General features: G+C 52.4%; 4 protein-coding genes and 1 long non-coding RNA gene across 16 annotated transcripts; 2 read left to right on the top strand and 3 right to left on the bottom strand.

Moving 5' to 3' along the window:
- The first annotated feature begins 4,636 nt into the window (after nucleotides 1–4,636).
- On the top strand, nucleotides 4,637–6,109 carry LOC128779327 (uncharacterized). Its single transcript, XR_008425226.1, has 3 exons — nucleotides 4,637–4,743; nucleotides 4,858–4,971; nucleotides 5,623–6,109. It is a non-coding gene; the product is annotated as an uncharacterized lncRNA (long non-coding RNA).
- A 665-nt stretch (nucleotides 6,110–6,774) lies between these two features.
- Nucleotides 6,775–13,834, bottom strand: EBI3 (Epstein-Barr virus induced 3). 2 transcript variants are annotated; one of them, XM_045202716.3, is made up of 5 exons: nucleotides 12,930–13,834; nucleotides 12,192–12,312; nucleotides 10,621–10,799; nucleotides 9,616–9,773; nucleotides 6,775–7,234 (listed from the first exon to the last, which is right to left on the bottom strand). In XM_045202716.3, the coding sequence occupies exons 1-5, from the start codon at nucleotides 12,994–12,996 to the stop codon at nucleotides 7,082–7,084; spliced, it is 678 nt and encodes a 225-aa protein (XP_045058651.1). In that variant the 5' UTR covers nucleotides 12,997–13,834; the 3' UTR covers nucleotides 6,775–7,081. The 2 variants fall into 2 exon arrangements, with proteins under 2 accessions (XP_045058651.1, XP_045058650.1); XM_045202715.3 differs by having other exon boundaries at nucleotides 6,777–7,234; nucleotides 12,192–12,315; nucleotides 12,930–13,833.
- Nucleotides 13,835–14,263: 429 nt separating this feature from the next.
- On the bottom strand, nucleotides 14,264–38,928 carry ANKRD24 (ankyrin repeat domain 24). 4 transcript variants are annotated; one of them, XM_053912058.1, is made up of 22 exons: nucleotides 38,000–38,928; nucleotides 36,124–36,195; nucleotides 28,761–28,847; nucleotides 28,525–28,655; nucleotides 28,359–28,447; nucleotides 27,339–27,403; nucleotides 26,783–26,840; nucleotides 25,386–25,456; nucleotides 25,093–25,199; nucleotides 24,733–24,920; nucleotides 24,220–24,248; nucleotides 23,519–23,599; nucleotides 23,275–23,382; nucleotides 22,279–22,323; nucleotides 22,096–22,194; nucleotides 21,197–21,269; nucleotides 20,840–20,982; nucleotides 19,167–20,666; nucleotides 16,816–16,983; nucleotides 14,949–15,074; nucleotides 14,662–14,727; nucleotides 14,264–14,553 (listed from the first exon to the last, which is right to left on the bottom strand). In XM_053912058.1, exons 2-22 carry the CDS (start codon nucleotides 36,166–36,168, stop codon nucleotides 14,476–14,478), a joined length of 3,357 nt encoding a protein of 1,118 aa, XP_053768033.1. In that variant the 5' UTR covers nucleotides 36,169–36,195; nucleotides 38,000–38,928; the 3' UTR covers nucleotides 14,264–14,475. The 4 variants fall into 4 exon arrangements, with proteins under 4 accessions (XP_053768033.1, XP_053768034.1, XP_053768035.1 ...); XM_053912059.1 differs by lacking the exons at nucleotides 36,124–36,195; nucleotides 38,000–38,928 and adding an exon at nucleotides 29,685–29,821; XM_053912060.1 differs by lacking the exons at nucleotides 28,761–28,847; nucleotides 36,124–36,195; nucleotides 38,000–38,928 and adding an exon at nucleotides 29,685–29,821.
- Nucleotides 38,929–39,174: 246 nt separating this feature from the next.
- Nucleotides 39,175–48,820, top strand: SIRT6 (sirtuin 6). 3 transcript variants are annotated; one of them, XM_024569237.3, is made up of 8 exons: nucleotides 39,175–39,311; nucleotides 41,598–41,725; nucleotides 42,988–43,170; nucleotides 45,170–45,229; nucleotides 46,963–47,058; nucleotides 47,143–47,223; nucleotides 47,720–47,843; nucleotides 47,929–48,820. In XM_024569237.3, exons 1-8 carry the CDS (start codon nucleotides 39,246–39,248, stop codon nucleotides 48,268–48,270), a joined length of 1,080 nt encoding a protein of 359 aa, XP_024425005.2. In that variant the 5' UTR covers nucleotides 39,175–39,245; the 3' UTR covers nucleotides 48,271–48,820. The 3 variants fall into 3 exon arrangements, with proteins under 3 accessions (XP_024425005.2, XP_053767851.1, XP_071075281.1); XM_053911876.2 differs by lacking the exon at nucleotides 39,175–39,311 and adding an exon at nucleotides 39,380–39,575; XM_071219180.1 differs by lacking the exons at nucleotides 39,175–39,311; nucleotides 41,598–41,725 and adding an exon at nucleotides 42,631–42,746.
- Nucleotides 48,821–49,465: 645 nt separating this feature from the next.
- Nucleotides 49,466–59,701, bottom strand: CREB3L3 (cAMP responsive element binding protein 3 like 3). Of its 6 annotated transcripts, none has more exons than XM_045202803.2 (12): nucleotides 59,549–59,701; nucleotides 58,730–58,858; nucleotides 58,030–58,330; nucleotides 57,044–57,156; nucleotides 54,721–54,858; nucleotides 54,079–54,185; nucleotides 53,400–53,504; nucleotides 52,242–52,310; nucleotides 51,464–51,613; nucleotides 50,783–50,867; nucleotides 50,467–50,563; nucleotides 49,466–50,273 (listed from the first exon to the last, which is right to left on the bottom strand). In XM_045202803.2, exons 1-12 carry the CDS (start codon nucleotides 59,573–59,575, stop codon nucleotides 49,948–49,950), a joined length of 1,647 nt encoding a protein of 548 aa, XP_045058738.2. In that variant the 5' UTR covers nucleotides 59,576–59,701; the 3' UTR covers nucleotides 49,466–49,947. The 6 variants fall into 6 exon arrangements, with proteins under 6 accessions (XP_045058738.2, XP_045058739.2, XP_045058741.2 ...); XM_045202804.2 differs by having other exon boundaries at nucleotides 58,030–58,327; XM_045202806.2 differs by lacking the exon at nucleotides 51,464–51,613.
- Between the last annotated feature and the right edge of the window lie 1,247 nt (nucleotides 59,702–60,948).

Below are 60,948 nucleotides of genomic sequence, written 5' to 3'. Positions count from 1 at the left end.
CCGATTTTCCAGCATTAATCCTGCAGCATCGTTTGAGTCCTGTTTTTGCCGCATGCGCAAGTGTGCATGTGTGTGTGTATATAAAATAAATGGCTTTACTAACTGCCTCTCCTGAAATTCTTCACCAGAAAGGCCAATTTATAATATTTTGCCAAAGTTCATCCAGTCATTAAAATCTAAATACATACATAACTTTACAATCCAGGTAAAAAAAAAATCATTTTCTGGTAAGAACCCAAATGCGCATCAAGAGAAGAGTGGATAAACAACACGTGGTCCAGCCACACATTGGAATATTACTCAGCCATGAAGATGAGGCAAGCTCTGACACAGGCCACCACGTGGATGGACCTTGAAAACACGACTCTCAGCAAGAGAAGCAGACACAAAAGGCCAACTGGGTATGTTCCATCTATGTGACGTGTCCAGACAATCCCCAGACACAGAAAGTGGGTCACCAGTTGACAAGGGCTGGAGGAGAAGGGTGGGGAGTGACTGCTAGTAGGGATATAGGGCCTGTGTTTTAGGTGATGAAAATGTTCTGGAATTAGGTAGAGGTGGTAGTTTAGTACATTGCAAATACACTAAAAACCACTGAATTGTACACTTTAAAAGGGCAAACTGGATGTTATGTAGACACATCTCAATAAAGCTGTTGTTAAAATGGTAAATAACCAAAAGATACAATTTTTCACTGTGTTTTTATTTATTTTTTAAAGATTATTTATTTCTTCTTAGAGAGAGAAGAAGGGAGGGAGAAAGAAAGGGAGAAAAACATCAATGTGTGGTTGCCTCCCACACATCCCCTACTGGCAACCCAGGCATGTGCCTTGACTGGGAATCAAACCGGTGACCCTTTGGTTCGCAGGCCCACGCTCAGTCCACTGAGCCACACCAGCCAGGGCTTTTCTATTTATTTTAATCAAATCTAATTTTTTAAAAAGATTGTATTTATTTATTTATTTATTTAAGAGAGAGGAGAAGGGGGGAGAAAGAGAGGGTGAGAAACATTCATATATGAGAGAAACATCAATTGGTTGCCTCTCACATGCCCCTGACCGGGGACCTGGCCCACAACCCAGGCATGTGTCCCGACCAGGAATCAAATAGGTGACCTTTGAGTTTGTGGGATGACATCCAACGCACTGAGCCATACCAGTCAGGGTTCAAATCTGATTTTCTAATCAAAGGAAAAAAGCTCCTAGCAAAAATATGCTTAAATAGTACAGAAGTATGCAAAGAAATTATAAGCTCTCCTTGTCCTTCCCCCAAATCCTTAATACCATACTGGGGCAACAATTCAAGTAAAAATGTGACTGTTACTGGCTATATCATATTCCACTGTACAGTAGCTTTGTTCATCAAGTCCCCTATCATTCATTGTACATCTAGTTTGCTTCATGTTTTTTTGTTTTTTGTCTTTATAAATAATGCTGCTACAAGCACCCCCCCCCAAAAAAAAACCCTTTGTTTCCCAGGGGCAAGGTGAAATGGAGCTCCTAGACTTCATGAGGGAAGGTCACACAAAGAAGAAAGCCACAGGGGACAACGAGGCAGAGCTCCTGACATCTGTTCTGCCTCAGCCCCTCCTGTTTAACCCTGAGCTCCCCGCCCCAGCACGTCAGCCTCCTGGCTGTCCCTATAAACAGGCCCAGTTTGGTTCTACCTCTGGGCCTTCATCCTTGCTGTTCCCACAGCCCAGGACACCCTTCATCCTCAGACTCAAGCTCCACTGGCATTTCTTCTGACGTTTCCTGGACCACCCTGGCTAAGCACCCTCTCTTCTCTGCGGCCTGTCCAGTCAGTCTCTCGTGACTGATTTCCATGTCCCATGTACGCTTATTGTGAGTGTGCCTGAGTACTTCTTTATTATCTCCTTTCTCCACCGCAGTGTGGGCTGCACGGAGTCAGAGACTTTGCCAGTCTTGATCCCTACAACATCCCTGGCACCCAGCCTACTCCTTGGCACATAGCAAGTGCCTAATAAATGACCGTTGAATGAAAAAGAATGAGGGAAGGAGAGAGAAAATGAACAGATCAACAGTATGTAAACATGCACTGAATTTCACTGAACAAAGGTATCTTTTATTATCATGTATTTCTGATTTCAAATTATGCTGAAATGTGAAAAACTATGAAGCTTGGAACTGGTAAGATTGGGTCATTCATTCAAAAGTGGTATGAAGGATGAGATAAGAGCACTGTGAAGGGGAATAATGGATGGGTTAGATGGGGGACCAGGAAGAACTCTCTGAGGGGGTGAGATTTAATACAAGACCCCAAAGGTGAAGAAGAGCCAGCCATATGAGAGCAAAAGAAGAGTGTTCTGGGCAGAGGGGACCGCTTATGCAAAGGCCCGGAGGCAGGAACAATCGTGGCTGCTGGAAGGGGGAACGTACATGTGCAGGGCCCCCCTCTCTGGGCTCACTCTTTTACTACCAATGGTCAGGGTCTCCAGGCAGGCACTGACCGGAGCTCTGAGAGGGCGGGGAGATTAATACTGAATGGTGAGAAGTGAGGCCTGCAGCAGTCACTTGCTCACTGGGTCAATGTCTGAGCCAATGCCGGCTGTAAACCACTCTCTGTGGACTCCGGGCATCAGGTCTGTCTGTCACAATTGGTGTGGGAAGCCACATGGGGACACTTGCCTCATGTTGAAAGGGACCACCAATGGCACATGTACTGCCTGCTGGTCTTTGGGGAGCCTGAACTTGGAATCTTTGATGGGTCAAAGTGGGGCGGGCAGCATTTCTGTGGGGAGGACCAAAGTGTCAGGGAGCTGCTTTCGGATGCAAGGGTAGGCCACAGGTAGAGGGATGGGACTTTGGGAGCTGTGTCGGGGTCACCAAGACTACCCATGGGTTCAGTGATTTGGTAGGAGGACTTCTGGGGCTCAGTACATAGTCATACTCAGGGCTCCTATCTATTACAGCAATAAGTTACAGAGAAAAATCAGAAAAGGGAAAAGGCCCCTGGGGCAGGTCCAGGAAGACCAGGTACAAGCTTCCAGAGTCTTCTCCCAATGGAGTCATACGGGACGTGCTCTCAATTCCCCCAGCAATAAGTTGTTACAGGTGTGAAATGTTGTCTCCTAGAGAAGTTCATGGAGACCTAGTACCCAGAGTTCTCACTGGGGGCTGGTCATGCAGGCGCCTCTGTCCAGCACAGACCGAGATTCCAGACTCCAGGAGGAGGGCAGGTGCTCAGCATGAACCACACTGTTTGTACAAACAGTTTAAGCTCTCCGGGAGGGGCGGGGGGTGCATCCTGAAGTTCAAGTTCCCAGATGCCAGCCAAGGTCCAACTTTGTGAGCCGGCCTTTCTAAGGATGGCAGCCCCAGACCTGCTGCATTAAAGCTTTCTGCACAGGAGCCTGAAATGGGACACATAGGGAAGGTGGGTTTGGATCATGAAAAATAATTCCATTAGATAATTAGAAAATAAAGCACTTAGTGTTTTGAGCACCTACTGGGTGTCAGGCACCACATAGAACACTTTCTACTGCCTTCAAAATCTCTATGAGACGGAGTGATGTACCCATTCTACAGAGGAGGAAACTGAGTCCTGGCAGTTTCAGCTGCTCGGTCACACAGCGTGAGTACCAGAGCCAGGATTTGGACCTGGGGACACAACTCTGGGGAAACAGTGTAGTATAGCGATTAGGAGCATGGGTTACCAAGCCAGGAGCCTGGCCTCTTCCACACCCTGGCTATAACATACCCTCTCTGGGCCTCAGTTTCCTCATCTGAATGGATATTACCCGTCCACTTGTGAGGATTTTTATCAGCACGACACTTAGCGCAGAGCCTGGCACACAGAAATATCTACCAGTGCATTATGGAAATAGATGGTTCCCAGTGGGACTCTCAGGGCGAAAGGACCGTCAAGGACTTGAGGTCCAGCACCCTGTGCTCCAGTGTGAAAAGACTGGACTGCATTCCTAGCATAAGTGTTTCAAAGATGAGGGCACTGAGTCACACAGGAAAGGACATCAACTAGGCCTCAAACCCTGGGCCCCTGGAAGTCAATCCTAACATCTTGGACTCACACTCCCAGGCGTGGGAGCTCACATTTTTCTGTGGGGTGAGGATAGGCGCTCAGAATTCCAGAACTCCTTTCCAAACACTGAATCCTACGTTCCAAGACCCCCTCCACTCTAAGGCATTGGGTTTGCCCCAACACAGTTAGGAAGAGAAGCTGTGGGGCTCTGCGGACAAAGAACTTAAACCCCTCCTAGGAATGCGATTGGCTAGAAACCCCAGGGAGGGCGGGGCTTAGCAGAGTCCCACTCCCACTCCAGAAAGTGAAAAGTGTAACTAAGAATACAATATTTTAAAGAGAGCCCCCCCCCAACCATAGTGATTCTATAAAACCCAATTAGGGGAAGCTAATGAATAAATATTCCAAGCTCGCTCTACCTCCCCACCCCCGCCTGTGATTGGATATATCCAGGGGAAGGTTTAGTGAAAGCCCACCTTCCGCGGAAGGAGATTGGGGTGGAAGCCCCGCCCCGCGGAAGGCCGTAGGAGAGAAGATAAAAGGTTCCAATAGGACAGTCATCATTGGAAGACCACGTGGGTCAGAGCTCCAAAATAGGCCCTGGGTATAAAGCCCTAGACGTCCAACACTTACATTTAAAACTTTTCACTCCAACGTCTTTGCCGTCTGTTTTTCTCACAAATATGAGAAAACAGGTCAGGGTCGATATTTACCGAACTTCCGCGGCCGTCCCTTGTACTTCCGGTACTGTCACTTCCTTCAGCCTCCAGTATTGGCTGTGGCAAACACAGCTTGCTTTTGTCATTGGGTCCGATACCTGCCCTTTAAACTCTCAATCTGGTTGTCTTTTCTCCCCAGTTGCAACTGCGGTGGCTTGCAACAAAGCTTCCAGGGTCGTCAGGATTTTGAGTTCCGAGGAGGTGCAGTGCCCTTAGAAGTCAGAAGCCGCTTGTTAAAAGTTCGTGACACGAGGTAGCTGTTGGTCGCTCTACTCCCTGTTGTCCAGTCTTTTATTCAGCAAATAAAATGCTCAGTGTTGGGCTCTTACCCCTTGTGCTGGCCTCTGGGAACCCACACATCGTCCCTGTGTCGCTCCCGTGGGGACGGGGCATGGTTCCCACGGGCTACACATGTCGCGGGTGGGAGAGTACCCTGGTCGGCCCACCCCAAGTTTGTCTTGAATCACAGGCAAAGACTCAAGACCAGGCTGCAAACCCACCTCCCCCCTCCACACACACTAGCTTCCAAATGTCCCCCCATGCCTGGCTGCATTGTCCCTTCAAAAAGGAAGTCCTACCCCATTCCTTCCCCAGCCTCCTTCCTTCCTTTTATAGATGTTGTATGTCAGATATATGCTCAGTCACTGGGGACACATCAAACAACAAGGCATGATTTCCGCCCTCACAGGGATCACTGTCTGGTGGGACAGGTGGACAATGAACACACAAAAAGGACAATTAGGCTTGGTAAATGGTCTGAAGACAAAACAGGGCAACCATGGGAAGTGATTAAGAAGGGGCTGCTTGAAATGGTGTAGGAGTTTCCTATGACTGCTGTACCAAATTACCATAAGTTCAATATCTTTTTTAAAAAAAAGGTTCTTTATTTTATTTTTACAGAGAGAGGGAAGGAGAGAGAAAGAGAAGGAGAGAAAAATCAACGTGTGGTTGCCTCTAGCACACCCGCTACTGGGGACCTGGCCCACAACCCAGACATGGGCCCTGACTGGGAATCAAACTGGTGACTCCTTGGTTCACAGGTCAGCACTCAATCCACTGAGCCGCACCAGCCAGGGTCACAAGCTCAGTACCTTAACACTTATCTGTGAGAGTTCTGGAGGTCAGAAGTCTAATATGGTGGCAGGACAGGTTCCTTCTGGAGGCTCCAGGGGAGAATCTGTTAGCTTAATTTTGTCGGCTTCTAGCGGTGCCTGTAATACTTGGCTCACATCTCCCCATCGCCTGCTATCTCTCTCTCTCTGATCTCCTGCCTCCCTTATATAAAGATCCTTGTGATTTTCTTTGGGCCCCTCCTTCATGCTCATTAACTTAATGAAAGATCATTAAACTTTAAATTAAGGAGTCTCACCCTGGCTGGTATGGCTCAGTGAAATGAGTGCTGGCCTCCAGACCAAAGGGTCACTAGTTCGATTCCCAGTCAGGGCACATGCCTGCATTACTGGCTAGGGGGCACGCCAGAGGCAACCAGATATTGATGCTTTTCTCCCTCCTTTCCCCTCTGTCTAAAAATAAATAAATACTTTTTTAAAAAATTATTTTTAAATAAATTAATCAAGGAGTCTCACAATTCTTAATTTGATCATATCCACAAAGTCCCTTTTGCCATGTGAGGTACCATATTCACAGGTTCTGAAGGTTAGGATGTGGACATCTTTATGGGGGGCATTATTCTGCCCGCCATAGATGAGGTAGTCAGGGAAGGCTTCTAGAGGAGGTGACCTTTGAGATGAGACCTAAGTGAAATCCACAAACCAACCCATGAATTGAGAAAATCCTTCCGGCCTGACTGCTTTGCCCCCTCCTCAGGTAAATCTTCCCAAATAAACTCATGTCCCATTTGTGTCCACCCACATTGGGTCTCACACCTGGGCATCTTTTGAAATGATGGGTGAACCAAGCTGCTGAACTAAATGGATCCCACCATCCCATCACAGGCAGAACCCCTCCACACCCTCCCAACTCCTCCAGCCCTGTGTCTTCCTCTGGTCCAGCTGGGAACCCATCCACGGCGTGGTCATGTCCTCTCCGACTCCTCTCCAGGTCTGCTGAACAAAGGAAGGCAGAGTCCTAATTCTATTGAAAGTGGTTCTTATTTAATTAAACAATAAATAATATGTCACAATCACAGTTCTATAGTCAAAGGAGGGAGTACATCCCCATTTCACAGATTAGGACATTAAAAGTTAGAGAGGTGAAGTCACTTGTGCAAGGTTGCCCAGCAACTCAGCAGCGGCAAACCCAGGCTGGACAGGTTCCATCCACCTTGGAGTGGGTAGCAGCAGTGAGGGGCAGGGTGGGTGTCAAGGAACCAGCCCTTCTCCCACGGTGCTGGGGAGCCCTTGCTACTTGCCCAGGGTCACAGAGGCAGTGGCAGGGAGACTCCAGTTGCTTGACTCCCCGTAGTCAGTGAGGTCCTGAGCAGCCACCTGGATGCAATACCTGGCCCGGGGCCTCACAGCTCTGAGGGTGAAAGACGTGGCTTCAATGGGCCCCACCTGAGAACAGAAAGAGGGACGGCCAGTGGGGATGAGGAGGCCGGAAGGGCCCCTGTGCGCGCAGATCTGCATGAATGAGCCTTCGGTCCTTTTGTTCCATCCTAAACTGCACACCCTCCTCAGCCCCCGCCACAGCCCCTCCCAGTCTTTGGCCCTTCCTGGTCCTAACCTGTGTGGACTTCAGCACTGGTCCCAGAGCAAACTTGTTCAGGGGTCCTTCGTGCACCACACCATCTCCAGGGATGTCTCAGCGGTGAGAGCCCCCACGCCCCAGGCTCCCCTCCCCACCAACCCCATTCCTTCTCCAGGCCCTTAATCAGAGCTCCTATCATTGGCCTTGATGTCTCCTCCCCCTGGCCCCTGGTCCACTATAGTAACCGTGTTTTTAAATTTTTTATATCTTAGGATGATTTAACATCTTAAATATCTTGCTTGCGGGAAACAGACTGCCCTTCTTGAGGTCAGCCAATCATTAGAGAGGGCAAAGGGTCAGCGCCAGGAGCACACATCTCAGGTGCAAACCAACCAATCCTGAGCTGTACCCTCACCACCCCTTTCCTCCAATTTCCCACACGAGCCAGTGTTCCCCCTGCCTTCGATCAGTGCAGGGCCAGCCGCCAGGTGACTCAAGATCACCCATGCAGCACAGAGCCTGCCTGAATGATTCACACTTGCCAACCCCAGGCTTTCGCCCCCTCTCATCTTTCCTTTCCTGTGGAAACCCCAGCAGAAGCTCCACCTTGGCTCTCCTCTCGTTCCTGTTCCTGCCTCCTGCCGTCCTGATGTTGCCTGTGAGTCCCTGCATGGCTTGGTGAGTCCCCGTCTCTCAGGAAATGCCATCAATTTTCTCAGGCACCTCCATGGACTAAAATCCCAGGGACATGAATGAGACGCCCATCCACTCCTCCTTTCCTTCCCTGTCCCCACTGCTCCACCCTCTCCCTCCTTGCTCTGGCCCCCCTCCTTCCGAATCCCGCCTCCTCCTCACAGCTCCCCAACCCCAGGTCTGACTATCTCCCTCCCTTGCTCTACTTGAGTTGTCCCACATCGCAGGCCGATGTGGCGCTGTGAGGTTTAAATTTAGAGTAATGGTTGTACAACTTCGTGAGCACACTCAAAGCCACTGGCTTCAGCACTTTAAAATGGCGAGTTGTCTGGCATGTGAATTATATCTCAATTTAAAAACTGAAAAGATTTTTTAAAATTAAGTTAACAGCACTGACCAAGTAGCTCAGTTGGTTGGAGTGTCGTCCCGTGCACCAAAGGGTTGCGGGTTTGATTCCCAGTCAGGGGGCATACCTAGGGTGCGGGTTTGATCCCCGGTCGGGACCCTTATGGGAAACAACCAATGTTTCTCTCTCACATCGATGTTTCTCTCTCCCTTCCTCTCTCTCTCAAATCAATAAACATATCCTTGGGCAAGGATTAAAACAACTACATTAAGGAACACCGACAAAATTTAGAAGCCAGTACCTGGGCTACCTGCCACGTTGGAATGGCACAGCAGCACCACGTGGCTCGTGGCTGCGTCCTGAGAAGAGTGGGTGGAGAAGATCCCCACAGGCACTCGAAGGGCTGTAAAAGCCAGACTCCGCAAACACTCAGCTCAGCACAGTATCTGACGCTGACCCGGCCACCACTGACCTTCTCCAACGCTCATCGGACCCTGTCTTTATTTTTATTATTTATTTATTTATTTATAAAATATATTTTATTGATTATGCTATTTTTTATTTTTTAAGAAGTTAAAACAATATATGTTGTTTTCAACCAAGGTGAAATTCACATGGCCTAAAATTAGCCATTCTAAAGTGTACAATTCCAGTGTCATTTAGCACATTCACAAAGTTGTGCAACCAGTACCTCTAACTCTAGAACATTCCATCTCCACGAAAAGAAACCACATCCTCATCAGCAGTCACGCCCCATCCTTCCCCCCAGCCACTGGCAACCCTGAATCCACTTTCTGTCTCTGGGCCCCTGTTCGGGACTCTTCACATCTGGCTTCTCTCACTGAGCATCTTGTGCTCGAGGTCCTTCCCGCTGCAGCAGCTGTTGGTGCTTTCATGGCTGAGGAACATTCCAGTGTGTGGGCGGGCCATGTTTTGTGTGTCCTTCACCCACTCATGGACATTTGGGTATCTCCACCTTTCAGCTGCTGTGAATAGCACTGCTGGGGACATTTGTGTATAAGAATTTGTTTGAGTCCCTGTTTTCAATTCTTTTGGGCAGATACCCAGGAGGGGAGTGGCTGTGCTGCCTTCATTTCACACACCAGCCACGAGCAACCTCAATCCACATGGGAGGCCCTGGCGCACTTTGCACCTGCTGTTCCTTCTACCTGGGAATCACCCTTCCCAGCTACCTCTCATCTCCCTCACCTGGCGGAAGCGGGCAGTCCCATGACGCTTGTATCGGATCCAGTACTTGAGTGAGAAGATCTCCGGGAAGGGCCAGGACCTGGGAGGTTCCCACTGCACCCACAGCTGCTGCCCATGGAGGGGACTCAGGCGCACGCCTTCTGGAGGGTCCGGTTTGACTGATAGACAAACGAGAGACAGTCAGCAGAGCGTAGTTTCACTCATTCATTCTTCCTTCATTCATTCAAACAAGCAACAAATATTGACAATCTACTGAGTGTCCGGAACACGGCAGTGACCAGCAGGGCCCCAACTCCTGTCCTTTTGGAGCTCAATCCACAGGACGGAAGGCAAGAGACAAGGAGCGATCCACTGGTCACAGAGTAGGGAAGAAAGTTCAGGAGGGCAAGGAAGGGAGTGGTTTGCTGTGTTTTTTAAAGACATAATTCATAGGCCACAAAACTCACCCTTTCAAAGTATACAGTTGGGTGGTTTTCAGTACACTCACACTGTTGTGAATCACCACTATTTAATCAGAACATTTTCATCACCCAGGAAAGAAATTCCACATCCATGAGCAGTCGCCCTTCCCTCATTCCTGGCAGGGCCGGGGCCGGGCAGGGCCCTGTGGGTCATGGGGAAGACTTGGGCTTTTACCCCAAGGGAGGTGGGAGCTAGGGGCTGTGAGGAAAGGTGGGACAGAACCTGACTAGGGTGAGCACGAGTACCCTCTGGTGCTGGCTTCAGGGAAGGCGTCCTCTGGGGCTTCTGGGAAAAGAGGGTGGGAACCGCAAACCAGGGAGGACAGTGGTCCAGGTGGGTTGGGCCGGGTAATGAGCCTGGACCGGGTGGAGGTTGAGGAAGGGGGAGAATTGGGATAATTCTTGACTGACTGTGAAGGTGAAGCCCACAGGATCTGTGACAGAGGACGGGACTGGGTGGCGGACAGAAGGTGGGCTGGTGAGGGAGGAGGAAGAGCAGGACAAAGCCGATGGCCCCCGCACCCCCACCACGGCACCCACTCACTGATGTGCTCTGGAACAAAGGGCACAAAGCCGCTGCTGACGCCCCAGGCGTGGACGGCCGTGATGTTCAGCATGTAGGGCACCATGGAGAACATTCGGATGTCTGGGATGGTGCAGCTGGTGGCTTCTGGTGTCGGCTGGAGGCAGGGATGGCTCTCCCCATGGGCGGCCACGCCAAGCCTGGACATGGGGTGGGCACTATGATGGCCTCAGCACCTCCTGCTGGCTGGCCTTGTGCCTGAGACCCAGTGACCCCAAGTGGGGACAGCTGGCGAGGAGCCCAGGTCCGGGGTCCTGCTCGTGTCTGTGAGACCCTGGGGGAGGCATTCACCTGACATCATAGGGCACACAGTGACTCAGGGCTGGGGGTGAAAACCACAGGAGATGCTCGGGTCTAAGATTCTAAAAGTTTCTGGAATGTCAACATTCTGGCCTTAGAATTCCATCATTCTGAGGTCTACAGATTCACAGACTCTGGGATCTGAAAGAGTAGGATTCTGATTCTCTCCATTTCTGAGACCCCAAGATTTTTTATTTTTTAATTTTTTAAAAGATTTTATTTATTTTTAGTGAAAGGGGAAGTTGAGGGAGAGAATCATCAATCGGCTGCCTCTCACATGCCCCCAACTGGGACCCTGGCCTGCAACCCAGGCACATGCCCTGACCAGGAATCGAACTGGTAGCCTTTCAGTTTGCAGACCGGTGCTCAATCCACTGAGTCACACCGGCCAGGGCATGAGACACCCTCCCCTGCCAAGATGTTAGACGTTAGAGGCTTGAGCTCAGTGCCATCCATAGAACTTCCCACAACATTCCAAAGGCCGCGTCCACACTGTCAGCGCCAGCAGCCATTGGCTGCCTGTGGCTACCCAGCCCTTGAAAGGCAGCCAGCATGACTGGGTGTGACTCTGCCATTCAATTTACTTTATCTAATCTAAATGTAATGTTTCCAGTGACCAGGAAACTTGGAAAAGTTGTTCAGAACAAGTTGGGTACGTGAATTTACTGCCTCAACTGCAAGTTTTATGAAACCCAGTCAGAGATCTGGAATCTCTGATGAAAGCCTACTATCTGAACTGAGACACAGTACATGCATAGAGTCCGCGTGGGTTCGGAAGACTCAATATAACAATGAGTGAGAACGTAACATATCTGTTAACTTCTAAAGTAATGATTACATGTTGAAATAATATTCTAGCTATTCCTGTCAAATATTAGTTTCTATTCTAAATTTAAAAACATTGTATAATAAGCACATTCAATTACATTATGCTCAATCATATTAAATGATAAATATTTGGAGTATACATTTAAATAAAATATTAAAATTAATTTCACCTATTTCTTTTTGTTTTGTTTTGTTTTCCTTCTTCTCTTCTTACTTTTTAAATATGACGCCTAGAAAACTTTACACATGTGGCTTGAGGTAGGTATGATAGGAAGTACATTTCTACAGGACGCTGCCCCAGAACTCAGAGCGTTGCGGATTAGCATAAGTCTGCAGCTGTCCTGACCCTAGGGGTGGCAGGCCCAGCTGAGGAACCCCCAGGAAGCCCCTCCAGGTTCTCTGACCTGTACGTGGCAATGACGGATGTGGGCCTGGTGGAGTTTGCAGCAGCCAGCAGGGTCCAGAAGCAATCCACGGCAATCGGGTACCTAAAGGCCCAGCACCACACCCTGAGCTGGGAGGGGACTGCTGGGGGACAGAGAGAGGAGCGTGAGATTTTGATCTACCCAGGACTGCAACGCCCCACCATGGGTTTGTCCGACCTCATTGCCAGTCAGTGCCAGGCATACAGTAGGTGCCCAATAAAGGTCTGTGAAATGAATGAGTATACAGATGAAAGGTACTTATATCATTTCTCATCCCCATTACAACCTGCAAAGGAGGAATATTGGCTCATTTTCCAGATGGGGAAACTGAGGTTTAATAAGCCAGACAGAGAAGACCTGGGAAGTGCGGAACACTGATGGGAGTGAGAAATTTTACTGTATTCCCTGTTACAGCCTTGTTTCCAAGCACATGAAATGAATGTGTGCCGTTAACCCTCACCCCCACCCCACCCCACCCTGCGACACACACTCTCTCTCCCCTCCCACCCACAGCTGTGGCTGCCACTGCCTGGTGTCACTATGGGGTAGGACTCATGTTCTGTCTGACTCTCCTCATCTGTGCAGCAGGATGTGACCCTCTCCCACCAGCGGGCATACGTGCAGGAGGTATGTGAGCACCCCAGAATGTCCCACAGCAGACAAAGCCCAGTCCCCAGACTGGCCCTGGCCACCCAAACCCCCAGAGGTCCTACATACCTTCTCTCCCACTGCAGGGTGAGTAGCCAGCCCAGAGGGCAAGGGCCAGGAGGAGTCTTGGGGCCATGGCTCCGGTGGGCTCTGTTTTAGCAGGGAGCACCGCTGAGGTGGCAGGACACTCAGACCCACCTGGGGGAAACCGGCCCCTGTCAAGGCCCCCCACTTCCCCTTCTCCGGGGCTGACTCACTGGCAGGTCGTGGGCCGAGAAGAGTCAAGCAGGGACAGTAGAGGAGCCCTCGGTCCCTTTACCGGCCACCCTGGGACACAGTGCGGAAGGCTCTGAGGATGGGGGCAGGGAGAAGAGGCCTCGAAAGGGAGAAGTGGAGACCCTGTGGCCTTTCCCAGCACAGTCAGTCCTTCCTTCCGGCTGCAGTGAGGAGGGGCTGGGGAAACCCCAGGAGGGGGAGGATGACATGGAGAAAGACAGAGACAAGGACAGGAGGGGAGGGACAGAGGGAAACAGAGGGAGACTCAGGAGAGACACAGGAGAGAGGAGACAGAGAGATGGAGACAGAGAGACACAAATTAGGGAGGAGACAGAGAGAGACAAAGAGATAAGAGAACTAGACACAGACAAGAGAGACATAGACAGGGAGAGGTAAGAGAAATAGAGAGAAATAGACAAGACGCACAGAGATAGAGACAGAAAAAGAGAAAGAGACTGAGAGACAGAGGCAGGAACAGGAGCAGAAAGACAGAAGCAGAGACAAACATCTAGGAAAAAAGAAGACAGGGACCAGAGAGACCCAGGCATCTCCACAGGAGATGCCCATTCACTCACTGACCACAGCGATGGGGTCCCACACTTTCCAGCCACACTCCACACCTCGGGCCATAGAGAGACAGAAGCGCAGACCCGGGGGAGGCAGCCCTCACCCCGTCACGGACATTCTCCTAGCAATGGGGATGCCCAGGATCAGGCTGGATGCTGGGGGCATTCTCAGCCATAGTCATCCCCACTCCCTTAGCTGGAAAGAGCTGAGAACCCCCTGGGGATTTCAGGGAAGTTGCCCAGGGACAGGGAGGTTGAGGGTGGGACTCTCCCTCCCAGGGGCCGGGCTTTGGGTAAGGAAAGTGAGGTAAGTGCAGGCTTGGCTCCTTCACTTAACACCTGGGTGTTTCGTTCTTCGGGAACTTTTTGGCAGCCATTTTGACTTTTTCAAATGTTGCATCAACACGGTGTTCATCTTGGGGACTGAGATTTTGGTGCAGGAGGGCAGTGCCTCACTCTCCTCACCCTAATCTTTAAGATCTGCTCTGAGCACTCCCTCCCCTCCTTGCAGTGGGAGCCCAGCAATCAGGCCACACGCTTTTCTCTGCTCCATGAGTTTTATTCCTGGGGTGGCCATCTGGCGACAGGTGTAAGAGAGGGGACTCACAGATTCTCTGATGGGGGCGGGGCATGGTCAGGGCCTGAGTGATGAACAGCCAGCCAGGGACAGTCGGGAGGGGCAGGCCGATCTCCGAGTTCAGAAATCAGTGCCTGAGCCCCAGTGGCCCCGTCCCCCGTGCAGGGCCTGGCGGCAGGGGCCAGTGCTCCGAGGCTTAGCGCCCCTGAGCCTGGAGCCTTTGCATCTGTAGGATCTGGCTCAGAATCCGCTGCACGTCTTCATCCATCTGGCCCTGGGGTGGGGGGAGCAGAGGGAGACCTGGGTGCCCCGCCACTGTACAGATGGGGAAACAGAGGGCCGAGAGCAGCCAGTGGTACAGCCAGAGCCAGGGCTGACTCACCTGAATGGCATACAGGAGGTGGCTCCTATACAAGGCCACCACCGCGCTGTGGTCCCTGGCAGCTTCCTGTGTACACAGTGGAGGAGCACTCAGAGAAGCAACACCCCCCCAAGACGCCGAACTATCCCCTTTGCACCCTGAGCCCCTACTTTGATGGCATGGACCGGTGTGACAGTGCCGGCTGACAAAATATTGTAACATTTTCCTTCCACGCCTGGCACATTGGCCCCGGGGTCCTGTGCCCACCCCCCTCCGGGCTCTCTGTGTGCGCTCAGGGCAGCTCTCACCTCCAGCTGCCCCTGGAGAGCGTTCACCTGCCCACGGAGGGCCTCCACCTCGGGGCTGCCCGGGGCCGCTGGCTGGCGCTTCAGCGCTTCCTTAAGACTGAAGACCTCCTTGGAGAGCTCTGTGATCTGGGGTGGGAGTGGGAGGTGTCAGCGGCCCCCTGGTTGCCCTGAGCCCTGGGCTGGGATAGCAGCGGTAACAAAGGTGGGACAGAGGCTTGCAAGGGAACATCCTAGAGGCCAGCAAACTCTGGCCCGTGGCCTAATGGTTGGGGGATTAAAAGTCAAAAGGAGAATGTTATTTTGTGGAACGTGAAAATTAGATCAAATTCACATTTCCATGTTCATACATAAAATTTTGTTGGTGTGTGGCCACGCCCACTCGTGTTCTTTTTATGGGTGGCTCCTGCTGCAATGGCAGACCTGAGCTAATAACACTGCCTATTGGGGCCCTTCACAGTAAAAGCTGACCCTGCCACACGCCTCTCGGAGTCTCCGGAAAGGGAAGACTGATGGAACTGGGCGGGGGGCAGTCAGCCTGGTGGGGCTGTGTCAGAAAGCCTGGGTTTGGGTCCCTCTCTAGCCAGTTTCCTCATCTGTGAGGTAAGAAGAACCATGGTTCTCATAAGTTAACTGATTCTGAGTGGTGATTAAGTTTAAACTGCTTGGCACTCAATCAATACTGAGCTTTATTACTATTCCTGCAGATCAGAGGTTCTCAGTCACAGGCCATTCTGCCTCCAGAGGACACCCGGCAATGTGTGGGGGTGCTCCTGGAATCAAGTGGGTGGGGTCGGGGATGCTGTTCAACAACCCACGCCCCCCAGAGAGTGACTACCCTGAATGTCACTAGTGCTAAGAATGAGGAACCCTGCTACAAGTAAAGCATAACCCCTACCACAATTTTATCTTCACCTTACAGAGGTAGAAACGGGCGCTCAGAAAGGTCAAATGACTTATCCAAGGTCACACAGCAGGTTGTGTCTGGGTGACTCTTTGCACTAAAGCGCCTGGGGCTCTAAGGGTCACATCCACTGTCCAGTGACATGCTGTGGGACTTTGAGCTATTCACTTTGCCTCTCAGAGCCTCAATTTGCTCATCTACAAGGTGAGATACATATGCCTTCTGTTCTTTGGGTTGTGAGGTTAAAAGCGATGGTGAGTGAAAAAAATAGCTGAGTCAATACCCAGAGGCCTCTGTTATCATTATTCTTACTATTTAAGAAAAGAACTTGGGCCCTGGCTGGTGTGGCTCAGTGGATTAAGTGCTGGCCTGCGAACTAAAAGGTTGCCAGTTCGATTCCCAGTCAGGGCACGTGCCTGGTTTGTGGGTTAGGTCCCTGGTTAGGGGTGTGCGAGAGACAATGGATCGATGTATCTCTCACACATCGATGTTTCTCTCCCTCTCTTTCTCCTCCCTTCCCCTCTCTCTAGAAATAAATAAATAAAATCTTTAAAAAGAAAAGAACTTGGGAACTTGGGTTTGAACCCTGGAGGAACCACTGCATGGCTACATGACCTTGGGCAAGTGGCTTCACATCTCTGTGCCTCAGTTGCTTCAAATGGGGATAATAAAAGCACCAATTTAATTGGAACTTAATGTGAGGATTGAATGCATTACTCCAAGTTAAACGTACAGCGCAGGGCCCAGCATGCGATAAGCACTCAATAAATGTTACTATGGCAGTAATTAGTAATTGGAACAGCAGCCTGCCTACATGTCTGAGTTGACCCCTCCCTTTTCCTTGCCTCAGTCTCCTACCTGGAAAATGGGCTCATTTCCCAGTACCCTTTAGCTGGGACATTCTTAGATTCCCCATAACCTCTGTTGAGTGGGGGCCCTGACTAAGTATAGGAAAAGGGGACCCACCTTCTTGTCCTTCTCTTTGGCCCTGTCCAAGGCCTCCTGGGCGCGGCTCTGGGCCTGGCGTGCTTTCTCCGCCTCGGTGCGCAGTCCCCGTAGCTGCTGCTCTGCCGTGGCCAGCTGGGCCTCAGCTGCATGCCGTTCACTCTTCATGAATAGTGCCTCGCGCTGCACCTGTGGCCCAAGCCAATGTGTGACCCTGAGGACACGTGGACCCCAAAGATGTCTGGACCCTAGAGGTCCTCTGGACCTCTATTTTGACCTGAGGACACTCAAGCCCATTTTGACCTTAAGGAGTTTCACTCAGGAAGTTCTGAATTCCCCAGGGCACCACGAACATTCTGACCCTGCCAAACACCTCTGCTCTGCTAGCTGTGTGGCCTCAGACAAGTGACTTAACCTCTCTGTGCCTCAGTTTCCTCATATGTAAAATGAGGATAACAACAGCCCCCTACTTCACAGGGTGGTTGTGAGGATAAAATGAGCAAATACATGGAATACACTTATTACAGCACCTGGCACACAGCAACTGCTCCATTTGAGTTACTGATATTACTATTATTATTATTACCACTAATGTTCTTTCCTCTGCCAGTGGCTGAAGGTAGACTTCTTATAAAATGAAAGAAAAACAGAAGAATTTGGATGAAAACTGAACAGATGTCCGAAAATTGATGACTGCCTTTTCACAAAAAGATCAAGGTCAGAGAGCAATGTCAGATTTGCAAAAACTGAGGGGGGCGGGGGGGGGGGGCGGGTAACACTGGCCTTTATAGAAATAGCAGCTCCAGGAAAAAGTGGACACTAATTAGATGTTACAATGAGTATAGATTGGTCACATACGAACAACTTAGATACATCCTAAACGGATTGATACATCCAACCAGACTCGTAAAGTTTACCTGAAAAACAAGTGATCGTGAGCAAGGTGAAACCTGCGAGGGCGTCCAGGCAGACGGCCATACTCAGGCTGGGCTGGGGTCAAGGGCCCGGCTGGTTTCAAAGGGGGTGTTCTTGGAAAAATAACCATTCTGTCATTTACTGATTGCTTGTACCGTCACTGTCCTAAGTAGCTAACGAAAATTAAAGCACTTATTTTCCATGTGAGGATTAGGAACTATTACAGCCTCCATTACATGGGTGAGTAAACAAGCTCAGAGAGGAAAATGCTTTCCTGACAAGCGATGAATGTAGCTTCTTCTTTATATATTTGCTAAAACAGCTCCCAGTTTTGTTTTGTCTTTTAATTTAAGAAAGAAGGTGGAGTCAAAATGTCCACTATCAAGGACAAAATAAATATTATTCCCTGGGTTTAAAAAAACAACTCAGCATCAAAATCTATGGGGTTCGAAATGAGATCAAAGATCCCTGTGCAGGACGTTCTCTTCCAAAATGGGCTGAAGCATCAAAATCATCGTAAGTGAAATGACAATCTCCAAAGAGGCAGCTGGAGAAAAACCATAGAACCATTCTGACCAGCAGAGAAAACGGACATTTGGTAAAAACATCAGGGGAAAACCCCTGATCCGCTGCTTGTGAAGAAAGAACGAACCTGGGGCTCTGACCGGCGTGGCTCAGTTGACTGAGCAAAGTGAAAGGTCACTGGTTCAGCTCCGGTCAGGGCTCCTGCCGGGGCGGCGGGTTCCAGTACCCGGTTGGGGCGTGTGTGAGAGGTGACTGATCTACGTTACTCACACACATGGATGTTTCTCTCTCTCTCTCTCTACCCCTCCCTTCCCCTCTTTCTAAATAGATAAATAAAATCTTTTTGAAAAGTTTTTAAAAAATGAACTTGGGGTGATGAACACACAATATAATTACACACTTGTACGCCTGCGGCCTATATAACTGCACTAACCAGTGGCACGTGCCTGGGTTGTGGGCCATGTCCCTGTCGGGGGCGTGCAAGAGGCAACCAATTGACGTTTCTCTTGCACATCGATGATTCTTTCCCTCTCTTTCTCCCTCCCTACCCTTCTCTCTAAAAGTTAATAAATAAAATCTTAAAAAAAAATAGAAGAAAACCTATGAGAATTCCTCTGTGACTTTGGGGTACAAACAGGTTTTATAAATGTATTCCCCAAAATGCTAACCGTTAGAAAAAATGATGAGGTCGAGATGGCCAAAGGGCTTTAAAGAAGAAAACACACACAAAAGGAAAGGAAAAAAGAAGCAAATGCAAGAAGAAACCTTCAGATCAGAACGGCTGCAGGGTCAAAAGTAACCTGGAGCCACTGGCAGGGGTAAGCATATGCAGGACTGAAATCTTTGGAATTGGGAGAGCTCTCGGCTGCAGGGTTAAAACAGATGACCGAACAGCTGCCGGGTGTGCCTGGTGGGGGCCTGGCCAAACTCACCTGGAAGACCTCGGCGCTGGTCTTCTCGTGCCGGCGTCCTAGCTCCTCTAGCTGCCCCTCCAGCCGGGTCACTTCGGCCTGAAGTGTACCCACTATGCGCTCGTGCTCCAAGCGGGCCACGCTGCCCACACGCTCCCGTTCCAGCTCAGCCCGCAGACGGGCAGCCTCCTTGCCCGTGGCCACCACCTCCTGCTCCAGGCTGGCCGCCCGGCCCCTCAGCTCCAGGGCCTCCTCCTGCAGCCGGTGATGCTCAGAGACTGGCACTGCTGACTGGCGGAGAACCTCTGAGGCCTCGCGCAGCTCTGCCAGGCCCTGCCGAGCCTCCTCGCAGGCAGCGGCCAGCGCAGCAGCCTGGGCCTCAGCTGCATCCCGAGCTTGGCCCAGCTCAGCAGCTGCTGCCCGCTGCTGTTCCTCAGCAGCCTTGGCGGTGGTCAGCTGCTTCCGTAGCACCTCCAGCTCCCGGATTTGCTCCAGCCGAACTTCCTCCCGCTGGGCCAGCTCTGCCCGCAGGCCCCGAGCCTCTTCCTCGGCAAGCAGCCTGCCGGCCCGGGCCTCATCCAGCCAGGCCGAGGTGGCCTCCAGCTCCCGAAGACGGGAGTCCCGGTCCCGGAGATCCTCCCGGGCCTGCTCCAAGGCTGCCCGAAGCTGAACCGTGTCACTGCTGCCTCCACCACCAGCCCCACCACCCTCAGCCTCACATACCCGCTCTCGCAGCCGGTCCGACTCCACCTCTGCAGCCTCGCACTTGCCACGGGCTGCCTCCAGCTCGGTGGCTGCCTCCCGCTCCCGCTGCCAGAGTGCCTCCTCCAAGCCACGAATCCTCATCTCCAGCTCAGTTTGTAGCTTTTCGGAGGCCTCGGCAGCACCAGGGTATAGGACGGGGCCCGTGGGGATCCTAGGAGTGGTGGCCTCTATGTCCATGGTCTCTGTGCCTGTGAGCTCTCCTTCCACAGCATCCTCTCCATTGGCCTTGATTTCTGGTTCCTCTGCTTTCCTATTTGTGGCCTCTGCTCCTGTGGCCTGTGTTTCCAGGTTTCCTCCTTCTAGATCTTCCATTTCTGTGACCTCAGCCCCTATGGCCTTTGTATCCAGGGCCTTGGCTCCTGCACCCTCTGTTTCCACGGCTTGAGTGTCCATAGGTTTTGTTTCCGTGGCCTCAGTCCCTGTGGATGCTGCTTCCAAAGTCCTGGTTTCTGTGGTTTCAACTTCTGCAGCCTCCTCGTCTGTGGTCTCAGCTCCGTTAACTTTGTTTTCTGGAGCCACAGAGCCATTGAGCTCCATTTCTGTTGGCCCATTTCGGGTGGTCTTGCACTCCTCAGGGGCCACCTTCTCTTTTCTAGGGGTCCATTGTACTTCCCGCTGCTCCAGTGCCTGCACAGCCTCAGCGTGCTGCCTGCGCAGCTTGTCAAATTCAGCCCGCAGGGAGTCATAGAGGGCCAGGGGGACGACCTCAGCTGAACCATTTGCCTCCATTTCATCCTTCTCAAAGCTCTCCAGGATCTGGGTGGGGGTGGGGTGGGAGCCAGAGGGAACTGAAGTGGCTGTGGGGGCACAGGGCAGTCTTGCCACCTTCCCCACCCGTGGGCTCAGCCATGTGTGTCCACCCCAAAACCCTGGGGAACAATCCCTCAGATCTGTCCCCAGTCCAGTACCCCAGGCCTCAGTTTCCCCACCTGAACCTTCTCCATAAGCTCCTGGTTTTGTCTGGTGAGGGCATCCACCTGTTCCTGCAGCGAGGCCAAGAGCTCCTGGGCTGACGGGCTTAGCTGCTTGGAGAGCAGCGTCTGGGCCCCTGGCAGGGGCACGGAGTCAGACCCTGGGGTTCCAAGCCACAGGGAATGGAAGCTGGGGTCTGGAGCTGTGCTTTGGGGCCCCCGGGGCATGTGAAATAAAAAGCAAGTGAGGGCCAACCTTCCTTTCAGCTTCCAACTCTCCCCATGCCTGTAGGTAAAAATGCCATCCCCTGGGGCCCCAGGGACCAGGTGGGGCGGGGGGAGAGTGCCTGGGGGGAGGACAAGGTAGGGGCTCACCTGGCAAGTCGGACAGCTCGCCCTCCTCATCTTGCAGGGTGGCCACATCGTAGCTGGTGTTCTCCCGCTCATTCTGGAGGGGGGCCCAATGTCTGGCTTTAGTCCTGCCCCCTCCCAACCCCTTGTCCCCCCAGGAATCTAGAGTGGACAGAGCTGTTCAGGGGTCTGTTTGACTCACAAATATTAACTGAGTACCTACTATGTGCCTGGGACTATGTTGGGCTCCCAGAAAGACTAGTAAATGGCCCAATCACTGCCTGGGTGTGTGACCATAACCCCAACAACAGGGCCGTACATGCAGCCTGGACACTGGGACTGAGGGAGGGGCGGTGGGGCGCACCCTCGAGAGGGCATGTCTGCGGGGCATGAGGCTGCGTCCTGCAGTGAGCACATGTGTGCAGCGCCTGCGTGCTCCTATGCGGCGGCCCCGCCTCTCCTGTGCGACTTCCTGTGATAGTGTGCGATTCTGCACTTGTGTTTGAGTCTGTTGTGTGTTTTAGCGTGGCTGCGTTTTGAGCGTATGTATGAATATGACTGTGTGCTTACGTACTTTGAGAACTATATATATATGTGCATTTGTGGGTGTATCATCTGTGTTATTGAATGAGAAGTGTTTGTTGTGTGCATGTATTTGTGAGCAGTGTGATTGTGTTTTTGTGGATTGCCTGTTGTCCGTTTGCCTGTTGTATGTGCAAGACTACATGCTAGGAGCATGCTTGTCCATCTCTGTGTGTATGTGAGCATGTGGGATCGTGTGTTGGGAAATGCCCATTATGTGTGTGGTTGTATTTGTATGTTTGTTGCTTGTGAGACTGTATGTGTATTAGCATGGTTGTCACGAAACTGATTTGAGAGGACCTTCCCCTGGAGGCCCCGCCCCCACTCTCTACCCAGCCCACCTCCAGCAGGGACAGCCGACTTTGCAAACTTTCCACCTCCCTTCCCAAACTCTCCTTCTCCTCCTGCTTCTCGGCCAGCAGCTGCTGTAGCTCTTGCACCTGGAGGAGGGTGGTAGAGGCTCAGCCTCCAGGAAGAAACAGGGGGCAGCTGGGAAGCCGGTTCTCCCCTGACCTTCTACCCACCTGCCTCTCCAGGCTGTGAAGGGAGCTGGCTTCCGCCTCTGGCAGCTTATGAAAGAAAGGGGGACAGGACTTGGATCTGGGCTGGGGGCCTCCCTGGCCCACGTCCTGCTTAGTAGCCCTCCATCCCAACCAGACACCCACTGTGCACCTACTGCACACCCAGAGCTGCTCTGCCTGCCCATTCACCCATTCACTACTAAGTACTGTGTTTTTCAGACTATGAGACGCAACCCCCCAAATTTGAGAGGAAAATGGGGGTGCATCTTATAGTCCGAATGTAGAATACCTGGCTCGCTTGGCGGGGTGGGGGGGCAGTGGCTGCAGCGGTGGAGCGGGTTTTTTCCTATTTTCCTCTTCTAAAACCTGGGTATGTCTTATGGTCTGGTGTGTCTTATAGTCCAAAAAATACAGTACTAATTGAGTGCCTACTTTGTGCCAGACCCTGTTTTTGGCCACTAATTCATTCATTCGTTCATTCGTTCACTCACTCAAATATTTGTCCATCCTATAAATATTTGTTGAACATCTACTGTGAGCCAGGCACCATTAACTATGCCTTCCCTTGTAGGCTTACAATCAAATGGGTGAACATGAATAAAATATGTAGTATGTCCAACAGCAGTAAGCACTTTACATAAAAATAAAGGGAACTGGGAAGTGAATGGAAAAGAGTGTTGCAATTTTAAATACAGTGGGCAGGAAAAGCATCTTTGACAGGGAGTCTTTGAGCAAAGACCTGAAGGAGGTAAGAGAGGGAGCCACGGAGAGATCTGAGAGACGAGTGCTCCAGGCAAAGGGAACAGCACATGCAAAGGCCCTGAGGCAGGATCGTGCCTGGGGTGTTGGAGGAACAGTGAGGAGGCCTATGATGCTAAAGCAGAATGAGTAGAGGAAGAGAGGGAGGAGGTGAGGGTGGAGAGGTAGGAGCAGTTTTCTCCCCAGAATTGCACCCCACCCCAGTCTGAGCGCCACACCTGTGTCCCTGCTGCTCCTCACCTCCTGCTTCCTCCGTTCCTGGTGCTGCTCCAGGCCCCGGATCTTCTGAAGCAGGCGGCCCCTCTCCTGCCGCAGCCTCACAATCTCCTCATAGGCATCGCGATCATCCTGCTCCCCCAACCCCAGCACCCACTTTTACATGAGGCTCAAGGGCTGTCCCACCGCATATTTGAGCAGGAGCCTCCTCCCCCTATTCCTGCCCCCGGGGGCCCCTCACTCTCCTCCATTGCCAGGGATCTCTCACCGGCACAGGGATGCTGGCAGGGGGCTGAGGCGCCTTCCGTTTCTTGGGAGCCCCTCGCTTCTCGTGGCTGGACACGGAGTTCTGGTGGGAGGGAGCGAAGGAACACACAGGAAACATGCCAGCCTGCCGCTCGGCTCAATTAGCCCACGCAGCCCACTACCTGTTCCCAGCCCCAACTCCGGCCTCCCTTCCTGCGTGATCCTGAGCAAGTCCCTGCTCCTGCTGCTCCTCACTTATCCCAGCGTGAAAGGGGATAAGACCATGTTCTCTGAGAGCTCCAGATCTCATGCTTTACCTTCTCATCCCTTCCAGGTCTTGGGACTTTCTCCAGCTAGACCAGACTGTCTCCAATTGTCCTTTCCCTGTGGAACTAAGGTGCTGCATGCTGGGAGCGGGAAAGAGGCCAGACCTGCCTCCTTACCTGACTCCATCAGCCCTCAGGAATCTCAGTGCCCCTCACCACCCCTACCCTGTCCCATGATTTGACCCCATCCCTCCCACGTTCTCACGAGTTCTAGGAGTTATGCTGCCACTTGGTGGCAAAGTACCCTGAAGGTAGCATTCTTCCCAAAAAGGTCCTTTCAAGTCCTAACCCTGAAGCAGGGGTCCATCTCTTCCTTCTCTTCCCACAGAGCTTGGGGCAAGGGGAAGGTAGTGTGTGCATAAGGAGGGGGGCTCACCCACCGCTTAGTGGTCCATACCTGAGATGAGGCCTCGCCTGAGTCATCCTCTAGGAGGGCAGGGGAGAAAGACAAGTAGGGTCAGGCACTGTGTTCTAGGGACTCCATTCCCCACCCTAGGAAGGGCATCAGTGAACCCAGGGGACTTTATGGGGGTGGCTCCTGATACCCCAAGACTCAGAACTTTTAAGCTGGGAATCAACTACTTTGGCATAATGCTGACAGGAGGGGCCTTGAAACCCTCAAAAAGAGAGGACAGTGGCAGCTCTGGGATGGGGCAAGTGAGATGCCAATTCTTAGAAAAGGCAAAGATCCAAGAACAAAGATGATGCAAGAAGGTACAGTGGACCCCTAGACTATTCTAAAAGCTCTGGTGCTCCTCGAAACTGACTGGAGCAGGATCTTGGAGCCATAAAACCCCCCATAATGTAGCATATAGGGATAGCTTGAAACTAGCCAGCGGGGGGGAAGGGGTAGCAAGAAACTGCCTAGAAGGAGTGTGCCTGACATTGCTTAGAGGTGGGGCTTGCATACCGCTGGGTGGTGACGGGCGCTGGGCCGCCTCCTGCAGGAGGTGCAGGATAAGTTTGTCCCCTGCCAGGGTGCCATAGTGAGTAGCGTCCTGGCCCAGCGCGTCGGTGATGCCTGGTTGAGCCCCTCCCTGAAGCAGCACCTCCACCGTTTCAGGGCTGGCCCCCTCACAGGCCAGCATGAGGGCCGTCCTACCAGGAGAGGGGGCTGCTGAGAGGGTAAGGACAGCCTCGAATCCCTACACCTCCCTCAACACCCGGAGTGGCTTGAGGGAGGAGGTCACCTAGGTCCCCCAACCAGAGAGGCTAAAAGGCTTCACAGTGTTACACAGCACACAACGGAATGGCTGGGAGAGGCGCTCACCTGCCCTGCAGGTCCTGGTCGTTCACGGCAGCCCCGTGCTGCAGGAGGAGGCGGCACAGATCTGTGTGGCACATCTGAGCTGCTATGAGGAGGGGAGTGGTTCCCAACTGGCGGGAGTTGGTGTGGGAATGAAACATCAGAGACCAGCCCGGCAGGCCGGGAAGCCTATATAACTGTCCCTGAGCTCCACCTGAAACTTTTCCACACTTTTCAAAGGGCGCCTGGGATACTGTCCTGTGGCGGCAGTATCTGTCAAGTACAGCATCTCTCCCCAGAAGATCCCAGAGGCTCACCCGGTCTCGGGGATTCAGATGCGCCTTGAAGGAGCAGAGCATTTCTGAGGAAGAGATGCAGCCACCAGCCACTGGAAAAAGAGAAAAGGGGGGGGGTAGGGAGGGTAAAGCTTAGGCATTTTCTGGGAGCCTTTTGTCTGGGTGTGAGTCTTATCTTTTATTTTGTGAGAAACTCCCACCTCCCCTGAAAGATCAATAAAAAAAAGTATAAGTCCTATTTTACAGGCAAGGAAACTGAGGCCCAGTCAGGTCCATGGTCACCCAGAGGGGTCGGAGGCAGAGCCCCGATTAGGACCCAGGTCTGCTAACTCCCAGTTCCAAGCGCTTTCCACATTCCACTGTGGTTCTCTCTTAGAGTAGAACTTTGAGCTGATTTTCACGTATGCCCCTCCTTGATTCACCTAGCACTTACCGTGTACCTACTATGTACAAAACCCTCACACAGAGAGCATTAGTGTATACCAGAGGGATGAGACTTCAGCTCAGGTTGGACAGGCCTCTCGAGGTTTGACCTGACTTCCGCTTTGAAGGTTAAAGAGGGAGGGTAGCGGTCACTGCAAGGATAAGGGTTCTGGGTTGGAAGCTGGGTGAGGCTGATGTGGGAGATGGGATGGATGAAAAATGGGTGGGAGGGCTTTCTGCTGGGAGGTGTCGCTGGACAAGTCAACAAACTGTGATGCCTGCTGTGTGCCCGAGGGTGTACAGGATTTTGTTTGCTGCTACAATCGTAATGCTTAGAACAAAACGTGGTACATAGTAGGTTTTGAGATTTACTGAATGAAAAAAACCAATGAGCTTCCATAGTGTGACTTAAGGCATTGCCACCACTAGGTGGCAGCATACTACCACCACAGGGAATAAAACTCTAAAGTAGGCCCAAATGTATTGTGTTCCCCAGAGGACGAACGTTTCCAGAGTCATCAGTTAAAGTTATTCCAGAATGTCATGGGCATAGTGCACAGAGGTAGGGCTGAGTTCTAGATCAAGAGGGTAGGTCCCTTCCCCTCCCTCAGGGAAAGAGTTTGAATTTGATGACTGTAAGGATACACGGACCTTTGGCCTTCCTGAGATTCCCTAGGTTTCCTCCAAGAAAATTACACTCTGGTCATCCCCCAACCCCCATCATCCTTCCCCAGGCCTGGCATACAGTAGGCTGGCCTTTGGGGTCAGACGGCTTAGGTCCTCCCTACTTTTTTGTGAGTGAACCTCAATCACCTTGTCTGTCCAAGGGGATCATTGTCTGTGGCTCAAAGGGTCACTGAGGCCCAGCACCTGGCACACAGTAGGTGCTCAGCAAGAAGGAAGGAGAAGGAAGGTTCCCAGAGCCCCGGGAAGAATAAGCCCCAAGCCTAGTGCCTCTGGGCCCTGGTGGGCCGGGCAAGGCTGGGTGTACTGACCTGCATGGTGCAGAGCTGTCCACCCGCTGCTGTCCACAATATCCACCACACAAGATGCCTGGGGAGAGGGTGGGCCAGGACATTTGAGGAGCCATTCCTCTTCACTGCTGGTTTCTGTAGGAACTGCCTGTCCTTGGCTCTGCTGTATTTCAGGCTCCTTGACTCACCCTTTCCTCCTCTACCACTCACCTGCTCTGTGGAGCCTGTCTCCGCATGGGCCCCTGAGCGACTCTTTGTTTTCATAAAAGTTGGTGAGAGAAAGGGAATAGCGAGGAGCTCAGAAGCAGCTGAGGGTTTGGGGAGGAGATGGGAGCTCTAAGAGTACCTGTGGTCAAGAAAGTGCCTAGGGCTTGGGAGAAAGTGGAGCTCGGGAAATACCTGGTATTGGGGGTATATCTCGTATGCAGGAAGTATCTGGACACTCAGGAAGAAGTAGCTCGGGAGTGAAAGGGGCCAAGGAATAGCTAGGATTCAGGGAGTACATGGGCTTCATGGAATTGCTGTAACTCAGGAGTAGTGAGGGGAAGGGAGTATCTGAGACAAGAAAGGAAATGACCTGTAGCAGTTGCTTCAAGCACTGTGGGTGCCCATACTTGGCGGCCAGGTGAAGGGCATTGTAACCTGAAAAGGAGAGAGGATTTACTAGGGTTCCCCATATTCAGGAAGCTCTGGCTGCCCCCCAACTTGTGTCAATTATTTGTGATGATTCAGTTTCCCTGTGTGTAGCAAGTCCCTAAACCCAGGTACTTCTCAAAACCATGCTACTCCCTATGGTCAGAGACTCTCCAAGCCCCAGCTAGTCTATGTCCCAGACAACCTCATCTCCATTACACTCCACCCCCATTACACTCCAGCCCTATGGTCCCAGCTACTTCCCATATCCCCAACTATTCTGTATGCTCAACTACACCGAAGCGCTAGCCATGCCCCTCAGAATCCAGCTGTCCTGGATGTCACACCTAATCCATACACCCTTGCTATTCTGTGTGCCGGCTGTGTCCCTGTCTTTGATACTGGACAAATTTGCAGTTACTCCACACATCCTGGCACTGTTTGTTGCCTAAAGCTTCAGACACAGCTATGCCCCATGCCTAGTTACCCCCTGAGCCCCAACTACTTCTTTTGGCCATGTAATCCAACTCAGTTATTCCCTCAGATCCCTAGTTAAGTCATAAACTCAGATTCTCCTTCTATTCCAGCTATTCCCAGAGCTCCAGCTACCTCTAAACCCCAGCTACTCCACAAACTCAGTTACCCTGTCCAAACTCTTATTCTCATGCCCCCAGATACTTCTCAAGCTCACATACTCCTCTGTTACAGCTACTTCCTCTGACTCAACCACAAACTGAGTCCCAGCTACTCCTCATCTACAAGTTGACTCACCTTGCTTGGTGACAGCAATGGTCCCTGTTCTTGGGCACCACAGCCTGACACCCTGTGACGCCCTGGGGGCACTAAAAGGAGCCCCCTCTTTCTCAGCAAGACACCGAGGACATGAAGTAGGGCCTGGCTGGACCCTCAGGCTGTGCACCTGGTCTGAGTTCCTCCCCCTTCCCCAGGGCCTGGTGGGCAGTACCTGAACCGTCCGTGCTCATGACGTTGGCACCATGTGCCAGCATCACCTCCATACAGCTGGCTGCACCCCTCATAGCTGCCAGGTGGAACCTTGAAGTCAGAAGTAAAGGGTCAGCCGCAGGATGACTACCCCTCAGCCATCATAACCCCCAGGCATGGGCACTCACGCAGACTTGCCCTCGGGGTCCAGCTTCGTGGGCACCAGGCCCTTGCGGACGATGAGGGAGGCCACCCGTGCGGCGTCGTTGTTCTCCACAGCCTGCAGCAGCCTCTCATCACTTTTGCCCCAGTCCTGGCTCTGTGGGGCACACCCAGAGGACCATGGGACCAGGCAGCCGCTGCCCCCTTCCCACTTCCCCTGGCAGGGGCTCTGGGCTCTCACCGCCCACCCCTGGGCACTTGCCTGGCGCCTGACTCTGGCTGCCGGCTTCGGGATGGGGCAGGGACCACAGGGCGGGCAGGAGCCGAGGTCTGTGGGGCTGAGCCGCAGCTGCGGGGGTTTGGGAAGTCAGGTGGTCCTGACTGGGGTCCCCATTGTCCTCCCAGCCTGTGCCCCCCCAGCATCTGTCCCTAGCCTCGCCCCAAATGTCCATCCAAACCCATCGCCAGCATCCTCTCATTAAACCACCCCAGATAAGCCCCCCAGCACCTTTCCTTAAATTGTCCCCCACACCTAGGCCCCCAGCCTATCCCTTAGTGAACAGCCACCTTCCCAACATCGCCCCACCAAACTGACCCACACATCTTTCTGAACTGCCCTAAGTCTTGCCATAGGAACCCTTAAAAGTGTTCCTTTAAATGTCCCTCAGAACCGTCCTCTGCCATTGACCCTGCCACCACCCCTAAAATGCCACAACTGTGACCCAAACGTCCTCCAAGATCTGTTCCCCAAAACCATAGCCTGAAATGCATTCCAAAATGCCTTTCCCAAGTTCTTGATGTGTTCTCCAAGACTGTCCCCCAAATGACTTCATCATCTGTCCCCAAAATGTCCTCCCCCGAAAATCTCTCAAACGTCCTCTGAATTTGTTCTCCAAATGTCAGTATCTTTTCCCAAAAATGATCCCCCAAAACAGCATCCAAACTATCCCGCCAACGACCCCATCCAAATCTGTTTTCCAAAGTGTCCCTTCAAATGCCCTCTCAATTATCCTGTGTCCCCATCTGTCCTCAAAGTCCCCATCTGTCTCCCCCAAAGCCCCATCCATCCCCCCAACCTCTGCCCCTCCCAGAGCTTCTTCCAGGGGTGGCGGTGGAGGGGGGAGGTTGGAGTTAGGACCTGAACCCTCCCCCTCCCCCGGCTCCCAGGCCCCTCCTCCGGCCCTACCGCAGAGGAGTTGGCGGAGCACAGACACAGCTGCTTCATGGCGTCCAGAGGGGCCGGAGGGAGGGGCAGGCACTGCCCCAGCTTGGTGGTCAGACCCGATAGTGGTGCTAACCCAAGGCTGCCCCTCCCTCCCCGCTTACCCGCTTGACCCCTTCCCTTTTGCCCCTCCCCGAAGGTAGTGGGGAGAGCCAGGGAGGGGGCTGGGCGGAAATGGGAGTGTGGGGGTGGGACAGGGGAATGGTGCCGCCCTGGCCCGACCTGACCTGATTTCCAGTAGGCGGCTGCTGCCAAGGGGCCTGGCTCCCTCGTCCCTGCAGGCTGCCCACTGGATCTCCATGGACCAGCCTGCCTGCGTGGTCTCCACCTCCTTCAAGCTGGCTGGGAGTGGCAAGTGACTCTCCGCCTGAGCCCTGGACAGACAGAGCCTCCCACTGCCGCCCTGACATCCTGGCTCACTCACCCAGCATTCTTTCACTCATTCATTCATTGCCCCATTCATTTACTCATTCATCCCTCTTTCATCCATTCATTCATTTGCCAGTGGGGCTCTGTAGTCTGATAGACCTGAATTTGATACCAGAGTCACACCCTCTGCACCCCCACATGTACTACTACCTGTGTGACTCCACTAAGATACTTACCTGCTTTGGTCTTCACTTTCCTCATCTAGGAAATGGGTTTCACAGTAAATAGTAGCTACCACAGAGGGTTACTGGAGGGCCACAAGGCACTTTATGCAAAGCACTCAGCACAGTGCCCAGCAGATAATAAATGTACCATAAACATGAATTCACTCATCAAAAAAAGATGTGGTTGGCCCTGGTCAGGGTGGCTCAGTTGGTTGGGCATCATCCCGCAAACTGAAAGGTCGCAGGTTTGATTCTTGGTCAGGGCACATGCTGGGTTACGGGTTCAGTCCCCAATCAGGGCATGTGCAAGAGGCAACCGACTGAGGTTTGTCTCTCACACCGTTGTTTCCCTCTCCCTCTCTTTCTCCCTCCCTTCCCCTCTCTCTATAGAATTAATAAAAAGAAATTCAAAAAGTTAAAAAGAAAAAGACATGTTTGTGCCTGTGTGCATACCTAACACTGAATCCTGGGGAGGCAAGGCGGTAAGTGCTTGGTTAAATCACTGAAACAGAGCGCACAGCCTTTGGCTCCAACCCCAAGGGGCTGGCTTGTCCAAAGAGGAGACTGAAATGGACCTCCTGGCTCAGGCCTTGGATTTCCAACTGTCCTTGGCCTGTCCTCCTGGACAGGCCCTCACAGTGCACCATGGGCACCGCTGCCCCCCAGGGGCTGAAGCCAAGTTTTGGCATTATCTGGCCCCTCTCTCTCCCTGCACACCCAATCTACCAGGCCAACCCCATTGGCTGTAAACTACCTCAGGTCCACCCCTTCTCGATGGTCCAGCCCATCACCAAGGGTTCCATCTGGGGATACCCCCTCCCTGGTCTCTCAGCTTTTGCCCTCATCCCCTTTGTCCTTTGTCCACCAGCTTCCTGTAGCCTGCATCTCTCCTGTGCCAAAGGCTCCAGCGACCTCTCTCAGCATAAAATGCAGACTGCTCACAAGGCCCAGGAAGTTCTAAGGCAGGGAATCTACAAATTGATCCTTAACCAAATCCCACCCTTGCTTGGTTTGTCAGGGTCAAGAGCTCAGAATGGATTTTACACTTTTAAGTGGTTGGGCAGGGAGGAGAACTCAAGAGAATACTTTAGTGACACGTGAAAAGCATGTGAAATTCACATTTCGGTGTCCATAAAGGTTTATTGGGACAGAGCTATGCCCATCCATAAAGACGGCCTATGACTGCTCCCAAGTTGCAATGGCAGAATTGAGGCTGGAGGGTCGAAGAAGCCAAAAATATTTATTGTCTGACCCTTAACAGGAAAAATGTGCCCACCCCTGCTCTAAACATTCCCCCTTGTCAACTCCCTGAGCTCATCTCCCCTACATTATTTCCCCTGGGCCAATCCATCCCACTGCAGCGGCCTCCTTTTGGGTCCACAAACAGCTTGGTCCACCCTCCAGGTCTCTGCTCTTGCTGTCCTCTCCACCTGAGTGCCATCCCTCCCCCACGGTCCACGTGGCTGATTCCTTCATTATTGTCTGCCCTGGAAGACACCCCTTCGGAGAGCTGCTCTGACCACCCTTGTCACTCTCTGCCCCGTAGTAGGGCTTACTTCTCCTCCACTGCTCTTAGCACCATCTGACATCACACTGTGTACCTTCCGAAACATGTTTCTTCTTCTTCTTTTTTTTTTCCATTCTGTTTCTTCTTGGTCTCTCCCCTAGAATGTCATTTGCACAGGACAGGGATTCTGGTCCATCATGGTCACTGCTATATCCCTAGCAGGTGGTGGGGATAGATTTTGCAGAACCCAGTGCAAAAGGAAAATGTGGGGCCTCTTGTTAAAAAGTTATTAGGAATTTCAAGATGGTAAGAGCAGAGTATTAAGCCAAACAAATACCTAAACAGGGCCTGGCACACAGCAGGTAATTAATAAATGTTTGTTGAATGAATTAAAGAAACGGTGACTCTGGTGAGTAAATATGAGAGAAAGAAAGACATTTTCCAGGAAGAATTGAGGCACCGGGAGTCTCTGAGTCTCTAAAACCCCAATCTTTTTCTTGTGGGATTTTTCTAAAAGCTGAAATAAGGGCAGCAGGCCAGCGGAAGACCAGGCTCACGGCTCCAGGTAACTCCTGTTTGGTGGATGGAAACACTGAGGCCCACTGCTGTGGCCTTGGAGAAGAGGCTGGTTTTAGACATGCAGAATGGACCGGGAGGGCACAGCTGGCAGCGGAGAAGGATGGGAGCAAAGGTGTGAGGGCTGGACCGTGTGCGCTGGGAAGAGGGGAATAAAAGGTCCGCTGAGACGTGAGGTGGGACCTCAGCAGTCATGGGTGTTTGCTTTCTTCCCTTGGGGAGCTGAACAAAGGCTGAACCTGACTCCTGCTGTCTGCTGAGAAACTGGAGCTGGGCAGGTGGAGGGAGGGATGGCAGATGCCATGCCCGATGTGTGTGTTGTGTGTGTGTTGTGGGGCGGGGGGGATGCAGGACAAGCTTCTCCCCAACTTCCTCCCTTAGGCCTCCCAGCTACTACTCCAGAGCCCCCAGCCCAACTCAGGCTCCTCCCACCAGGAATAAACACTGTCCCCCCCCCCCCCCCAACCAGATACCTCCAGAGACCCTCATACCCAGCTCTGGACATTTTAATACCTGCCAGTCTCCCCTTCTCCCTCCCCCTTGACTTTGTGCCACGCACCTATGAAAAACACCCACGTCCGGAATTTGGAGTCTTTTTTTTTTTAGTTGCACAAAACTTTTTGAAAGATTTTATTTCAGTATAATTCTGCTTTTGAAATTAAATAGTTATTTGTTTGGCTTACCACTGGCTACAACTTCAGAAATTCTTGGGGGCTAATGTGAAAAATTTAAGTTAGGAATTGATTCCAAACTGGAAGAAAAAGTTTACGATCATTCCGCAGTACCTGAAGCTGAGCTCACGTCACATTGTGTAGGGGGCGGGGGGGGGGGGGGGGGGGGGACCCGCTCCACTGACCTCCGCACCCCAGAGCCAGGTAAGCTACAATCGGACTATAAGACGCACCCCCCCCCCTTTCCTCCCAAATTTGGGGGTAGAAAAGTGCGTCTTATAGTCCAAAAAATATGGTAATTCCTTTCTATTTCTCTCTCTGTTCTCCTTCTCTCTCTCTTTTTAAAGATTTTGTTTATTTATTTTTAGAGAGAGGGGAAGGGAGGGAGAAAGGGAGAGAAACATCAATGTGTGGTTGCCTCTCGTGCGCTCCCACCTGGGGACCTGGCCCACAACCCAGGCATGTGCCCTGACTGGGAATCAAACCGGCCACCCTTTGCTTCGCAGTCCAGTGCTCAATCTACTGAGTCACGCCAGCCAGGGGCCTCTCTATCTTTTCAATCAATGCACTAGTCCCCTGCCCCCTCAAAAAAGCCCAAATCGTGGGGAAGACTGGTGTCTCAATTCTAAGCTGTGTGACCTTGGGCAAATTCCTTAACCTTTCTGGGCCTCCATTCCTCATCTATAAAGTGGGGATAATAAAAGCTACTACTACCTCATTAAGAGAATTAAATGCACCAACATCGGCAAAGCACATGGTAAGCTATTTATAGTATTTGAATACAAATATGTAAAAACAAAAATAAATGAAATAAAAATGAATTCAATGACATTCAATTAAAAATTAAAAGTAAAATGAAAATAAATTTTAAAATGAAAAGGAATGTTGAAATCAATCAATCACAAGAATACGTCAAATAAAGTAAGTTGGAAAACCAAGGGAGGCCACAGAATGGGCGGCAACAGATCCAAAGTCACACAGCTTGTCAGGGACAGGATTGAAACTCAGAGCCACCTAACTTTAAAACCAGGCTTGCGGCCCTGGCCCCTTCTCTGGCTCTCAAGGGCTCTTCCAGCTGGGCCCTCTCTGCCTTCAGCTGTCCCTCAGTATCTTTGCGACAGCCAGAAGAACCTGTTCATAATCCCATATGTCCTTAAATCAACCAGGCCCAGTCCACCCTCTGAACCTTTGCCCACACTGATCCCCATCCTCCTATGTGACTTCACTTATCTAAATCTTCCCTGTCCTTCAAGGTTCCTCTCCAGAGCTGCCTCCTCCAGGTAGCCTCTCTGATTGCTCTGGGCTATGACTGCCAATGGGAGGCCCTATCATGTGGTGGAAAGACTAAGGGCTCTGAAGTCAGGCATGTTCGAATCTGATGCTGCCACTTTGCTTTGTGTGCTTTTCAACCAGAAGAGGTGAGTTAACCTCTCTGGACCTTGGTTTCTTTGTGCTGTAAGTGTGAAGTCAAGCCTGATTGAGGCCAGCACAAAGGGGCGCTGTGACTCTAGATGCAAATGCTCACTTAGGTCTCATAATCTGTGCCCTGGACTGGCCTCCACATTGGCAGGGACTGGGTTGGGGGCAGGAGGGAATGGGGATGACAGAAGAAGAAGCATTTCCCTCTGAGGGTACCCAGTCCAAGATACAGCTGCAAGGGAAGCCAGCTCGACCCCACCTCAGGGCCTTTGCACTGGTTATTCCCTTCGCCTAAACCGCAGTTTTTTCAAGTAAACACACAAGTCCCTCCCTCTTTCCCTTCTGATCTGTGCTTTAATATCAGCTTTTTGACAAGGCTTCTGCTGACAACTCACTTTAAAATTGCAACCATTTCCCCAGACACTCCCAGTCCCCTTCCTTGCTTGCTTTGTCTTGATAGCACGAAATATGCCTTTCCACTCATTTTTCTTGTCTTGTGTCCATCTCCCCCACCCGACTGTCAGCTCCTGAGGGCAGGGATTTCTGTCTGCCCTATGCATTGCTGTTTGTTCTGTGCCAAAACAGTGCCTGATGCAAATGTTTGCTGAATAAATAGTCAAAAGCAAGAGCTCATGGTGAGTACAACATAATATGCAGATGACGTATTATAGACTTGTACACCTGAAACTTATGTAATTTTACTAACCTATGTCACCCCAATAAATTCAATTTAGAAAAATTTCCCTGCCCTGACTGGTGTGGCTCAGTGGATTGAGTGTAGGCCTGTGAACTGAAAGGTCGCCAGTTCAATTCCCAGTCAGGGCACATGCCTGGGTTGCAGGCCTGGTCCTCACTTGGGGACATGAGAGAGGCAACTGATCGACATATCTCTTGCACACAGAGGTTTCTCTTTCTCCCTCCCTTTTCCCCTCTGTCTAAAAATAAATAAAGACAATCTTTTTTAAAGGTTTCCCAAGGGTAGTTGGCAACTTTATCACATAAAATATTGAAAATTAAATGTGACTTGGAAAAGCATCTAATATGTGACAGTAAAGACATATGGTAATGACTGAATCGTATTTTTAAATCAGTTACACTCCTTGAATGTGAAATTGTCCTTATGTGTATATTTTTTTAAAAATTTACCTATTTACAAAAAAAGCAAGAATCAGAGTCTCCAAGAAAGTGAGCCCTCAGAAACGCAAGTGGCCACTGCCACTGGGGAGAACAGAGACCTGCTGGAAGGAGTGTTTATTGGAGCCAAATTGGGAGGGATGGGGAGGGTTTGTTAGGCACCAATTTGGGGAGAGGGCATTCCAGGTAGAGGAGCAGCCTGGGCAAAGGTACAGTGGCTGGAAAGCTTGAACAGGAAACAGTGGGGACATCAGGTCAGCAAGGTGTAGTAGAGAGGAAAGGAAGGGGCGGTGGCCAGAGGCTAAAGGGGTAAACTCGAACCTGTAGGAGGTGAGGAACTATGGAAGAGTTTTGAACAGAAAGGACCATGGTCATATGGAAGCTGCCGAAAGAATCTGATGGGTAGGGGATAAAGACCCAAAGGCCCTGTGGACCAGCAAGGCCCTAGGGGACAGAAACCTGAGGTTGGGGGACAGCAGGAATCTCAATGTCCTCAGACTCACCTCTGACTTCTTAAATCGAGCGCGGAGAGTCTTCATGGCCAGCATCCGATGTTTCTCCTCAACCCAGGCCACCTGGGAAAGGCCAGGGGGTAAAGGACATCAGTCCTGGCAAGCAGGAGGGTCAGCTGCCTTCCCCTCCTCCAAAGGACCGCTTCCTCCTCCCTGGGCCATCCTGGCCCCTAGAGCAGGACGTAGACATGCCCCATCTCTGCACTGCTGTGTGTCCTTCAGCAGGTCACTTGCCCTCTCTGAGTTTCACATCTTTCACCCCTAAAGTGAGGAAGATAATCCCCTCTTGCCAACTCACGGTAAGTTTTCAGTGGGGTCTGTAGCACAGGGTTAGTAAAGAGTAGGTGCTCAAAAATGCATTTCGCTGGTGGCCCAAGCGGATCAAGCTTTTTCTGTCTCCAAGCTTTTAACTGTGCAGTTATTTCTACCCAAAATGCCTTTCTTTTTTCCTTCTCTGGTGAACTCCCAGTCATTCTTCACAGCCCAGTTTCAAAATCCCGTGTTTTTACCTATCAGCTTGGCCTTTCACCAATAGGCAAAGCCCTAACTCACCAAATTGGGCCCCCCCAGCCCTAGCTGGGTCCCTTCTTCCCCAGCCATGGCTTCACAAGCTCCAAGGGCCTGGGCCGGTTCTGTCATCCTGAACAGTAAAGGGCTCTTTGGGGGCCAGGCCCAGAGCTCAGGGTCTTGGCACAGAGGCATGTTTCTCAGCTAGTCAGAGCATCCTTGCAGCTAAGTACCCTTACACCAGCCTGGCTTCTGCGTGAGAGCATGGGGGAAAGTCACTCAAGCTGGGTGACAGTTACATGCACATATCTCCACACACGAGCACGCTGTGTGTGTGCACACCTGTCTGTGCACCTTTGCCTGCTCCATGTTCCATGCCTGTGTAGGAATAGGCAGGTCAGGCAGGGATAACTTGAAGGGAATGTTTTGCTAGATGTGTGGCTCAGGATTCCTTCCTATGTCTGAGCGGGATTTCTGTGAAGGTGTGTCTTTCACCTGTCGACCTGCCCATGATTTTCTAAGCCATCCTTCCTTCCACCTACCCACTCCCCTGTGTATCCATCTTCTTACTGCAGCACGTACACATCCATGCACCAACTCAACTGCCCAACTCATCTTCTTTTGGTCCTTCATGCACCCTTCGACCATGCCTCATTCACCATGCAACCACCATCTGCCATCCACCCACCCAACTCATCCACCGACCCATTCACCCAGCTATGCACTCACACACACATCCAACACCCACCCACCCATCTACTCAACCATTCATCGTCATCCACCTTCCACTGACTTACTTTCTATTCAACTATCCATCCATCTGCCAGTCCATCCATTCACTCTTTCATCTACCCACCCCTCCATCCACTGACCATCCATTCATTCATCCCTTCCATCTACCCCATTCACTCAGTGTACCTCTTCACTCACCACCCACTTCATCCTTTTTCTTTGCCCCTGTCTAAAGGATTCAATCACACCCAGAGAAGAGTGTAATAAGAGACCCAAGAAAGGATTCCACAGGTTGCTTGAGCAGGTGGGAATATGTGGGCTTGGGGCAGGGGAAGCACCCTCATCCAGGGAGCTGCTTCCTGGAAGAGGTGATGATATATAAGCAGGGCCTGAGGGCCAGGCAGGTTATTGAGCAGCAAGAAAAGAGGGTACACACCCTAGACAAGACCAAGGCTGAGAAGTGCATGCACGAATGTGTGTTGGTCAGGGTGCCTGGGGAGCCCCTCAGTGCGGCTGGAATATATACCGGCCCCTCCTTTCCCCCACACACCAGGGCTCAGGGGCAAGGAACCCAAAGTCCTAAAGGGAGCCCCCATCCCAGGCCTCCCTTCTCTCCTCTCTCTCCTACCTCCTGTAGCTCCAGTGACTCCAGCACCAGGCCACTGTGTTCACTGCTGGCTCCGGTTACCCACTTCCAGCTGGGCCACCAGCTCGCACCAGCAACTCCGTGCACTCAGCTCTGACACCTGATCAGCTCTGAGCTGGCTGGCGGGCAGCAGCCCCAGGGGGACCGGGGATGAGCTGAAGGAGGAGGCAGATCGGCAGCGAGGCTGCCTGTTGGCCAACGGGATCTAGTGGGAAGACACTAGCTTTTCCCTATCATCACTGGACCAATTTCAGTCTCTGGAATGAGCCACTCTCTTCTTCTCCTCCCAGCCTTTGCACTTGCTGTTCCCTCCGCCAGGAGCAATCTCTCTGTACCCCATGTCACCCCCAACTCGCTCACTCTCCCTCTCTCACTCCTACTCACTCTTCAGATCTTTGCTACATCATCCTCTCCTCCAGGGAGCCTTTCTGGGTGCCCCCAGGCTGCGTCAGATGCCTCCTCCGAGTTTCCTCATTGCCAGGTGCCCTCATTGCACCTCAGCCACACTAAGTCACCACTGCCCAGTCACTGGCTTGTGTCCATCATTAGCCACAAAGTGCCACCTTTGTTCTTCAGTGTTTCCTGAGCACTGACAAAGTAGGTGCTCAACTCGTGTTTTTTAAATGAGTCCTAAAGGCCACCAGCCCCGAGGACCCTGAGCAGTTTCTCTAGCCTCTTGGTACAGTCTGAACCTGCCCTGCTGAGTGGGGATCATCATCCACCTGAATAATATTAAGATTACTTACAGTGGTTTCAAAGACCCTCTCTAGCAAGGCCTCAAGTTGCTCCCCGCCACAGGTACCCTTCGCTTGTAACTTTATAAACTTCTGAAATGTGCAACGGAAAGAACCTTAGACTAGAAGCCAGAGTCCTGGGCTCCTTCTCTCTGACTCTGTTCTCAAGGGGGCTGGGGGTGGAGGAGGAGTATAAGTTTACTAATTTATAAAAAGGGGAAATGTCTGTTTTAGAGGTGACTGGAGAACTCTCACGTGGGTAGCCGCCCCATCTTCCCGCCCAGTCACAGCCCCCCTCCAGCCCCACACTAGCGTTTAGAAATAAGCCGGCTTCTTTTACCAGCAGTTAAAATGGCGCCGGTGGCGTCAGTGAGAGGCGCATGCGCCTTGGATGGAGCGGCCCGGCAGCTCCTCCTTCTAACTTGTCCCTCCCCATTTCCGGCGGAAATGGCCTCAACAAGGGAAACTTTATTGTTCCCGTTGGAGTGGAGAGAATGTCGGTGAATTACGCGGCGGGGCTGTCGCCGTACGCAGACAAGGGCAAGTGCGGCCTCCCAGAGGTGAGTGCGGCCGGCGTCCCGAAGGCTGCGCCTCTCAGGGAAGCAGGCCGGTCGGGGCCGGACAGCAGCGGGGCATTGTGGGACTTTTAGGAGGCATCCAGGCTAGACAATGGGAGGGACTTCCCAGTGAGGAGGGGGTGGGAAGTGACGCCCCTAGCGCGCGCTGGGCAGCGAGCAAATCCAGCCCCAAGTTGGTGGGGGCTGGCACAAAAGGAAGGACCCGCGTCGGCGGAGTCCTGAAGTTCTGTTGCCGGAGCAAAGGAGGTAGTTTTAGGCGGAAGGCACTGCAGGGGCAAAGTCAGGGAGGTGGGAATAAACGCTGTTGGGGAACAGATTAAGACAGAAAGGTTTCTCAAGTTAGGCCACGACGGGCCCCAGATGCTAGCCTGGGAAGTTGACACTTTATGCTGTTGGTGATGGAAAAAGGTTTGGAGTTGGGGAGGAACAGCCCCAAGGATGATGTACCGTATTTTGCCGTGTATAACGCGCACCCACGATTTGGTCCAAACTTTCAGGGGGAAAAAGGTATTTAGTTTCAATTTTTAATTCAATTATTTATTTATTTATATTTAGATGCTTGGGTTTTTTTGTATTATAAAGAAATTTTAGCATTTTGAATATATTATGGTACAAGAAATTTTATGTAACAAATAATTACAAAACACAAAACAGATACAAGGTATTTCAGGTACTCCCCATGTATAATGCGCATCCTTATTTTTCCCTGAAAAATTTGGGCAAGAAGGGTACATTATACATGGAAAATACGGTAATTATGTGTCAGGGAGGAGAGCGTTCTCCTTACACTGAGACGTTGGGCTAGTCACTTCCATTCTGGAGTCTTGTCTTCCCTTCTGTAAGTTTGGGAAGATTGCCCTCATTCCATAAAAGCTAGTCTGTTCATTCTGAGTCACACCGTTTATGGAGTCAGATGGTGTGAATCCCTCCAGAAGTCCTGCTCCTCTCCTGCTCGTATTTGCTTTAGTCCTCGGATATTTACTCAGCACCTGCTGTGCACCGGGCACTTTCTAGGTCCTGGGGCCACAGCAGGTTAACAAGACAGACAAAACCCCCTTATTCCAGTGGGGAAAGAGAGAAGCCGCAAATAAAGACAAGAAGTGAGATGGGAGCTAAGGAGAAAGCACTAGGGAGAAAAGTAAAGCTGGCACTGACATCAGGGAGGCACCCCATTGATGGCTTTTCTCAGTGTTTTCTATTGTAGTAAAGTACACCTTTCATATACTGTATCATCTTAATGTACACGTATTTTTTTAAATTAATTAATTAATTTATTTATTTATAGAGAGAGGGGAAGGGAGGGAGAAGAGAGAGAGAAACATCAGTGTGTGATTGCCTCTGGCGCACCCCCCATCAGGGACCTGGCCTGCAACCCAGGGCTGTGCACATAATTTTTAAGTGTATATTCAGTGGTGTTATGTATATTTATGTTGCACAACCATCCCTACCATATACCTCCAGAACTTTCTCATCTTCCCAAACCGAAACTCTGCCCTCATTAAACTCTTAACTTCCCCTCCCCCAGCCCCTGGCCCCCACCATCTACTTCCTGTCTCTATGGATCTGACTCTTCTGGGGACCTCATAAAGTGGAGTCACAGAGTCTCTGCCCTTTTGTGTCTGGCTTATTTCACTCAACAGTGTCCTCAAAGTTCATCCACATTGTAGCAGGTGTCAGAATTTCTTTCCTTATTAAGGCTGAATAATATTCTGTTGTCTGGATGGACAACATTGAGTTTATCCATTCATTCATCGGTGGATACTTGGGTTGCTTCCATGTTTTAGCTATTGTAAATAGTCCTGGCTGGTGTGACTCAGTGAATTGAGTACCAGCCTATAAAGCAAGGGGTCGTTGGTTCAATTGCCAGTCAGGGTACATGCCTGGGTTGTGAGCCAGGTCCCCAGTTGGGGGCACAGGAGAGGCAACCACACATTGATGTAAATAATGCTGCTATGAACCTAGGTGTACGAACGAAGTGTCTTGTGAGCCAAGACCTAAAGGAACTGAGAGAGGGGGTCTAGGAAAAGAACATTTTAGGTGGTAGGCCGGCCGGGGAGTGGGGGGGGGGGGGGTTGGGCAGGGGAGGACTTGGGCTTTTACACCGAGGAAAGCGGGAGCCCTGGAGGGCTGTGGGCAGAGGAGGGGCATGATGACAAACTGCCTTTTCAGATTCACTCCACTCCCCACCTTGGCAGTTCAGTCTGTGGCAAGTGGCCTTGTTTCTGTGGGACACATTTTGACCGCTCCCCTTGTGCTCTCACACAACAGATCTTCGACCCCCCTGAGGAGTTGGAGCGGAAGGTGTGGGAGCTGGCAAAGCTGCTTTGGCAGTCCTCCAATGTGGTTTTCCACACGGGCGCTGGCATCAGCACGGCCTCAGGCATCCCTGACTTCAGGTCTGTGGGTGTGGAGGGAAGTCGAGGCAGGACCCGCCTGCTGCCCAGGACTTCCCTGTGAGCTACAGAGGCCCAGGCATTAGAACCCATCTGGCTGCCTTCCCCCTCACTGCGTTCTGAGTGATCTTTTCACCCCTTCAGTGTTTGGGATGGGAAAGATCCCTCCTCATACCTGTCTCTTTAAGTCACATCCAATATTTCACTCACCCCATTGGCCAAAACTTGGTCACCTGGCCATGCCTAGCTACAGTGAATCCTGGGAAATGTAGTCTTTCATCTAGGCTTACTGAGCATAGCTAAATATGGGGGCACTATTACCCTAGAAGATGGGGAGAATCAGTATCAGGGACAGTTAGCTCCACGCTCACTTGCAAATACTTTTCCATCAGACCTGGTCCCAGTTTCCTCACCCATGAATGAGTGTGTTAAACCAAATAATGTCTAGACCGCCCTCCGCTTCGGGCAGCCTGCATGATAACAATCCTGTAGCTGAAAAGCAGAGTTCTTAAACTAGTGGCCCCCGGGTGTCTCCTGTAGGAGCTGAGTTTACAACCCTGTCACAAAGGGCAGGCCTATTGCACTTACACTGTCTTTCCAGGGCCTCTTGGTTCCAGCAGCGGAAGAGCAGGTACCTTAGAGGAATGTTAGAATTCTAAGGCCTGAATCTCCCAGCCCTTCCAGACCCAGCCCTGGGGCATCTCTTCAACCTCAGCCCCTCCTACTCCCACTGCAACCCTCAGACCATTTGCATTTCTCCAAACTCACAGGCTGTTGCCAGTACCCCGGGTCTTTGCTTGCCCCTTCTGCCTGAGAGGAACTGCCCTTCCTCTCTCAGTTCAAGAGATGGCTCAGCCTCCTCCAGGAAGCCTTTCCATACTTCCCACACAGAGCCCTCACTGCCTCCACAGGGCTGAAGGGTCTGTGTTTACCGGTGTCTCCCCTGACAAGATCAAGGACTCCTCAAGGGCAAGACCTGGTTCCTCTAGGGCCCCAGCATCACCCAGCATAGGGCCAGGCAGCAGTAAGTGTTGGTTGAATGGAATAATTAATTTTTCGTCTTGGTGTGCACTCTTCTCTCTCCTTCCTTCCCTCCCTCCCTCCCTCCCTCAATCTCTCTTCCCCCCTCCCCCTTTGTCTATCTCACTCTCCCTGTCTTTCTCTGTCTCTCTGTCTCCAACTCTGTTTCTTTTTATGTCTCCCTTTTTCCCTGATCCCTAAATTCTCTCTGTCTCTCTGCGTCTCTCCCCACATGCCACCTTTAGGGGCCCCCATGGCGTCTGGACGATGGAGGAGCGGGGCCTGGCCCCCAAGTTCGACACCACCTTCGAGAGTGCACGGCCCACGCAGACCCACATGGCACTAGTGCAGCTGGAGCGTGTGGGCCTCCTCCAGTTCCTCGTCAGCCAGAACGTGGACGGGCTGCACGTGCGCTCTGGCTTTCCTAGGTAACACCAGCTGCCAGCCCCGCTTAGCCCTGGGCAGGCTGCCCCTCTCTCTCTGAGCCTTGGTTTCCATATTTGTACAATGGAGGTCGATGTGGTGATACAGCAAGGCCACAGGGGAAAAGCTCCTGACACTTAATGGGATTTTGCAAACCAGAGCTGTCATTGTCGGGGCCTCCTGGGCACATCTCAAGAACTGGGGTCCTCTTTTCCAGGTCCCAGGGCAGCTGCAAAATCTCCCCTGAGGTGAGGAGCAGAAGAAATTGGGAGCGGGGAGGAAGGTGGTCAGGGTTCAGTACCTGCAGTTGCGTTTTAATTTTCCTCTTTAAAATGTTCGTACCGAGTGTGCGCATGGGACGCGGCAGAGAGACTGACCCCTTAACACCACGAGTGTCACCCTCCGCCCCCATTTCCTGCCTTCCTGCCTCTGAGGATGATGAGGGCCCACCCCAGTCGGTTGCTCACACAAGTAGCCAGACCCTCCATGGGCAAGGGCTGAGGGAAAAGACTTGTCTCTGCTTGTAGAGGAGAATGAGGTGGCTGTCCCCTGCTCTTCTCAAATGGGCCTGAGTCCACACTCCAGCCCTCTGGCACAGAAATAAAATTTCTCCAGGAGTCGGGCAGCTTTTCTGACCTAGAGATGTCGTCAAAGCCTTCATCCACCCAGACATGTAAATACCTCAGAAAGCAAGACCCCAGCCTCCCTGGCTTGGTGACCCTCAGGCCCTATTCTAGGCTGTAACTACTGGGCACCTTATTTTTTCTCCAATCAGAGTAGACAGACAATTCACTAGACAGACAACTGCAGACCTAGCCCTCAGGGCCTGTATAGATGGCTCTAGAAATGGAAGCACGCATTTTCTCACTGCATAGCAAACGCATTGCTGTGGTACCGGGCTTTTTATAGGAACACAAATCCAGGGAAGTCTGTTCCGTACACACCCGGTCAAGTCGAGTTGGGGTGTGTAGGTGGAGTGGGAGTGGGACAAAGCCACCCACTGGCGTGTTCCTTTCCAGAGATGGAGGGGAGTCCCTTGGGGGAGGAGCCAGGAGTGTGTTTGGGGATTTCAGTGCCTCCAGTTTCCTGACTGATGGGTTTTGCAGCCACTCCCTTGCTTGCACCCAGGCCACCCCCAGCACCCACTGCTCACTTCGTAGTGACACCAATCCGCGTGCGTACTGGGGGAGACGCCAGTCCCTCCGCACTGACTGGGCTGCACTCGACAACTGCATTGAGCGCCTGCTGCACGCCATACACAGTTTCAGATGTAGGACAGAGCGAAAGTCCTGCCGGCCTTCCTCGCTTACACTCTAGTGGGAAGGAAACAGGCAGAAAACAAGACAAGTAAGCAAATTAAATAGTATGTCAGACGGTGATCATTGCCACGGAGGAAAAGAGGGTTGTGCAGGGAGTGGGAATGTGGGGAGTTGCAGCTTTTAACAGGGATCTTTAGTCAAGTGGCTGTGACATTTGAGCAGGGACATGAAGGAGGTAACAGAGGGAGCCACGGGGAAGATCATTGTTCCCCCAAACATCCCAAGTTGAACACCGTCATCCCGTTTCACAGATGGGACTGAAACACAGGTTAAGTGACCTGCCCAAGATCACGTAGCAGGGAGGCAGCAGTGCCAGGAGTTGACCTCATAATTCCTGTGCATCCGGAGCCTATGCTCCGCGGCCACCCAGCTCCTCAATTTCTTCCTTTGCAAACTGGGTCCTTCAGACCTCTAGCCACAGCAAGAGGTTCTGCCATGCTTATAGGTAGCTTTTGTGAATGGAATGGGCTGCTCATGTGTGATGGTGGAGTCAGCTGTGGGGGTTAGTGATTCCTTAGGCTCAGAGAGGTTGTGCCATCTGCCCAGGGTTGCACAGCTGGAGGAACCAGTGGGTCCTGTGGATGAGGGGTTTGGGAAGGCTTCCTGGAAGAGGAGGGCTTGTCTCCATACCTGAAGCCTTGGGATTTGGGGAGCTCACGCTACCACCCAACCTCTTCTCCCACAGGGACAAGCTGGCAGAGCTTCACGGGAACATGTTTGTAGAAGAATGTGTCAAGTGTAAGATGTGAGTGTCACGAGAGGGTGTGAGCAGGCAGTCTGTGGTATCTCAGGCCCCCAGCCTGTTTGCTGTCACTTCCCAGGTTGGGGTCTGCAAAAGAGATGAATCTGAGACTGAGAGGCTCAGGGTGGGGGGCAGGACTGGGGTGTGATCCTCAAGAGCGAGGGCGGCACGTCTTCCTCCTGGGGAGGTGTATTCGTTTCCTGTGGCTGCCACAACAAACAGCCACAAACCAAGTGGCTTAAAACAACAGAAATTTATGTCCACAGTTCGGGAAGCTAGAAGTCCAAAATCAGTGTATTGGCTGGGACATGCTTCCTCCGAAGTCTGGAGGGCAGATCCTTCCAACCTCTTCCAGCTGCCAGTGGTTTCTGACCTGCCTTGGTGTCCCTTGGCTGTAGATGCGTCTCTCCAACCTCTGCCGTCACATGCCTGTCTGCTCTGTGTCTCCATGTCTCCTGTCTCCTTTCTGAAAAGGAGTCCAGTTGCATTGGATCAGGGCCACCCTACTCCAGCATGACCTCATCTTAGCTCTTTACGTGTGCAACAGCCCTCTCTCCAAACACAGTCACCTTCTGAAGTACAGGGATTAGGACTCCAGCAAGTCTTTTCAGGGTACACAGTCCAACCTATAACAGGCTGTGACAGCTGCGACCCCAGGTCTGGAAAGGCTGAGCCAGAACCCTTCCCGGAACAGGTGGGCTTCAGGTGTGTCTCCCCTGGTGGGGAGACAGCCTTGCAGGTGTGATTGACCGTGGGGACGTCAGGGGCAGGGCGCATGGCCCTGCCAGCACCTCCTACAGGTGGAACCATAGAGACCAGAGCATAAGGGGCCCCCCCGCTTGTTTTTTAAAAAATGTTTTTCTCCTAATTTATGTGAAAAATTTTCAAGCCAATGGGAAACTCACAAGAACCATATGATGAACGCACGCTTACCCTAGACCAGCAGTTAAGCTTTCCTGTGAAGAGCCAGGTGGTAAATGTTTTCAGCTTTGTGGGCCAGACTGTTTCTGTCATGACTACTGGCTCTGCCGCTGTAGCGCAAAAGCCACAGTAGACAACGCATAAAGGAATGGCTATGACCACGTTCCAATCAAACTTTATTTACAAAAATACACCCAGAAGGCCGGATTTGATCCAGGGGGCCACAGTGTGCTCGCCCCGACAGATTCCCCATTGTCACCTTTTGCCACAATTTGTTTTCCCTTCTCTCCCCGTGTTTCCAGTATTTGCTGTGTTGTTCAGGAGCAAGGGGAAGACTGACTTGTCCTTTGCCCCCAAGACAGTTGCCCCTTAAGACATTTGTCTCCCTCAAGCTTCAGCACTCTCTTCCACAGCCACAGTGCAGTTAGTAACATCGATGTAACATGCCGATTCAGTCTCCAGTCCCTATTCCCAGCGCTCCCCCCTGTTGCTGTTTTTCTCCCGGTCCAAGATCCGAGCCAGGGTCACACTCTGCATGTCATTGTCACGTCTCCTTAGTTTCCTTTGTCTAGAACAGTTCCTGACCTTTCTCTCTTTTCCGTGCTGTTGACCTTGTGAAGCAGATGTTTCATGGAAGGCCTCTCCCCCCATTCTGGGCTTGTTGGGTGTTTGCCTGAGCTGAGATTCTGGTCATGTGGTCCCCACTTCTCTGGGAGAGTGAGAGCCCCCAAAAGCAGGAGCCACTGGGTGGGGCTGGAGGGTGGGAAGGTGGTGGCCTTCACCTGGCCCCACCATTCCTCCTTCCTCCAACGTAGGCAGTACGTCCGGGACACTGTCGTGGGCAGCATGGGCCTCAAATCCACTGGCCGGCTCTGCACCGTGGCCAAGGCAAGGGGCCTGCGGGCCTGCAGGTGAGTGACCCCTGTCCATGCCTTGGAGCCTCAGGGAGGTGGCAGGTCTCCATACTGACTGTCCCCCAACCCTCACCATTGCAGGGGGGAGCTGAGAGACACCATCCTGGACTGGGAGGATGCCCTGCCTGAAAGAGACCTCACTCTTGCTGATGAGGCCAGCAGGTTTGACCCCCAGATGAACTCAGGGTGGGGCACTCAAAGGAGAGGGGCAAAAGCACAATCAGCACAGGGCAGCGGACTCCAGCTCAGAGGTAGAGTCAGGAGAGACTTCCTGGTGGAGGCAGCCCAAACCCACTCTGGGCCTTGATTTCGCTGTAATAATGGCACCTACTAGGTACTAGTCCTCTCACACACCTGACCCTGGGCCAGGGGCATCACAGACACTGTACTCACAAGGAAACTGAGGCATTAGCAAGATGCCTCCTTTGTGCAGTGCTACCCAGCCAGGATTCTAACCCAGGAGTCCAAGTGTGGAAGGGCCTGCGCAGCCCAGCAGTCCTCTGCCAACAGGGTAGGGGGTGGTTCCAGTACAAGGGAAGCCTGGCTCCCTACGGTGCACCTGGGCTAGTAGCAACAGGGTTTGAGATCCCCTCCCCCTCACTGTGGGGCAGGAATTGCGGAGAGACTCAGCCTAACCCCGCCTCCCTCCCGGTCCCAGGAACGCGGACCTGTCCATCACGCTGGGCACCTCCCTCCAAATCCGGCCCAGCGGGAACCTGCCCCTCGCCACCAAGCGCCGTGGAGGCCGGCTGGTCATCGTCAACCTTCAGCCCACCAAGCACGTACGTGCTGAGCCCACCCCTGACATTTCCCCTGCCCCAGATGAGCCCTCTGCCTCTGCCTGATGACGCATCCCTGCCTCCGCAGGACCGCCAGGCCGACCTGCGCATCCACGGCTATGTAGACGAGGTCATGACCCGGCTCATGAAGCACCTGGGCCTGGAGATTCCTGTCTGGGATGGTCCCCGAGTGCTGGAGAAGGCGCTGACGCCCCTGCCCCGCCCGCCCGCCCCCAAGCTGGAGCCCAAGGAGGAGTCCCCCACCCAGTTAAATGGCCCAGCGCCACCCAGCCCCAAGCAGGAGCCCACAGCTGAATCACCGGCTCAGCACAATGGTTCCGGGCCCGTCAGCCCCAAAAGGGAGCCACTGGACAGTCCCAGCCCCCGCAGGACTCCTAAAAGGGTGAAGACTGAGGTGCTTCCCAGCTGACCTGGGGGGCTGGGAGGGCGGGGCTGGATTTGCTTTTTTCTTACCTGTTTCACTTTGTAACTTGCCTCTGCCCTGAGAGAGGAGACCTCAGGGCCCAGAGAGCTGTGCTGCAGGCCCCTTGGCAGACTTGCCCCCAACTGGGGCGCTCTTTGGTGCTAGGGGCCTCTGGCAGGGCGGTGGGGAGGAGCAGCCCTGCCCCAGACCAGAACCTTCTAGCCCACACCGCAGGCACCTGCTCCACCCTGCCAGGCCCAGGATGTTCTGTGGAGGTGTGGCCACACCCGCAGTACGGGACCCAAACAGGAATTAACTCTGCACCCTGGGCCCTCATACCCTGCAACCCCTGCCTCCCCTGCCTCCCCCAGACTGCCTTCATGGTCCCCCCAGGAGGGAAGGGAGGCAGACCTGCCACTTAGGAGCTACCGTCACGGTGGGACAGACAGAGGCTGCGCTGCCTGTGGGTGGGAGGGAGGAAGGTGGGCCCGCCTGGCTTCCCCCAGCCTTCCAGAAAAGTCTTCAGTGCAATAAAAGCAGAACTTTTTGCATCAGAGTCTGTGTTGAACTAACAACCTTGCACCAGAGACAGGTCCTAGTCCCGGGGGAAGGAGTTTGTGGTTCCCTCGTCCTCTTGGACCTCAGTCTGGGCTTCCATGCAATCCAGGCTTGGGGGCGAAGGAGGGCAATGCCAGCTGCTGTAAGCCCTCAGTTTGTAATCATGTGCCTATTTGCATGGTTTTTAAATAGTTGCCCTTACTACTAGGCTGTGAGCCGCTGGAGGAAAGAAGCCATGTCCTTGGGTCCTAATTGCAGCTCTTGGGCACCTGTTAAAAGCTCAGGCACAGCTGGGCTCCACCCCCTCCCTACCTGAAACCTTGGTCAGGTCTCTTCACTTCGGTACCTCAGTCTCTTAATGGGTAAAGTGAACAGGGTGGGCAGCCCATCCCTCCTAGAAGGCAGCTGCCCAGCTCCTCTGTGGATGCTAGACACAGCAGGACCTCGCGCTCCACCAGCTGCCGCTCTCCATGGTGCTGAAGGTGTGCCCGGTGCCTTGCAGACCCACTCTCCATCCTGGGTGCCTGAGGATCCCCACTTTGCTCCCCCATGGCAGGCTGGCCCAGCCCCTCCTGAGGGTTGGGGAGCCCCAGACTCTAACTCAGCCCTCACCCTATTCTGCTTCCACTCCAGCCGTGTTCTGTCACAATATTTTATTAAGGATATTTTATTAACAGCAGTCTTAGAGAAAGTGAGGGTGGCTGTGGGCCATGGCCATCCTGAAGTTCAGCGCTTAGCCAGTGCTTAGGGGCCAGGGTCCCTGCAGTCTTAGCCACCCCCTCCTCCATGTGTGTGGGGCAGGGAGAAGCCCCCGGCAGGGCAGTTGCTGGGGCATGTGTGTGTGTCTGCTGGGCCTGTGGATCACTCAGTATGTGTCTGACTGTTGCCTTCTGTGCCTGGGCCTGTGTGTATTTCTCAGGCTTTGTGGCCTTATGAGTGCCCTGTGTCCGAGCATCAGTTTCTGCCCCTGTGTCTGGGTCCCTGGGTGTGTAGCTGTGTTTGTGCATCTCCATCCTGGCCTCTCCACAGGGGTCTGCCTCACCTCCAATCCCTTGCCTGTCCGCTGTGGCAACCACTGCAATGCCCCTGGGCAGAGAGGCTGGGGGGGGCACATCCAGGTGGTGCTCACAGCTCTTCCCCCGCCTCCAGCCCCACATGCCCTGGCCTGAGTGCTGGCTCAGGCGAGGCCCAGTCCAGCAGGGTGGCCTGGCTCAGGTCCTCTGTCCAATTGCCCTGGACCATGGTCGACTTGTCGAGCTCCTCTGTCAAGTTGTCCAGAGCTAGCATGTCCCGGGATTCCCAGTGAGCCCTGGGGCTTTCTGGAGACCCTTCCTCTGGAGACCCTTCCTGGGGTGTGTCAGCCTCGGGCTGGGGTCCTGGAGCCTTGGAACTTGGCATGGTATCAGGGGCCACACGGGAAGCTGCATCATTGTGCAAAGTTCTGGAGAAAACTGAACGAGAGTTGGGGGTTCATAAGGGAAGGAGGGGGAGGCTGGTGTCCCTTCTTTCCTTCCAGCCAGGGAGTAGTTGCAGGGGCACTCCCCCCTTGCCCCCGGAGGCCCAGCATTGGGATTTGGGGAGCCAAGGGGACTGTGCCCACAGCACAGCCCACGGTGGACCCTGAAGCCATCCTTGCCTACCTACCTCGCACAGGTGTGAAGTCTCCGGGACTCTCAGCTTTGTTGGAGGCAAAAGGGCTGATGGAGGGGAGGACGATGAGGGCGAAAGAGAGCAGCAGGACCTGCCAGAAATGGGGGCGGGGTCACCCCATCCCTCCACTGCCCCTGTGAGCACACCCATCTTATGGGCAGGGAAACTGAGGCCCTAAAGACTGGATTATGCTTCAACTGGAGCTCAAGCCGTGCTACTGATACTCACCTTCCCCCCTCCCACAGGCCGGTCTGTCAAGGTCGACGACCCCCTTTATCCTGGGGGCCATCATACCGGGGGTAGGACTCACCGCTATGCAGGTGCCCGCCTGGGCTGACTTGCTGGTGGATTGGAGCACAATGGCCTGGAGTTTCTTCAGCTGCTCCAGAAGGGACCTTAGCGGAAATGAGCAGCCTTGGCTGAGCCCTATGGGGCTTTGGCATGGGTTCCCGTCCATTTCTGTGGTCCCCCAGCACGGCTGATGCCTGAATTCCCTCCATCCCTCAAGGCCCCACTGCTCTTATAAGTCTCAGACACTTCCTCTTTGTTTTGATAAATCTCTGTGACATCCCCCCAACTTCTTTGCCACTCTAACTCCCCCATCCAGGCCTCCAGGACCGCCAACCTGGACATCTGCCCAAGCCTCCTCTCTGGTCCCCCCACTTCTCACCCTCCCCCGACATACCTCCCTCTCCTGCCCCCCACTCAGCCACCAGGGGACACTTTTCAAAAGCAAACAGCTTCTCCCAACCCACTCGGGGCTCCCATCTCCCTCAAGTCCTCCCTGCAACAGAGCCCTGCACTACCTGCCCTCACCCCCTCCCTCTCTCCCCCTCGCTCACTCTGCTCCAGCCATACAGGCCTCCTCACTGTTCCTCCAGAGTGCCGGGCACTGTCCTGCCCCAGGATCTTTGCACAGGCTATTCCTTCCAAGGACACCTTTCCCCCAGGTCTTTTTGTAGCTGGTTCTTCCTCATTTATTAGGTCTCACCTCAAATGTCGCCTTATCTGATCTTCCTTTCTAAAATTACCCTTCAGGCCTGGCTGGTGTGGCTTAGTAGATTGAGTGCCGGCCTTCGAACTGAAAGGTCGCCAGTTCGATTCCCAGTCAGGGCCCGTGCCTGGGTTGTGGGCCAGGTCCCTGCTCAGGGGCGTGTGAGAGGCAATCGATAAATGTTTCCGTCACACATTGATGTTTTTCTCCCTCTCTTTCTCCCTCCCTTTCTCCCTCCTCTCACCTCTCTCTAAAAGTAAGTAAGTAAAATCTTTTTAAAAATAAAATAAAATAGCCCTTCACCCTGCTTTATTTTTCTTCCCAGCGGCTATCACTATTTGTGTTATCTTTTATATATTTTCGTTTGTCTTGAGTATGTCTCCCCTTAGACTCTGAATTCTTTTAAGCAGAGGGCCTAGGCTTCTTTGTTCACTGCTGTGGTCCCCGTGCCAGAACTCTGCCTGACGCAGAACAGGCGCTGAATGAGGTGACTAGGTGGACGCGCCCTTAGGTGGGGTTACGTGCAGTGCTCCGGCACACCGTGCTCCCAGCCTCCCGCCATCGTCTCCACCACAGCAGCTTCCCCCTAGGAACTCTTATACACCCTTCAAGGCCCCAGATCCACGTCTCCTCCCCTATGCAGCCTGCCCCCTTTCTAGGTGAGACCCTTACCCCCTGCTCTGTCCTGCCATCACGGAGGCTGCCCCTCCCACACTGTCCACCTCTCCTGCCAGGGATTTCGGGGCCAGCTCCCCCTGGCTGGACCAAGACTCACAGGTTCTGCTTCTCGAGATACAAGACTTTTCTCTGAAGCTCCTGGTTCTGGGCAGTGCAGGCTGACATCCTGGAGGGACAACATCACTGTGACATTCAGAATATGACTGTCACCAACTGTCCCAATCACAGATTCCTGTGAGGCCCCACTTTACGGGCAGGGAACACAAGGCCAAAGAAGGGAAATCTCTCGTTCAAAGTCACCCTGATAAGTCTGAGAGAATGTGAACCCAAGTCTGCCAGGTTCCTAGCTCCCATCTCTGCATTGGGGTGGGGGCTTCATTCCAGTTTGAGCCCCCAGGACTGGAACAGAAGGCCAAAGTCAGGCTGTGACGCTTCCAGAAGATGGAATAACAGGGTGGCTGGGAGTCCGAGGAGAACCAGGGTGCAGTCCTCACCCGCCCTGCAACCTTGAGGCATCAGCTGTCCGACCTCAGTCTCCTGGTTTGTAAGATGGGGTTAAAATGACCTAGTCATGGAGTGGTTGGGAGAATGGCATGAGTTCAAGTTGACTAGAGGCTTAGCAAATTGCATTTGAGGAGCAAGACAAGGATGATTGTTCCACCTGGGGCACTGGGGTCCAGGCTGGGGACCCCACCTTTCCCATCTACATCCATCTGAGAATGCAGTCATGGCCCAGACCACTCAGCTGTGGAGCTGAGATGCTCAGGTCAGGACACGAGCGTGTGTCCATCCTAAATAACTCACAAAATAAAGAAGAATTAACTTATAGAAAACCCAGGGTGCACACAGAAATGACAGTAGTACAAATGAAAATGATGCAGTTTAGGTGGTGCTGAGAGGGCAATGTATCGCCTTAATTCAGCTCAATGAGCTAAACATGCACATCTAAAAACCAGCAAACAGCCCTGGCTGGTGTAGCTCAGTGGATTGAGCACGGGTCACAAACCAAAGGGTCACCAGTTTGATTCCCAGTTGGGGCACATGCCTTGGTTTCAGGCCAGGTCCCCAGTGTGGGGCACACAAGAGGCAAACACACATTGATGTTTCTCTCCCTCTGTTTCTCCTCCCCTTCCCTTTTCTCTAAAAATAAATAAAATATTTTAAAAAATAATAAATAAAAACTAGCAAACAAACAACAGCATAGACTCTACCCACAGGGAAAAAAAAACGTCTAGGAAGGACATAACAAACTTACCGTAGAAATGAAAAACCTAGAAAAGAAAAATCCAGCTGCGTGGGATGAAAAGCCAGAAATCCATTCCTTGCAAAGAATAATAAAATAGACAAACTTCTGGCTAGACTGATCAGGAAGATGAAAGAGAAAGGGAAGGCACAGATAAACACGAATTTTTAAACAGGTTCAACTGTAGATGGTTCAGAACTTTAAAAATAATAGGAGAGAATTATAAATCATTTTATGTCAATAAAATGACATAACATATAACATCCCAGAAAAATATAACATCCCCAAACTGACCCAGGCATAAATAGAGAACCCCAGCAGACCTGTAACATTGCATAAAGCCACGCTTAGTAGTCACAACCGCGCTGAAGACCAGGGAGCCCAGACAAGGGCAGTCAGCACCCCATCATCCCGTGATCTGGCACAGAACCAGGGCAAGATGGGTAATAATAACCTCCCCCTTTCTTGGCACCGCATATTCCAGGGGATGAAGGGACGCTGAAACCCTTGCCCTGTGTTCTCTCCACGCATATTCCCATCCTTGCAATTCACATGGAAAATGGTCCCTCCTGGTGAGGGAAGAGGACTCTCCTTTGGTCAGGCCCTAAAAACTGCGACCTTAGCCTCATTGCAGGCTTCCTCCGGGCCTCAGTTTCCTCCCCGAGTGTGCAGTCCTAGGACCCCGTCTCACCGACTTTCCAGGCCATCAATATATTCCTTCTTCTTTTTCCGGCTTTCTTGGGCCGACTGTTTGTTCCGGATTTTCCGGCGGATTTTTTTCAGCACTCGCTCCTCATACTGCAGAGTGACATGGGAAGCAGGCTGAGTCAGGCTGGAGGGTCTACTCTGCTGTCTAGACCCCACAACTTCACCTTATTTTCTTCTCACGGGAGGCACTTCAGACCCAGACACCTGGGGGCAGAGTCCTGATGACTTTAAGACCAACTTTCCTGCCCCTAAATTCTGGCAGTTTCCGGGAGGGTCCTGGGCCCTGGTAATCCCGGGGTCTATTTCCAGTCAGTGACCAAAGTTTGCGTACGGTGCAATTGCGCCACCTCCTGGTCACATCTGAGAACAGTGCTTTCATAGCGCCAGCTGATACCAACACTAAGGTCTTCCAATTGGAATAAACTCAGGTGGTGATATTAAGTGAACAGGGTGGGTGGGAACTGTGGCTAGATAGGTCCTGCTAAGTTGACTTTCTGGGTGATTGTTTTTACTCTGGTGACAGACACGTCCTGTCATTCTAGTGTGGGAGGCCTAAAGGTAAGGCTCAGGGACAGCTATCTGCAGGAAAGGGGAGGGACCCTGAACCAGGGTCTCCAGGACTCACCTTGGTGAGGGGCAGCTGGGTGGGCAGCGTGATGCCTTCTTTGGCCAACAGTTTCTTCTCATCTTCTGTCAGCACCAGCTCCTGGCAGTGTCCAGCCCCAGGTCTTAACAGGTGGGGGGCTGCCAGGTGATGCTGTTGCTGTAGAAAAACCAGGGAACTGTGTTTGGGGCAGGGAGAGACAGCCTCTGGGAAATGAAAGAGGCATCAGATTTGAGAAGCCATAAATCCATCTGCTGTAGAGGCCCCGCTGGCGCTGGGGCTCAAGAGCCCGGCACACACTCCTCTGACCCAGCACCTCCACTTCCAGGAACTGATCCCACAGACACCCTCACACACGGGCAAAAGGACGGCCACACAGGGTTCTCCTTCACTTATCAAAGACTCACTAGACTTTCAATAGTCACCTACTACATTCCAGGCGCCATTCTGGGCTCTGCACATTCCTTGTAACACTGCAATAGCAGAGGACTGGAAGCAATGAAAATAAATATCCAGCAAAGAGGCGACAGGTTAAATAAGGCATGACCCATTTGGACAACAGAGTATTACACAGCTGTGAAAAGGGATGGGGTCTCCGTGTCATGCTACAGAGGGAAAAAAAATTAAAGGGGCAGGTCCTGGCTGGGTAGCTCATTTGGTTGGAGTGTCTTCCTGTACACCAAAACGTTGCAGGTTTCACTCCCAGTCAGCGTGCATACCTGGCTGCTGGTTCGATCCCCGGTCGGGGTGTGCATGGGAGGCAACCCATCGATGTTTCTCTCCTATCGATGTTTCTTTTCTTTCCTTCCTTCCTTCCTTCCTTCCTTCCTTTCTTCCTTCCTTCCCTCCTTCCTCTTTCTCTCTTTCTTCCTCCCTCCCTGCCCCTCTCTCTAAAAGCAGTGGACATATCCTTGGGTGGGGAGCAAATATAAACAAATAAATAAAGGGGCAAAACATGGTTACATGTGACATGCTACTTTTTACATTAAACTTCTTAAAAAGGAATCTCTTTGGAAGGAAGAAATAGAACCTGTGTGGGGAGCCGGGTGCTGGGCAATGAGGAGAGAGGGTGGTTCTCCCCACCTACTCTTTTGTACCATTGGAACTTGAACTGTGTGGGTGCATTTCCCTATTTAAAACATTTTAATTAAATTATTATGAAACATAAGCACTAAAAATGAAAGAATCTTGTCATCAAAACATCCAAGTCTCAGGAATAAAGGTGGAGATTGGGGCAGTGTGTTATTCTTCAGGTCAAACTCCACTACCTAGAACTCCAAGTCATTGTTTAGCTCAACCATTTTCTCTCCAGGGCCTCAGTGTGTCTATCCATAAAATGGAGATAAGGTCCCCCGCATCCCAAGGTGGTTGACATCTAGAACAGTGATACTGAACATGATGCATTTACAGAAGCCAGTTAGCATTTGCAAAGCCTTCATTCTCCTTTCCCATCCTTCAAGGCCTGCTGGGGTTCCACCTCCTCCAGGGTGCCCTCCGGGGACCTGCCATGACTCTCCAGGCTCTCTCCCTCATTGGTACACGTCCTGTTTTCCCATCTTGACCGTGAGGTCCCCAGAGGCTGAGCACACAGCCGGTGCCCACTGTACATCCTTCAAGCTGGGAGAGGCATTTCGGTCTTGTCTAGAGACCGAATATGCCTAGAGTAGGGATAAGTTTTGGTATCAGGTAAACTGCGTCCAAATCCTGCCAGGCCACCTACTTGCTGTATGACTTTGGGCTTAACTTCTCTGGACCTTGACTTTCTCATCTGAGGAATGACGGGGGCACTGACTGAGTTGTCAGATCTTGTTTACAGGTACTTGAAGCCTTGGCAAGATAGGTGGCCCTCAGTCAGCATGCAATGGGAACAACAGGCCCAACTGGCCCAACAGACTAGCCCAGGGGTAGAGCCCGCAGCAGCTGTGTGGCTTAGGGCAAATTACCTAACTTCTCTGTGCCCATTTCTTTATATGTAAAATTAACATAATAAGAGCCCCAATCTTCAGGGTTGCTGTGAATTAAAAGATGATACATTTAAAGCATTAAGAAGAGTCCCTGGCCTATAGTAGGTGCTTAGTAAGTTTTAGGTGTGTCGGCTTTATTTGTTGTTTGTTCGTGTGTTTGTTTACTAGCTCTGCAGTAGAAGGTGTCCCAGCTCAGGAGACAGAGAACTCAAGGAACTCAAGACTGGAGCCCAAAGACTTGCTCGGGTGTGACCCTGGACAATCCAGCCTTTGTGACTCAGTTTTCCAGTCTCTGAAATGAAATGGGGGTGTTGGGGCTCCATGAACCCTGGGGGCCCTCCCAGCTCTGAGGCTCTGGAGTTGGGGTAGGGGCTGCTCACCAGGTCCCCACCACTGCCAGAGAGGAGGAGGTCTTTCACCGTGAGGTTGCAATGCTGGGGCAAGTCCGCCAGCTCGGTCTGCTTCTCGGGATAGAGGCCCGTGTTCCACATTTCTGACCAGGGCAGATGGGGACAAAGAAAGACAGGGAGTCAGGCAGGGTGCCCTGACCTCTCAGTTTCTACCTGCCTCCTCTAACAAGGCTTCTCGGATTGACCCCCAATGTGCTAAGGCCTTTTGCCACAGTTTGGAGCCCCAAGGCCTGGGTTGAAGGGGACAGCCCTGGCTGGTGCCTCAGTCTCCCCTCAGCTGTAAGATAGGAACCCGGATTCACTGGGACATCGCCAAGGGCCCCACTGCCAATGCAGGAGAGAGCAGCTGTTATCACCCAGGATTATAGACTAGGTTTGCAGCCAGCCAGGCCTCATCTCCCTTCGAGGCAGGGACCACGTCTGATTCACCTCTGGTTCCCGCCCGCCTGTGCCTGGCCCGCCGGGAGCTGCTCTCCAGAGCACAAACTTTGAGTCAGATAGCCCTGGTTCTAATCCTAACTGGGCGAAGCTGTGTGACCTTGGGTAAGTTACTAAACCTCTCTGAGCCTCAGTTTCAACTCCCCAGTGGGATTTATAAGAGCTCCTACCCCTTTGCAAGGCTCAAAGGACAAAGGACACCCTGCTGAGAGTGTCTTCTGCATAAGGCCTGCCCCAAGAGCCTTGAGGACTGGCATTCATAACCTCACTCACTCTCATGGAGCATCTGCTGTGACCCAGGCATGGCAGGCACAAAGATGAGGTTGCCAGCATGACACCTGGTGCCGCAGCCAGCCTGCCCGCCAGGGGCACATCCCAGCTCTCAGCTTTGACTTGTGGTTTAACCTCATGGGGACTCGGTTTCACCATCTGGAAAATGGGCCCATGGCAGGATCCATCTCAAAGGGTGGGTATCTGTGTAACAAGGCGAGGGCAGTGAGAGAAGGCACAGAGCTCACCCAGGTCTATGGCCACGGAGGCCTCGAGCACTTGGGCCACTGGCCGAAGGGACCTGGTGGGGCTGTGAGGGACAGGACGGTAGGACGGGCAGAGCCCCTTGCCAGACTCCGAGAAATGGCAGCCAGCCGGGGTGGTGACCGGCCCGTTGTGTGGAGGGGTATCCTGGGGGTCAGAGGGCAGATCTTCAGAGATGCCGCTGTCACTGGCTGCAGGAGACCAGAGAGGAGAGCTGGGCACTGAGTCTCCAGAACTCAAGATACAATTGAGGAAATCATCAGAGTCCGGGGCCGGCAGCACCTGCTGGGGGGGGAGGTGGGCAGGAAGGAGGAGGTCTGAGCTTGTCTCTGCATTGCTCTGTGACTCTCGACAAGCCTCTTCCCCTCTCCGGGCCTCACTTGTCCTTTCTGTCACATGAAAGGTTTCTGGGGCTTGAACACAATCATGTGGCATGGGAACACCATCCGGCCTGGTTAAGGCATGCGCCCTGAGTCTGAATTTGGACCCAAACTGCTGTGTGACCCCAGACAAGTTGCTGCCCCTCACTGAGCCTCGGTTTCCTTACCTCTAAGGCACCAATGCTGCCTGCCCATTGGGGCGGCTGAGAGGTTCAATGTAATAATGTGCTTTGCTAAAATTACACGCCATGAGCCGTAAATGCTACCGAGCTGAGTGGAGTTCTGTCTGCAGTAGGGGCCTCACCTGGTCCCCAGCATGGCTCCAGTCCTCGCCCAGATCTGCATGTCTCAGAATTCCATCCCGCCGATCAAACAGGAGATCCAGGAGCTCCAGGCTGTCGATGGGGCCCATGGGGCAGGTGGAGGAAGCCATCTGGAGCAAGGACGGGACAGGCATGAGGGCCCCGCCGCACCCATCTCCAATTTGCATACCACCCCAGGTCTGTCCAGCTCGAGTTCAATTTCCACTCAAGCCCCAGGTCTGCTTCCACCCTCAGATCTGTGCTGAGGGGCTGACCCAGAGATGCCCAGGGGAGAAGAGCCAGTTTCTTCAAAAAGTGCTGAACAGCCCTGGCCAGGTGGCTCAGTTGGTTGGAACGTCGTTCCGTACACCAGAAAGGTTGCGGGTTCAATCCCTGGTGAGGGCACATACAGGAAGCGACCGGCCAATGTTTCTCTTTCACATTGTTGTTCCTCTCTCTCTCTTTCCCTCTCCCGGCCTCCTTCTCTAAATCAATAAATATATCCTCGGGTGAAGACTAAAAAAAAGTGCTAGACAGATGCACACAGGGATGATCAGCCTGGGCCCTCCCACGAGGCTGATGGAATCGGCCTTCTCTTTCATTCCTAACCTACCCATGTTCCCCTCCTGGGAGGTGGGGGCCTAGAAGAAATACAAGAGCAGCCCTGGAATGGAGGCAAGCTTTTGGCCACTTCATGCTCTCTCTGGGCCTCAGTCTTCCCATCTGTGCAATGGGGTGGGGGCTCCTTCCAACTCTGGGAGCTTGGGGAGGGTTTCCTGGCATAGACCCTCCCTCCCTCCATGGACCCAGGCAGGGCTCACCTTTCCAGCTGCTAAATCTCCATTCATGAGCCCGGCCAGCTCTGCTTCCAGCTACTTTCTGTGTCTCTGATCCGTGGAGTCTCACCCCAAGTCTAGTTCCTCTCTGTGGATCTGTCACCACCCCCAAATGATGCTGAAATAGCTCCAAGGAGCTCCCAGCCCACCCCCAGCTGCTGATTGGGGGACAGGCAGGACGGACAGGTTTAAGGGCCAGTGATACCAGGGCAAGCTGGGGGGAGGGGAGAGAAGACCCGTTATCTTGATGTTTTGTGCTTTTCCAGCCGGCAAGGGACAAAGGCCAAAGTCTGGGGTGCCTCTGCTCTGCCATGACCTCTCCCCTACTTTGGGGGACTGTTTCTTATCAGAGCCTAGATGTCTGGATCTAGGAAAGCCCAGGGACCTGGCCAGGTCCTGTCCACTCTCAGGACAGAACAAAACAGGAAGACCACCCAAGGCCATTGCTAAAGCCCGTCCCTCATAGGAGCTCCCTTCACTCATCAGAGCTGGCAAGCTCCTGCCCACCCTCCAAGCCCTCCATGGTGAACCCGTGCAATCGATCCCTTCTAGAATCTTCCATCGTTCGCTTATTCAACTATTTATTGACCCAAACTTGTTCCCACCTCAGGGCCTTTGCACTTGATGTTCCCTCTGTCCAGAACTCCCCTCTCCTCCACCCCTTCCTTACTCTGTCGCTGTGCCCACTTACTCATGAATGTTTGGTACTTGTGAATCAGCCCAGGTGACTGAGAGCCTGTCTCTGACCTCCACAGAGAGGAGCTCCCCCCTACATCTCTTTATCACATCCTTGTTTTCACTGGAACCCTCATTATTTAAAATGTTTTTATTTGTGTATTTACTTGTTTGGTGTCTGCCCTCAGTTCTCCCCTCCCCGCTGCAACCAGGATGGAAGCGCCTTCGGGGCTAGAATAGAGTCTCTTTGTTCTCTGCTGGGTCCTCAGTGTCCAGGAAATGCCTGGTACACAGTAGGTGCTCAGTTAGCTCTTACCCACTGAGCACTGCCTATGTGTCAACCCGTGTTACAGGCACTAGGAGGAAGAGGCAGTGAGTGAGCGACCACACATGTATAAATAAACCAGGAAGCAGGCAAATGGGTTAAGTACTACTGACAAACTAAATGTGGTCACGGTGAAGGGCGACTGAGGGCTGGAAAAGGCCCCTTTTAGCAGGTGACGTTTCAGTACAGTCCTGAATGATGAGAAAGAGACAGCTATCGGAAGCTCTAGGAGAAAGATATTTCAGGTGAAAAAAAAAAGTAGCACATGCAAAGGCCCTGGGGAAGGACTGTGCCTGTGTGTTGGAGGAAGAGCGAGGAGGCTGGAGCAGAGCGAGGAGGAGAGAGGAAGGAGGTGAGGACAGGGAGGGGACAGGGGCAGGTTGTG

This window comes from Desmodus rotundus, chromosome 9 (genome assembly GCF_022682495.2).
Source record: "Desmodus rotundus isolate HL8 chromosome 9, HLdesRot8A.1, whole genome shotgun sequence".
Classification (NCBI taxonomy): Eukaryota; Metazoa; Chordata; class Mammalia; order Chiroptera; family Phyllostomidae; genus Desmodus; species Desmodus rotundus.
Note: the sequence above shows the minus strand (reverse complement) of the source record. Positions and strands in the feature narration are given on the sequence as shown.

Excerpts from the sequence above, each read along its gene's own strand:
- CREB3L3 (XM_045202803.2), bottom strand. The coding sequence starts at position 59,575 with ATGAATGGAGATTTAGCAGCTGGAAAG. Across the intron at positions 51,614-52,241 it reads TATCTCGAGAAGCAGAACCT|GGACCTGGCCCACAACCCAG; the intron begins GTGAGTCTTGGT and ends GCCCCTGAGCAG. Across the intron at positions 50,564-50,782 it reads AGGCGGGCACCTGCATAGCG|GTCCTGCTGCTCTCTTTCGC; the intron begins GTGAGTCCTACC and ends CATTTCTGGCAG.
- ANKRD24 (XM_053912058.1), bottom strand. The coding sequence starts at position 36,168 with ATGCTGGCCATGAAGACTCTCCGCGCTCGATTTAAGAAGTCAGAG. Across the intron at positions 28,656-28,760 it reads CAGCCAGAGTCAGGCGCCAG|AGCCAGGACTGGGGCAAAAG; the intron begins GCAAGTGCCCAG and ends TGTGCCCCACAG. Across the intron at positions 23,383-23,518 it reads CTGCCAGCATCCCTGTGCCG|GATGATCGCGATGCCTATGA; the intron begins GTGAGAGATCCC and ends TTGGGGGAGCAG.
- EBI3 (XM_045202715.3), bottom strand. The coding sequence starts at position 12,996 with ATGGCCCCAAGACTCCTCCTGGCCCTTGCCCTCTGGGCTGGCTACTCA. Across the intron at positions 12,316-12,929 it reads ACCCTGCAGTGGGAGAGAAG|CAGTCCCCTCCCAGCTCAGG; the intron begins GTATGTAGGACC and ends TCTGTCCCCCAG. Across the intron at positions 7,235-9,615 it reads GGACTGCCCGCTTCCGCCAG|GTGGGGCCCATTGAAGCCAC; the intron begins GTGAGGGAGATG and ends TTCTGTTCTCAG.
- SIRT6 (XM_024569237.3), top strand. The coding sequence starts at position 39,246 with ATGTCGGTGAATTACGCGGCGGGGCTGTCGCCGTACGCAGACAAGGGC. Across the intron at positions 47,059-47,142 it reads AGGGGCCTGCGGGCCTGCAG|GGGGGAGCTGAGAGACACCA; the intron begins GTGAGTGACCCC and ends TCACCATTGCAG. Across the intron at positions 47,844-47,928 it reads ACCTTCAGCCCACCAAGCAC|GACCGCCAGGCCGACCTGCG; the intron begins GTACGTGCTGAG and ends CTGCCTCCGCAG.